Genomic DNA, 60,948 nt, shown 5'->3' on the forward strand with positions numbered 1-60,948 from the left:
CATTTCAAACGTCGATAGCTCAACAAAATACATATATATTGTGTGTGTTGTGGTGTGAATAAATGTACAATAAATAAATATTTTAAAAAATATAATGTATGATATCAACTCACGTCCTTGTCCATGGCCTCCTCTTCATATGGTCGCTTTCGTTCTTTAGCTGGCGGCGTTACGCAAAGGATCGTAAGGCAATTGTTTCTTCTGGCGCGATTTTCACATATTGCATCCTAATTAACCAATAGCCCCCCGGCACCGCGGACGTGGGGGGGCGCGGCGTGCGCGTCATTAATATTAAATACTTTATACAAAACCCACAATATAAATATTATTATCATTATCGAGAAACGGTAATAGTCTCGCACGCATATTATCATATTTTATTAATAACCCTATCACCATTTCCTGGCGAAGAAAAGCCTGAATAGTGAATGAGCGCGTTTTTATTTTTGAGAAGTTCCATTAATGTTTCTTTCTCTTTTCCGTGCAGTAATCTCGCTCTCTTCTATACCTGTCTATTTATCTTCTGAACAAAACTGATTATCGATGCTCCTGTGTCAAGTTGATCAACGTCGTGTAACGAACAAAATTGTTTAAATGTAAACTAATTATTTATATACAGATATAACGTATACATTGTTTCAGCATTATTACATACTTGTATATTATCTTACATTGTATTGGATTTATCTATATAACTGGAAAGCTCATTTACCTTATTACGTACATATACTTCAGTTATATTATCAATAATCCGTACTATTAAATGTGCCATAATAACAATCCTTAATTAAGGTGATAAATAGGCCTCATTCCCTTCTTTCAAAATACAATCTAACAATGACCACTCATCCAAAGTAATCTGGAAGCCTACAAATCATGTGGAGGAAAAGATTAGCATGCATGAGATATCCTTTTTGTTATAATTATAAAAAATAAACTTACACTTTTCATAAAATCTGTACTTTTTCTATGCTTTTAAGAATTCTTTATTAACGATTGACTGAGCTATCAGAAAGTGAATGAGAATTACATTTTAAATAACACAACTTTAATATACGCCTAACTCATAATACATAATATTGATTATTAGACATTATAAAGATATTTCAGGATCCTCTTCTTATTTAAATCTAAACCAACTATTCATAGACATTAAATATCTAAAGAACAAATCGAGGTATTTTTCAGAAGTAAGTGAAGTAAGTGTGTAAATACAATCATTTTCGAAGTATGCGATATATTATTGGAGATATTACTGGACGATATGAAGGACTTCTGACCATGTAGGGATTGGTGGGATAGGCCTGAAACTTGACGACTCGGATGATTGGTGAATCCCGGTTTGTACGGAATCCTGGAAGATTCACGTTTAAAGATCAAGAATGGAATAGTAGAAGACTCAACTTAAATAATAATTGAGCTTACAGCAGACTCGGTCTTCCTCGATTAGCAATTTCTGCAGGTGTCGCAGAGAGGATGCAATCGGTTAGTTAAAGTTCGTTAAGGATAGCGTGTCGAAACGACTTCTGTACTGTGTCCACGCCTTGGAACGGAGTCAGGGGCGCGCATGTTTGTCTAAAGTCTCTTAATTCCTGTACATAATCGCGTGATTTGGTTAAACAATATTATCGATACGTTATATTACGTTAGTCTGCATGTTAAAAGCATGTTTAAATCAACTTACCTTAATACACTGATATATGAAAGAGTCCAACGACGATTTGAAAAAATCTCATCTCAAGATCTTTAATTCGTCGATGGAATACGAATCTTGGTACGCTTTAGTCAGAAGTTTCAAGAAGCCTTTCTGTGAAACCTCAGTTCGCATGGTGACGAAATCCAATAGTAAACAGAATTTCAATCGTGCCAGCTTTCGTCGCTCGAAACGAGTTGATCTGCTCCTCCAATCCCGTTGACACTTGGGACATCTGCAACGGATGCTTTCATCAATTCAAGACCTCGCTTGTGAACTAAATTGTAACAAGAGATACTTGAGTAAAACATAGTTATATTAGTTTGAAATGATTTCATCAATATATTTATTGCGCAGATTTTATTTATCGTTCTAAATGATTTTTCGATTTACAATTACGAAAGCCATGGAATTAATGAAATCAACGATTGAAATTAAGTGATGCTTGTAAAATGAGGTTTTTAATTATAAGGATACTACCATTTGAATCGATTCCTAGGGTTCTTTTCCTTCGACTTTGTCCAATTGCTTCGTTCGTGAATTCTCTATCGCGTGCTGCGAAGGTATTTTTTACATCATCGCGCGCATGCTGCAAATCATTGCGTACTGTGAAGGAGGCGCACTTACTTGGTGTCCAACTCTTTGCCTTCTGCATCTCTAAAAATTAATAATTTCGAAGGTGAAAAAAATTAATAATGTTGAAGCATAATGTTGCACTTTATCAGCATGTTGAAAAGGTAAATTTTTATATTTAATATAGAAAGACAAGTGAATAGTTTAATTTGTCCGAGTAAATAAATTTAAAATTGAGCTAAATTTGTTAAGTTATTTGCAGACATTATTTGCGTGATAAGATATGTAATTAAAGAATCCGTTTTTAACCTACTAATAATCAACCGACGACGATAACGTTGCTGAAAAGTTCGCCAATCCAGTACTCATGGAATCGATTTTATAGTGTTTCGAATCCCATGACCTGTAAATTACCTTTTGCCAAACTCGTCCACTTTTATCGCGCAGTCTGAAAATAAATTGCGGTGATAATAAACGGAAATGACAGTTTACGTCGAGCGATAGCGAGTGAAGGGTCCTGTGTATCCTTGAGGAAAAAATAATCGATAGAGTTAGCTGGTTATCACCTGCCGCTTCCTGGTAAGCCCTGCAAATATCGTGCAATAGTTTAAAGCGAAAGTGCCTTCTCCACGCCTGTTATTACTATCCTGTACAAAATTTTCGCCCCTGCTCACTGAAAACAAAATAGATTATTCAAACGACTCACCATTATCACGATCCTGTCATAATATCGCGAGACTAAAAGTCGGATTGCTCGACTGAATTTTATTCTTCAACTTACTACAAAACGCTATTCTGGAGCGCACTCGAGAGCATTTTCCCCTCCGTGAAAGGATTTCGTAAAGTATTCAGTGAATGAACTTAACAGCGACAGATTATTTCTCTACAATAATCTCTCGCGATTATGTGCGAGACACATTTCGACCAATTTGTCCTGGCTGCAATTTCCAAAGATATGTATTTAAAGTAGAGAATTACTTTGCATCGCGGATCATCAATTAAGTCCATCGATGATCTTTTCAAATAAAACCTTGGTTAATGTCGATCCAACGACGTCATCGTCTTCGCTAGTTCCTTGAGAAGCAGGTTTTTAATTTCGGCGATTGCCTGAGGATAATCGTGGAAGTTCTCTAAATCCCAGGAGAGCTAACCTGATCGCCTAGGAGACACAGAAAATGTGCAAAAAAATAAAATGTTGTCATTAATGGAAAGTGCGATTGATCAAAAGAGACTCGAGTAAATTTTATTAAATTTATTTAATTATATTACTTCTCCTAAACAATTATTAAATAATACTAATAATACTAATACTAATAATAATCAGAAATAAATGTTATAGTTACTTAACACTAGGTTAACTTACATTGTATCAATCTCACTCAATGGATATGGTTATTTAATACACGAAATAATAACACTTTCACTTCACTTCCCGGCTGCGGTCGGATTTTCCCGCTCCGGGTCTTTCCCTTTATAACCATTCACTAGTCTCTTTCCTCTCCTCATTCACTCCCTCTCGCTTCTCAACTTCATCTTCTCTCTCTCTCTCTTGCTCGCTCGCCCTCTCTCACTCTCCCTCATCGCTCAACCTCATTCACTCACTCACTCACCTCGTTTCCTCTCCGTCAAAATTCTTGCACTAAACATTGCGTCGTACGTTTGTCGTACACCGGACCGTGCGGAGATGTCCGTATAATCCGTGTGATTTACACATGACGGGTCGTAAAGTTAGAGTTTTCTAATGTAGAGCCTCACATATGATCGTTAATGTGTGAAGTCCACCGGATATCACCAACACAATCTCCGCCGGTCGGCATAAACGGCTGCGTGCCATCTCGACGAAAAAGAACGACTGTAACACTTGATGATGATGACGACGACGTTTCTTAAATGAAATTTTTCCCAATTTCAGATCTTTGGCCATCGCATATCTCCGCTCGTAGAGCACGTACAAGAAAAATAAAACAACTTTTACTTATATAATTCGACCCTAAGCTAATCCTTGGAGCCTACTTAAGAAGTTCATCCTTCAGCGGTTATTGAGATCTAATAATCGGAGTGTCTGCGAAAGCGTCGCTCGCGTAAAAGTCACGTGCGGTCTCGCGGCGTATACTTGGCGCGAGTACACTACCGTGTCTACTTAATAATAGTTATTATATATACCAGGGTGTTCCAATTTTAAAAGTTGCACTGAAAATATGTTTCAGGGAAGCATTTTGAGAAAAAACTTCGGTGCAGTTTGGCGCAGATAAACTTTTTTCTTTTTCTTTTGATATATAATTAAATTTAAATTCTTTGATTTATCTGCGCCGACTCCACGATGGGGAATTTGAAATCGCAATATTCTCATTAGTGTTACATCACAAACCAGCATTATCTTATTTTATTTCTATTAACTGTAATGAAAATGAATAAATAAACAGCGTTATCAGAAGCACAACGGATACAATTAAAACAAGATAAAGATTTAATACCCGGTACTGATAACATTGTGATATGAAACACAATTGTGAACACCGATTTATGGTAAAATCATATTAGAGACTTACGATAATGACTTTATACAGTTATACTCTCAATAAATGAAATTTGTTTGGTATACTTAAGAGAAATTTAGTACGGACTTAGAACTACAAACATAATGTAATGACGATAAAAAATATTTTTTTTAAATGGATTTTGGCCCACGTTAGTTTCAGTCGTTTTGACCACTGTGCGCGTGCAGTATATCGGTTTTGAAAAAAAAAACACAGATTTTTAGTTTATTCCATTGCTGACCAATCAGCATATGTAGCCGCAGTATATCGAAGAAAAATATTTATCTAATATATGAAATTGATGGCGATTAATATATTTTCAATTAGTCAAATGTTAAGTTTTAAAGTTGTAACATAAGTTATTGTTTGAATGTGAAAGTACAAAGTGAAAGAAATTATGTATTGTACCGGATGTTCGTCCCTAAGCCGAAAGGCAAGGACATATGATAATACAATAAATATAATAAAATTTAAATAAGTTATCATCCAGCAATTTTATCATACAAAATATCCCAATAAGCCAAATTGTTAACAATAGTCAGGCAGAGGAACAAATTTAATCAGAATGATACAGCAGATACGGTGGCCATCTGTGTCCGAATTACAGCTTTTTGTTTTGTTGCCAAATCCTGCTGACCATAATAAAAACAGCAGATCTGGCGGCAGAAATAGTGCAAACGTGCGCTGCAGATTGGTTATGCCTACCAGATTTTGTTATGTTTCTGTTGCTATGTTGCAAATTATAGAAAAGACAAAACCTGCGCAAATCTGAGCGTTTCTACTAACAAAATCTGTAGTAGACTCTTGATGATATTTGTTTTCGAACAGAGTTTAGTTTATTGGGGATGTTACTTAAATAAGTAGATTATTAAGTTCCATACTCATTACATATCTTACTATTTAATTTAAAGTTAGCTATTAAGACCGACACAAATCGCACTGGTATGTATTAGATTAAGTAAATTAACAATGAACTATCAACCGAATGTATTGTTAAACCAAGTAGTCGCTAATAACAAAGTAGTTGAGCGACCTAAAATAACCCTTTAATAAAAAAAAAAGTTAAAAAAAAGGTGAGGATATATTATACCATAAGCAGGAGAGTTCAATAAAGATTCCATTGTCAATGTCACCAATTCACAGTATCAAATAACGTATGTGTAGTTTTAAATAAAAAAAGAAAGAGAAAATGAATTTTAGAATTGTGACAATACAAAAGTTAATTCCTTTTTTGAACTCTCTCTGCTATTCTGGGAAGACACAATATATAATAATAACATTGTTAATACTAAACAAGAAGTGAACTAACAAAAAATGAACTTAAAAATGTAAATTTAACGTACGTAAAAACTTAAACACCCTTGAATATTTCGTAAAAAAAATTTATCAACATTAATTTTATTAATTATATATAAAACATTGACAACTTAGTAAATTACAGCAAATATGCGTAGAAATATTAATAATCAGCAGTTCGCAAAACGAATAACTTATCTCTCACTGACACATTTAAGCAATTAGTCTAACAACTATTAATTTCTTAAGCCTATCTTTTTGAATCCTTAATTTGACGCATCGTCTTTCGATAATGCCTTCAAGATTTCACCTATTTTTGTTCACTGAAATTATACACGCTGCCGCCCATCTGAACAAATTTTAACATCATGTTAATTAAAATTAAAAATCTGTCATAAATGCTACTTTAGTACAACTGTAATACGTTTATTTGCATACTGTGTGTATATGTCTAACGTACTTAATAAAAAACTAATTAAATAATTAAATTAAGCATTTTATAAAATAATATCAGCAAATAAGACATAAGAATGGCCTCATACCTGCAGAAGTAACTGTAGAATTTTTTAATCCAGAAAATAAATGATTATAATAATCATAATAGTTTATTTTTAACGAATCTGACAGCAACTGCAAAAAAACAAAGTAAATAAAATTAGTTTTATAAACCTGCTCTTCCAAAAGTATTTGAAGTTCTTTACTAGTATAGTTTATTACGAATAAATTACTTTGTTTTTATTGCAGTGCTTTCAGAATTCCTTAAAAAAATAAACTATTATGTATTATTATAAATCCATTTATTTTCTGGATTATAAAAATTCTACAGGTACTTCTGCAGGTATGATGGCATTTCTTATTCTTAATTTGCTGATATTATTTATAAAATCTTTTAATTTAATTTTAATTAGTTTTATTTAATTAGTACCGTTTGACCCGGGGTTTCGGGTTGGGGGTGGGCGTGTGTTTTTTTGTGGGTTGCGCGGTTTTTGGTAGTTTTCGGGGGCCGTTCGACATATACACACAGTATGCAAATAACGTATTACAGTTGTACTAAAAGTAGCATTTATGACAGATTTTTAATTTTAATTAACATGATGTTAAAATTTGTTCTAGATGGGCGGCAGCGTGTATAATTTCAGTGAAACAAAAATAGGTGAAAATCTTGAAGGCATTATCGAAAGACGATTGCGTCAAATTAAGGATCAAAAAGATAGGCTTAAGAAATTAATAGTGTAGAACTAATTGCTTAAATGTGTCAGTGAGAGATAAAGTTATTCGTTTATGCAACTGTATTATTAATATTTCTACGCATATTTGCTTGTAATTACTAAGTTGTCAATGTATTTTATATATAATTAATAAAATTAATGTTTGATAAATTTTTTTACGAAATATTCAAGGTGTTTAAGTTTTTACGTACGTTAAATTTACATTTTAATTCATTTTTTTGTTAGTTTCACTTGTGTTTAGTATTAACAATGTTATTATTATTATATTGTGTCTTCCCAGATAGCAGAGAGAGTTCAAAAAGAATTAACTTGTATGTCACCAATTCTAAATTCATTTTCTTCTTTCTTTTTTTATTTAAAACTGAACAATACGTTATTTGCATACTGTGAATTGGTGACATGACAAATGAATTCTTTTTGAACTCTCTCTGCTATCTGGGTTATATCTCACCTTACTTTTTTTATTAAGGTTATTTTAGGTCGCTTCAACTACTTGGTTATTAGCGACTACTTGGTTTACAATACATTCGGTTGATAGTTCATTGTTAATTTACTTATCTAATACAATACAGTGCGATTTGTTCGGTGCTTAATAGCTAACTTAACTAAATAGTAAGTATGTACATGAGTAGGAACTTAATAATCTACTTATTTAAGTAACATCCCCAATAACTAACTCTGTCGAAAACAAATATCATCAGAGTCTACTACAGATTTTGTTAGTAGAAACGCTACAGATTTGACGCAGGTTTTGTCTTTTCTATAATGTTAGCAACATAGCAACAGAAACATAACAAAATCTGTAGGCATAACCAATCTGCAGCGCACGTTTGCACTATTTCTGCCGCCAATCTGCTGTTTTATTATGTCAGCAGGATTTGGCAACAAAACAAAAGCTTAATGCGGACACAGATGGCACCGTATCTGCTGTATCATTCTGATTAAATTTGTTTCCGATCTGCTGACATATTGTTAACAATTTGCTTATTGGGATATTTTGTATGATAAAATTGCTGGATTAACTTATTTAAATATTTTATTTATTTATTTATTTATCATAGTCCTTGCCTTTCGGCTTAGGACGAACATCCGGTTACAATACATACATTCTTTCACTTTTACTTCACATATCAAACACATAACTTTAATTTTACAACTTTAAAACTTTAACATTTACTAAATTGAAATATTATTAATCGCCAATCAATTTCATATATTAGATAAAATTTTTCTTCGATCATACTGGCTAACATATGCTAGATGGTCAGCAATGGATAAACTAAAATCTGTTTTTTTTTTCAAACGCGATATACTGCACGCCGCACAGTGGTCAAAACGACTGAAAACGTGGCCAAAATCCATTTAAAAAAAAATATTTTTTATCGTCATTACATTATTGTTTGTTAGTTCTAAGTCCGTACTAAATTTCTCTAACGTTATAGTCCAAACAAATTTCATTTATGAGAGCTATAAATGTATAAAGTTCATTATCGTAAGTCTCTAATATGATTTTGACCATAATCGGTGTCACAATTGTGATTTCATTCACAAAGTTATCACGTACCGGGTTATTAAATCTTTTCATCCTTGTTTTATTGTATCCTTTGTGCTTCTGATAACGCTGTTATTTATTCAATTTTCATTACAGTTAATAGAATAAAATAAGATAATGCTGTTGTGATGTAACACTAATGAAATATTGCGATTCAAATTCCCCCATCGTGAGTCGGCGCGATAAATCAAATAGAATTTAAAATTTAATTATATATCAAAAGAAATAAGAAAAAGTTTATCTGCGCCAAACTGCACCGAAGTTTTTCTCAAATGCTTCCCTGAAGACATATTTCAGTGCAACTTTTAAATTGGACACCCTGTATATATAATTAATATTATTAAGAGACACGGTAGTGTCTCGCGCCAAGTATACGCGCAGCGAGACCGCACCGTGACTTTTACGCGAAGCGACGCTTTCGCAGACACTCCGATTATTAGATCTCAATAACCGCTGAACGGATGAACTTCTAAGTAGGCTCAATGGATAGCTTAGGGTCGAATTATATAATAAAAGTGTTTTTATTTTTCTTGTACGTGCTCTACGAGCGGAGATATGGCGATGCAAAGTCTGAAATTGGAAAATTTCATTTAAGAAACGTCGTCGTCATCATCATCAAGTGTACAGTCCGTTCTTTTTCGTCGAGATGGCAGCAGCTCCGTTTATACCGACCGGCGGAGATGCTGTTGGTATATCCGTGTGACTCACACATAACGATCATATGTAGAGGCTCTACATTAGAAAACTCTAACTTATCGACCCGTCATGTGTAAATCACACGGATATACGGACATCTCCGCCGGTCGGTGTACGACAAGTGTACGACGCAATGTAGTGCAAGAAGTTTTTGCGAGAGAACGAGTGAGTGAGTGAGTGAATGAGTGAGCGAGAGGGCGAGTGAGTGAGAGGGCGAGCGAGCAAGAGAGAGAGAGAGAGAGAGAGTGAGAGAGCGAGAGAGAGTGAATGAGAGAGCGAAAGAGCTAGTGAATGAGTATAAAGGAAGACCCGGGCGGGAAATCCGACCGCAGCCGAGGAAGTGAAGTGAAAGTGTTATTGTTTCGTCGTTAAATAACCTATCCATTGAGTGAGATTGAATACAATGTAAGTAACCTATGTAAGTAACCTATACATTTTATTCTGATTATTATTAGTATTAGTATTATTAGTATTATTTAATAATGTTAGAGAAGTAATATAATTAAATAAAATTAATAAATTTACTCGAGTTCTCTTTGATCAATCGCACTTTCCATTAATGACAACAATTTTTTCATGCACATTTCTGTGTCTCCTAGGCGATCAGAGTAGCTCTCCTGGGATTAGAGAACTTCCACGATTATCCTCAGGCAATCGCCGAAATTAAAAACCTGCTTCTCAGTGAACTAGCGAAGACGATGACGTCGTTGGATCGACATTAACCAAGTTTTATTTGAAAAGATCATCGATGGACTTAATGATGCATCCGCGATGCAAGTAATTCTCTACTTTAAATACATATCTTTGGAAAATTGCAGCCAGGACAATTGGTCGAAATGTGTCTCGCACATATCGCGAGAGATTATTGTAGAGAAATAATCTGTCGCTGTAAGTTCATTCACTGAATACTTTACGAAATCCTTTCACGGAGGGGAAAATGCTTCGAGTGCGCTCCCAGAATAGCGTGTAGTAAGTTGAAGAATAAAATCAGTCGAGCATCCGACTTTAGTCTCGCGATATTATGACAGATCGTGAATGGTGAGTCGTTTGAATAAATCTATTTTGTTTTCAGTGAGCAGGAGGCGAAATTTGTACAGGATCGTATAACAGGCGTGGAGAAGCACTTCGCTAAACTATGCACGATATTTGCAGCGTTTACCAGGAAAGCGGCCAGGTGATAACCAGCTAACTCTATCGATTATTTTTCCTCAGCGATACACACGGACCCTTCACTCGCTATCGCTTCGACGTAAAACCTCATTTCCGTTTATTATTCACCAGCAATATTATTTTCAGACTGCGCGATAAAAGTGACGAGTTTGCAAAAGTAATACAGGTCTATGGTGATTCGAAAACTATAAATCGATCCATGAGTACTGGATTGGCGAACTTTTCAGCAACGTTATCAGTCGTCGGTGATTATAGTAGGTAAAAACGATTCTTTAAATTACATATCTTTCACGCAAATAATGTCTGCAAATAATTAACAAATTTAGCTCAATTTAAATTTATTTACTCGGACAAATAAACTATTCATTGTCTTTCTATATTAAATATAAAATTTACCTTTCAACATGCTGATAAAGTGCAACATTATGCTTCAACATCATTTTAATTTTTTCACCTTCGAAATTATTAATTTTAGAGATGCAGAAGTGCAAAGATTGGACACCAAAGTAAGTGCGCCTCCTTCACAGTACGCAATGATTTGCAAGCATGCGCGCGATGATGTAAAAAATACCTTCGCAGCACGCGATAGAGAATTCACAGAACGAAGGCAATTGGACAAAGTTCGAGAAAGAAACCCTAGGAATCGTCAAATGGTAGTATCCTTATAATTAAAACCTCATTTTACAAGCATCACTTAATTTCAATCGTGATTTCATTAATTCCATGGCTTTCGTAATTGTAAATCGAAAAATCATTTAGACGATAAATAAAATCGCGCAATAAATATATTGATGAAATCATTTCAAACTAATATAACTATGTTACTCAAGTATCTCTTGTTACAATTAGTCACAAGCCGAGTCTGAACTGATGAAAGCATCCGTTGAGATGTCCCAAGTGGTCAAGGGATTGGAGGAGCAGATCAACTCGTTCGAGCGACGAAAGCTGCACGATTTGAAATCTGTACTATTGGATTTCGTCACCATCGAACTGAGGTTTCACAGAAAGGCTCTTGAACTTCTGACTAAAGCGTACCAAGATTCGTATCCATCGACGAAATTAAAGATCTTGAGATGAGATTTTTTCAAATCGTGTGATCATTTTCATATATCATGTATAAGTGTAGTTGATTTAACATGCTTTTAACATGCAGGACTAACGTAATAACGTATCGATAATATTGTTTAACCAAATCACGCGATTATGTACAGGAATTAAGAGACTTTAGACAAACAATGCGCGCCCCTGACTCCGTCACAAGGCTGGACACAGTAAACAGAACGTCGTTTCGACACGCTTATTCCTTAACGAACTTAACTAACCGATTTGCATCCTCTCCTGCGACACTGCAGAAATTGGCTAATCGAGAAGCCGAGTCTGCTGTAAGCTCAATAATTCATTTAACGTGTGAGTCGTTCTACTATTCCATTCTTGAATCTTTAACGATGAATGCTTCCAGGATTCCGTACAAACCGGATTCACCAATTCATCCGAGTCGGTCCAAGTTCTCAGGCCTATCCCACCAATCCCTACATGTCAGAAGTCCTTCATATCGTCCATAATATCTCCATAATATATCGCATACCTTCGAAAATGATTGTATTTACACACTTACTTCACTTACTTTTGAAAAATACTCGATTTGTACTTTAGATATAAATGTCTATGAATAGTTGTTTAAGATTTAATAAAAGAAGAGGATCCTGAATCATCTTTATAATGTCTAATAATCAATATATGTATTATGAGTTAGGGTATATTAAAGTTGTGTTATTTAAAATGTAATTCTCATTCACTTTCTGATAGCTCAGTCAATCGTAATAAAGATCATTTAAAGCAATAGAAAAAGTACAGTTTTATAGAAAAGTGTAAGTTTATTTTTTATAATATAACAAAAGGATATCTCATGCATGCTAATCTTTCCTCCACATGATTGTATGGCTATTCCAGATACTTTGGATGAGTGGTCACTTGTTAGATTAGTATATTGAAGAAAGGGATGAGCCTATTTATCACCTTATTAAGGATTTATATGGCACATTAATAGTACGATTATTGAGTAATATACTGAGTAATATTACTAATAAGTAAATGCAGCTTTCACAGTTATATAGATAAATCAATACAATGTAAGATACATATACAATATGTATAATGCTGAAACAAATGTATTACGTTTATCTGTATATAAATAATAGTTACATTAACAATTTGTTCGTTATCACGACGTGATCAACTTGAACACAGGAGCATCGATAATCGTTTTGTTAGAAGATAATAGACAGGATGAAGAGAGCGAGATTACTGCAACGTAAAGAGAAAGAAAATTAATAGAACTTCTCAAAATAGAAAAACGCGCTCATTCACTATTAGGCTTCTTCTTCGCCAGGAATGGTGATAGGGTATTAATAAAAAATATATAATATTGGTGCGAGACATTACCGTGTCTCGATAGAATATAATATATTTATTTGTGGGTTTTGTATAAAGTATTTAATATTAATGACGCGCACGCCGCGCCCCCCACGTCCGCGGTGCCCGGGGGCTATTGGTTAATTAGGATGCAATATGTGAAAATGCGCCAGAAAGAAACAATTGCCTTACGATCCGTTGCCGTAACGCCGCAGCTAGAAGACGAAGCGACCATATTGAAAGAGAGAGCCATGGACAAAGGACGTGAGTTGATATCATACATTATATTTTATAAAATATTTATTTATTGTACATTTATTCACACACACACACACACAATATATATGTATTTTGTTGCAGCTATCGACGTTGAAATGGTGGATTCGCCTATTTCGCCGATGTTCCCATTAACACAGGCGGACCCATTAATACAGGCGCCTGTACCACCACCGCTGCCACCGCCGCTACCACCGCAGTTACCACCGCCTGTGTTAATGGGAACAGCGGCCCCGGTTCGAATGACACCGGACGGGAAGATTTTACCGAGTAAATATATAAAAAATATATATATATCAATCTATATCATTGCCGGGATTTAGTTGCACATTTCTAACCTATTTCGTTGTCAACTCCCACTGTCCCCCTCTTGCCGCGTATTGTAATTGTATATTTCTAATCTAGCGGCATGTATCTTGTTTATGTTTATTAGCGTCCGGTACCTCGTTTCTATGATACGCGCGGTAAGAGGGGGATAGTGGGAGTTGACAACGAAATAGGTTAGAAATGTGCAACTAAATCCCGGCACTCATCTATATCAATCTATATATCTACATATATTAATATCAATTGTTTGTTTCAGAACGATGGAGACGTGCTGGCCGCCATCCGTGGCGTGGCGGACGTGGAGGGCGCGGCGGACGTGGCGGCCGTGGCGGGCGCGTCGTGAACATACAATATTTTCATTTTTAATATATTTTTAATATTTTAATAAACAATAAATCCAAATATATTATATATATGTTTTCTTTATTTATTAATACCCTATCGCCATTCCTGATCTTTCTCTTTACGTTGCAGTAATCTCGCTCTCTTCATCCTGTCTATTATCTTCTAACAAAACGATTATCGATGCTCCTGTGTTCAAGTTGATCACGTCGTGATAACGAACAAATTGTTAATGTAACTATTATTTATATACAGATAAACGTAATACATTTGTTTCAGCATTATACATATTGTATATGTATCTTACATTGTATTGATTTATCTATATAACTGTGAAAGCTGCATTTACTTATTAGTAATATTACTCAGTATATTACTCAATAATCGTACTATTAATGTGCCATATAAATCCTTAATAAGGTGATAAATAGGCTCATCCCTTTCTTCAATATACTAATCTAACAAGTGACCACTCATCCAAAGTATCTGGAATAGCCATACAATCATGTGGAGGAAAGATTAGCATGCATGAGATATCCTTTTGTTATATTATAAAAAATAAACTTACACTTTTCTATAAAACTGTACTTTTTCTATTGCTTTAAATGATCTTTATTACGATTGACTGAGCTATCAGAAAGTGAATGAGAATTACATTTTAAATAACACAACTTTAATATACCCTAACTCATAATACATATATTGATTATTAGACATTATAAAGATGATTCAGGATCCTCTTCTTTTATTAAATCTTAAACAACTATTCATAGACATTTATATCTAAAGTACAAATCGAGTATTTTTCAAAAGTAAGTGAAGTAAGTGTGTAAATACAATCATTTTCGAAGGTATGCGATATATTATGGAGATATTATGGACGATATGAAGGACTTCTGACATGTAGGGATTGGTGGGATAGGCCTGAGAACTTGGACCGACTCGGATGAATTGGTGAATCCGGTTTGTACGGAATCCTGGAAGCATTCATCGTTAAAGATTCAAGAATGGAATAGTAGAACGACTCACACGTTAAATGAATTATTGAGCTTACAGCAGACTCGGCTTCTCGATTAGCCAATTTCTGCAGTGTCGCAGGAGAGGATGCAAATCGGTTAGTTAAGTTCGTTAAGGAATAAGCGTGTCGAAACGACGTTCTGTTTACTGTGTCCAGCCTTGTGACGGAGTCAGGGGCGCGCATTGTTTGTCTAAAGTCTCTTAATTCCTGTACATAATCGCGTGATTTGGTTAAACAATATTATCGATACGTTATTACGTTAGTCCTGCATGTTAAAAGCATGTTAAATCAACTACACTTATACATGATATATGAAAATGATCACACGATTTGAAAAAATCTCATCTCAAGATCTTTAATTTCGTCGATGGATACGAATCTTGGTACGCTTTAGTCAGAAGTTCAAGAGCCTTTCTGTGAAACCTCAGTTCGATGGTGACGAAATCCAATAGTACAGATTTCAAATCGTGCAGCTTTCGTCGCTCGAACGAGTTGATCTGCTCCTCCAATCCCTTGACCACTTGGGACATCTCAACGGATGCTTTCATCAGTTCAGACTCGGCTTGTGACTAATTGTAACAAGAGATACTTGAGTAACATAGTTATATTAGTTTGAAATGATTTCATCAATATATTTATTGCGCGATTTTATTTATCGTCTAAATGATTTTTCGATTTACAATTACGAAAGCCATGGAATTAATGAAATCACGATTGAAATTAAGTGATGCTTGTAAAATGAGGTTTTAATTATAAGGATACTACCATTTGACGATTCCTAGGGTTTCTTTCTCGAACTTTGTCCAATTGCCTTCGTTCTGTGAATTCTCTATCGCGTGCTGCGAAGGTATTTTTTACATCATCGCGCGCATGCTTGCAAATCATTGCGTACTGTGAAGGAGGCGCACTTACTTTGGTGTCCAATCTTTGCACTTCTGCATCTCTAAAATTAATAATTTCGAAGGTGAAAAAATTAAAATGATGTTGAAGCATAATGTTGCACTTTATCAGCATGTTGAAAGGTAAATTTTATATTTAATATAGAAAGACAATGAATAGTTTATTTGTCCGAGTAAATAAATTTAAATTGAGCTAAATTTGTTAATTATTTGCAGACATTATTTGCGTGAAAGATATGTAATTTAAAGAATCGTTTTTACCTACTATAATCACCGACGACTGATAACGTTGCTGAAAAGTTCGCCAATCCAGTACTCATGGATCGATTTATAGTTTTCGAATCACCATAGACCTGTATTACTTTTGCAAACTCGTCACTTTTATCGCGCAGTCTGAAAATAATATTGCTGGTGAATAATAAACGGAAATGAGGTTTTACGTCGAAGCGATAGCGAGTGAAGGGTCCGTGTGTATCGCTGAGGAAAAATAATCGATAGAGTTAGCTGGTTATCACCTGGCCGCTTTCCTGGTAAACGCTGCAAATATCGTGCATAGTTTAGCGAAGTGCTTCTCCACGCCTGTTATACGATCCTGTACAAATTTCGCCTCCTGCTCACTGAAAACAAAATAGATTTATTCAAACGACTCACCATTCACGATCTGTCATAATATCGCGAGACTAAAGTCGGATGCTCGACTGATTTTATTCTTCAACTTACTACACGCTATTCTGGGAGCGCACTCGAAGCATTTTCCCCTCCGTGAAAGGATTTCGTAAAGTATTCAGTGAATGAACTTACAGCGACAGATTATTTCTCTACAATAATCTCTCGCGAAACTAGAAACGGTTCTGGTAATTTTTTTTCTCGTCTATGTGCAAGACATATTTCGACCAATTGTCCTGGCTGCAAAAGTACAAAACCGTATATAGAAAATTAGAATGTCTAAATTATGTCAAGAATGTCAAAATGAAATTGTTGTCATTAACGGAAAGTGCGATTGAATCAAAGAAAACTCGAGTAAACACGCGTGATTTACTTGGGCCGGTCAAACACTTTTATTTTACTTCTCTAATATTATTAAATAATACTAATAATCAGAATAAAATGTATAGGTTACTTACATTGTATTCAATTTCACTTAATGGAATAGGTTATTTAACGACGAACTAAAACAATAACACTTCCTCGGCTGCGGTCGGATCTCCCGCCTGAGTCTTCCTTCACATTCTCACTCAACTTCTTTTACTACACATCGCAACGACCGCAACGTCATTCTGTCTTTATTCCTCACTGAACATTGAATAAAGATAGAATGACGTTGCGGTCGTTGCGAGCGTCAAGTGGAACACAGCCACAATGCAGTACAATATACTATTTGATTGGTGCGAGACACTGCTGTGTCTCTTGATACGCGTATCAAACGATCGGTGTAACTAGGTCATTATCATGGTCTATGACTTACGTCAAATGGGTTTGATACATCGACCGTCAGTGACTGGTGTCTACGCCTGTCTCGAATTTGCATCGTAGCAACATTTTACGCAGTTAGCCATAGAAGGAAGGAAGATATTATCAAAATACGGACCGTCAAAATAAGAACCGAGAAAAGGTTAATTTAGGTATGTCGAGATATAATAAAAGTGTTTTAATTTTTCTTGTACGTGCATTAGTCGCTCGAGTAATCAGAATTTGTGGATATTTTAATGGTGCAAAGTAAGTGGTATGTTTGCTCGAATTTGCTCATAACAATTGCTCGTGTCGCATTTCCTCGGTAATTATTTTCTGTAAAATTTCTTAGTGTACGAATACTTTTGATTTCAAGATTCTCTTTTTGAAACAATGCATCTTATTAGGCCGGTATTCATAGTCGCATCTTATATTATATTTAACACCGTCTTAAGTTTATCTGCAGATGCTGTATAGATCATTTCATTGGCTACGGAGTATCTGAAGATACACTTAAGATGGTCTTAAATATAAGATTCGACTATGAATACCGGCCTTAGTATGCGAATCATGAGATGTTCTTATTATTAGTTATATAGTTTAAAAATGTTTTGTTTCAGGTTACGTTGGTTATATTTAAGTGTTTTTTTTTCTTTTTTCTCTTTTCTATTTTTCTTTCTCTTTTTCTATTTCTATTTCTTTCTATTTTTACATTTTATTTCATTTACTCTCTCTCTCTCTCTCTCGCTCGCTCTGTATACATTCCCTTTCCTTTTCTTTATCTCTATTCTTTCTCATTTTTTTTCATTTTATTTATTTTTAAGTTAAGGTCGCTTTGCACCCGTATATATACAAGGATCGCTTTGCGCCCGTATCTATACAAGGATACAAGGTCGCTTTGCGCCCATACAAGGTTGGTGAGAATAAAAGAAGTGTTGCATAGTTGCAAAAAAATTTGTAAAAGGATTTACAACGTCTCTAAAAGCAAGGGACATTATTTTCATGCCTGCAGAAAAAGATATAATTACCAGAGGCGAATGGCTTAGCGATACACATAAATAATTTCCAACGACTTTTAGAAAGTTGTTCAGATTATAGACCTGTTGATACAGTGCTAATACAGCATCCTGATTCAATAGAACCCATACCGAGAAAGAGAAAGCATATCCAGGTACTACATAGTTCGTTGGGAGGAGAACATTGGGTATGTAGTTATTATGATACAAAAAACATGTATTTACGATTCTTTAAATAATAAAATGTTACATGAGCATCATAAACAATTCTTGACGAAATTATTCCCAACACATGACTTTATCAAGTATCCTGTCAAATTTCCTACTGTGCAAAGTCAACCCAACGGTAGTGATTGCGGTGTTTTCGCAATAGCTTTTGCAGTTTCATTGTTATTTAACATCAAACCAGAAAAAAGTAAGGTATGATCACAGCTTAATGCGTTTGCATTTAATAAAAATTTTTGAGACAAATATTATTGAGCATTTTCCTCAATATTTAAACTATGGCGTTCCTCAGAAGTGCTTCCATTAGCAGTGGTAAGAGAAGACAAGTTGAAGCGGTCCGTATACGTATAAAACGTCAATATGAAAAGAATATGACATATTGAATCAAGTAAAAGAACTCAAAATTCTCAGCAATGTATGCATAATTTGGAAAAGAATCATGCTAAGAGGAATAAACAGCGGCGTCGATATGAACAGGATTTAGAAAATAATCGTGCTGAAAAGCGGCGTCGGTATGAAAGAATTTAGTAAAGACGTGCGCAAAAACGAAAACGTTATTTCATAAATTCTGAACGTGAACGAGAAAGACAAAAAGAATTATCTTCTGATCGTAAGTGGTTTATAATAAACGATATTATCAGAAAAGAAGTCTAATTCGATACTTGAGAATAGAAATAAAAATTATGTTACCGAAAATATTTGTAAAAAATATGTCAAAATTCGAGCGAGGAATTTTATAAAAATTCGCGATTCTCCGGAAGTATTCGTAAAAATATTTTAGACAAGCTCAATATTACAGATTGCAGCAAAGGTTATATTGAAAAACGATTAGAAGTTGAAAAAGTCATACGCTGGTGTATGCATCTAAGAGACTGTAATATTCGTAATATATATAAAATGTTAACTCTGCTTAAAAACAATCAGAAACATGTTTGACTGTTGCAGAATGTTCTACAGTTGATGACAAATTATGTGCACTATGTGGCATATCTAGACATACAGCTTCGTCCGAAAATTATTTTGTTGATTCGATTTATCACGATATAATTTCATCTGAAGTCAATATAAGGGAGCATCTATAATAAATATGAAAGGACAGACTGAAAATATATTACCCTTGATGGGGGAAGGGCAAAAAATCGTGGTTGTGCAATTCTTTATGTAAAATTAACGATCCGCTTCTAATTGATCGATATCAAAATTTTTAGAAGCTATAAATATATGTACTTTAAAGAACGTATCAAAACTCATGCACAATATTTATGAATGTACCGTGAAACTTCAAATGATAAATTAGGCCATACGCATAGCTATTATATTGATTTAAATCTTTATAAAGCGATGTCAGTTCCAATGCAGTTATTATCGCTCATTTCCCAAGTAAAAATATTAAACGTTTAATGTATCAACTTAAGAATTTTTATCAAAAATTGTTGTATTTGGACGAAGCATTATATTCTGCTGATTTGAATATATTAAATGAAATTGTAACTTCAGCACAAGAAAAAGTAGATATGTACAAGCATCAGCAAACTGAAATAATTTTGAGTGATGATGATATTATTTCTAAATATCATAATGCATTTACGGTTTTGAAAAAACGTTCACTGGACACACCGCGGTATATTTGTATATCGTGTGAGAGACTTTGTTATAAAAGAAGTGTTTCTAAACTTAGTGAATGTAAAAAGCACGAACTAATTCAATTTGGAAAAATTTGATGGCATATGTAGAACAACAAAAAATCAATCCGCAATATATATGTCATTATTGTGATCGGAAATTTCGTAGCGGTTTGATGCCTGCTTACTGCATTCTAAATAATTTCTCTGTAAATGATGTACCTGAGGTAATATCGTCTCTTCATGATTTTGAGAAGTTGCTTTTACAAAGAGCTAAAGCTTTTCAAACTGTTGTTAAAATGGAACAGTTATTAATAAAAAATACCTGAAAGACAAAAGATACAAAAAGTTAAAGGTAGAACATTTCATTTACCACTTCCTTTACAACAGACTTTAAATAAATTATGTTCTAACACTGATCCAATAAACCTAAATCACGAATTCATTTTACTTCGAAATGGTCCAACTAAATCAAAAATTATCTGGGAAGATTTAGTGGATATTAAAAAAGTATTTGAAGCTCTAATATGGTTGAAAAATAATAATCCATTATATTCTAAAATTGTACTGCCCGAAACTCACGATAAACTATTTTTAGGGAATTTGGATAATGTAGAATTTGAAATGCAAGAAACAGAAAATGCTATAGAAACAGAAAATGATGTAGAAACAGAAAATGATGTCGAAGTTACATTACATGACCAACGTAAGGCAATGCTGACTCAAAAAGATAAAGATGATAGTTATTACGAACAGTTTACTATAGTTCCTCTACATGCAAATAAAGAAAATCAAACTGCGAGTACCTTATATCAAGTGTTACCAATTCAGGATTCACCCTTGGATAATCGGGAAAAAAATTTGGATTTGATGTGTTTTCCAGATTTATTCCCACTTGGTTGTAATGGCGAATGTGATGAAACTAGACCGGTGAAACTTCAGGAACATGAATATGTTAAATGTCGTTTTACGTCTAGGCATCCACAATTTAGAGTAAATCAACAATACTTGTTTTATGAGTTAAATAAGGCGATTATTCGTCAGTTAAGTCGTGGAATTTACCATCAACTGAATATAACTAATCCACGGATTCGTTACACGGCTGCGGAATATTTAGAGGCTATGTCGAAAGAAATTTTGGAATCCGACTTAAATACAATGTTTTCTTCACTTCGAAATACGGAACAATATTGGCGTAGACCGAGAAGTGATTTGTCTTGTATGACATAACATTACGGACCTGCGACATGGTTTCTAACGTTAAGTTCTAGTGAATGGCTATGGGACGATTTAGGTGAATATATTCGTGAAGTCAATGGATGGCAAAACTCTTCATTGAGTACCAGTGACTTGTTGCTAAAGATCCTGTATCAACGTCGCGATTTCTTGATAATAAATTTCGGGCAATGCTTGATTTTATTTGTTCCAAAGATTGTCCGATCGGTGAAGTAACACACTATTTTTTGTGACGAGAATATCAAGGTAGAGGTATACACATTTCCATTTACTATTTGGATTAAAGATGCACCGATTTTCGGTGAATCTTCTATTCAAGAAGTGTCTGAATTTATTTCAAAATACATAAGCTGCAAACTGCCAGATAAAATATTTTGCCATTATTGTACAGATGCGTTGATACGCATCAACGACACAAACATAATGATTATTGTCTACGTTCTAAAAAAGTAGGACGTAAAGTTGTTCGTAGGTGTCGGTTTGGATTTCCTCGTCCCGTTACTGAACAGTAAAATGAGAGATGTGCCAACTGCAATAGCAGGTAGAAAACAATTAAAACATAAAAGCAAATTGTACGATCTTCCTCGAAAAAATAATGAAGTCGATATTAATGATTATAATCCTGCTACTCTTACTGCATGGGAAGGAAATATGGATATACAATTTATTGGTAAAAATCGACATTGCTCACTTGGTACGTTACCAATATTTGAATAAAACAGCGAAAAGTGAGTTATCTGATTTTGATCTTGCCAATTGTAAGAATATAAAAATAAATCATTGGCAAGTGTTCTATGGAATTTTGGTTTACGATCCATAAGCAATAGAGAATGTGGAGCTCTTGAAGCTGCTGATACGTTGCTAGGTATTCCTTTATATGGGACTGATCGAAATACGACGATTAAATGGTTAGATGTTAATGTAATACGGCAGAGGAAATTAAAAAATCGTAAAGAAATTGAAGCTCTTGATGGTGAATCTACAGATATATTTCATCCATCTTTAGTAGATAATTATTATCGAATAGACCGGAAGAATTAGAATCTGTGTCTCTTTATGAATTCGCACAATGGTATGATATCACGACAATCGAACCGCGAAATAATATTATTGAATACTATAAAATAGATAATAGTCATTACTTAAACGGCGTCAACGTGGATGTCTTATTAATCATTATAAATATAATGTTAATATCGACCGGAAGAATATTTCTTTTCATTACTGCTTATGTTTAAACCATGGCGGAAATTAGAGGATCTTAGAGATAGTTGTGATACTTATGCGGAATCATTTCATAAAGTAAAACTGCATCTTACGGAGGCATTGCAATACCATGAAAAGCTAGAAGAATTAAAAAAAGCATTTGAAACTGCGCAAGAGTTAGTTCGGCATTACTAGATGAAGAATTACAAAAAAACGTGTCTCAGGATGACCCTGACAATCCGATAGGCGTTCAAAATATAGAAGCTGGTGAAGCAATGCAAGATTTTAGAGATCTTGGTAATAAAAATAGACGAGAAAATTATGTGTCTCAAATGATAGCACAATTAAATACGGATAAAAAAGGACATTCGATAGAGTCATTGATACTATAAGGTCAGATAATTCGATATTACGATTGTATATTAGCGGAGAAGGTGGAACTGGAAAGAGTTTCTTAATTAAAACAATTAAGTGTTGGATAAAACAATATCTCAATAAAGATACCGCTATAGCGGCACCTACTGGCATAGCAGCATTTAATGTAGACGGTTTGACAGTTCATAGATTGCTTCAATTACTGTTGAACATGGTCTTACTCCAAACTATAAACAATTGTCTGATCATGTGTTAAAAGTTTTACGAGCAGATCTCAAGGATGTTGTTCTTTTTGTGATTGATGAAGTGTCAATGATATCTAATTTGACTTTAATGTATATACATCTTCGATTGTCTGAAATATTTACTAATGATGTGAAGACGGTTGGTTCGGTCGAAAGCACATTCTTTTATTTGGCGATCTGCTTCAATTACCTCCTGTACGTGAAGATCCTATTTTTGTACGATTACCAAATGACAAAATTAATAAATGTGTGGTTCTTTAACTGCTGTTAATTTATGGACTACATTATTTGATATGATGTTGACGATCAATATGCGTTAGCAAGGGCATTATATTCAGGTGCTGATTGAAATATTTGAAATGAATTGTACGATTAGCAGTAAAAAGTAGATATGTAACATACGAATGGAAATTTTGGAGTGATGATGATGATTATTTTAAATATCAATAATAGCATATAGAGGTTGATTGAAAAACGTTCACTGGAACACACCGCGGAAGTTTGTAGTATCGGTGGGAGAGGACTTTGTATAAGAAGATAGCTGATTCTAAACTTAGTGAATGGTAAAATCCGCACGAATAATTATTTGAAAATTTGAATGGATATGGTAGAACAAAAAATCAATCCGCAATTTAATGTTATATGTGATCGGAATTTCGTAGGTTTGATGCATGTACTATCGCATCTAGTAATAATTTCTCTGTAACATGATTACATGAGGTAATCAGTCCTTCATGATTTTGAGAAAGTTGTTTTCCAAAGAGCTAAAGTTTTCAAATCTGTGTTAAAATATGGATATTATTAGAAAAAAAGTCTATATAAAAAGAAAATATGAAGGTAAAAAAGGAGAAATTTCATTTACGATTTCTTTAAACAGACTTTAAATAAATTATGTTTCTAAATGATACATAGAACTTCACGATTTATTTATTCGAAATGGTCCATAAATCAAATAATATCTGGGAAGATTTAGTGGATAACTTAAAGAAAGTATTTGAAGTTAATATGTGAAAATATAATCCATTAATTCTAAAATTGTACTGACGAACTCACCGATAAACTATTTTTAGGATTTGGATAATGTGATTTGAAATGCAAGAACGAAAATGCTGAGAACGAAAATGATGTAGAAACAGAAAATGATGTCGAAGTTACATTATGACAGAAGTAAGACATGCTGATCAAAAGATTAAGATTGATAGTTATTACGCACATCTTACTATAGTTCTCTACATGCAATATAAAACAATAACTGCGAGTACTTATATAAGTGTTACAATCAAGGATTCCCTTGCGATAATCGTGGAAAAAATTTGGATTTGTGTGTTTTCGCAAATTTCTTCCATCTTGGTTTAATGGGGGAATGTGTGGAAATATGAGCGGAACTTAGAAGCATGAGGAAGATATTATCAAAATACGGACCGTCAAAATAAGAACCGAGAAAAGGTTAATTTAGGTATGTCGAGATAAAAGTGTTTTAATTTTTCTTGTACGTGCATTAGTCGTCGAGTAATCAATTTGTGGATATTTTAATGGTGCAAAGTAAGTGGTATGTTTGCTCGAATTTGCTCATAACAATTGCTCGTGTCGCATTTCCTCGGTAATTATTTTCTGTAAATTTCTTAGTGTATACTTTTGATTTCAAGATTCTCTTTTTGAAACAATGCCATCTTATTAGCCGGTATTCATAGTATCTATATTATATTTAACACCGTCTTAAGTTTATCTGCAGATGCTGTATAGATCATTTCATTGGCTACGGAGTATCTGAAGATACACTTAAGATGGTCTTAAATATAAGATTCGACTATGAATACCGGCCTTAGTATGCGAATCATGAGATGTTATTATTAGTTATATAGTTTAAAATGTTTTGTTTCAGGTTCACTGGTTATATTTAAGTGTTTTTTTTCTTTTTTCTTTTCTATTTTTCTTTCTCTTTCTATTTCTATTTTCTATTTTTACATTTTATTTATTTACTCTCTCTCTCTCTCTCTCGGTATACACTTTCCTTTTCTTTATCTCTATTCTTTCTCATTTTTTCATTTTATTTATTTTAAGGTCGCTTTGCACCCGTATATATACAAGGATCGCTTTGCGCCCGTATCTATACAAGGATACAAGGTCGCTTTGCGCCCATACAAGGTTGGTGAGAATAAAAGAAGTGTTGCATAGTTGCAAAAAAATTTGTAAAAGGATTTACAACGTCTCTAAAAGCAAGGGACATTATTTTCATGCCTGCAGAAAAAGATATAATTACCAGAGGCGAATGGCTTAGCGATACACATAAATAATTTCCAACGACTTTTAGAAAGTTGTTCAGATTATAGACCTGTTGATACAGTGCTAATACAGCATCCTGATTCATAGAACCCATACCGAGAAAGAGAAAGCATATCCAGGTACTACATAGTTCGTTGGGAGGAGAACATTGGGTTATGTAGTTATTATGATACAAAAAACATGTATTTACGATTCTTAAATAATAAAATGTTACATGAGCATCATAAACAATTCTTGACGAAATTATTCCCAACACATGACTTTATCAAGTATCCTGTCAAATTTCCTACTGTGCAAAGTCAACCCAACGGTAGTGATTGCGGTGTTTTCGCAATAGCTTTTGCAGTTTCATTGTTATTTAACATCAAACCAGAAAAAGTAAGGTATGATCACAGCTTAATGCGTTTGCATTTAATAAAAATTTTTGAGACAAATATTATTGAGCATTTTCCTCAATATTTAAACTATGGCGTTCCTCAGAAAGTGCTTCCATTAGCAGTGGTAAGAGCAAGACAAGTTGAAGCGGTCCGTATACGTATAAAACGTCAATATGAAAAGGAATATGACATATTGAATCAAGTAAAAGAAACTCAAAATTCTCAGCAATGTATGCATAATTTGGAAAAGAATCATGCTAAGAGGAATAAACAGCGGCGTCGATATGAACAGGATTTAGAAAATAATCGTGCTGAAAAGCGGCGTCGGTATGACAAGAATTTAGTAAAAGAACGTGCGCAAAAACGAAAACGTTATTTCATAAATTCTGAACGTGAACGAGAAAGACAAAAAGAATTATCTTCTGATCGTAAGTGGCTTTATAATAACGATATTATCAGAAAAGAAAGTCTAATTCGATACTTGAGAATAGAAATAAAAATTATGTTGCCGAAAATATTTGTAAAAAATATGTCAAAATTCGAGCGAAGAATTTTATAAAAATTTGCGATTCTCCGGAAGTATTCGTAAAAAATATTTTAGACAAGTTCAATATTACAGATTGCAGCAAAGGTTATATTGAAAAACGATTAGAAGTTGAAAAAGTCATACGCTGGTGTATGCATCTAAGAGACTAATATTCGTAATATATATAAAGTGTTAACTCTGCTTAAAAACAAATCAGAAACATGTTTGACTGTTGCAGAATGTTCTACAGTTGATGACAAATTACGTGCACTATATGGCATATCTAGACATACAGCTTCGTCCGAAAATTATTTTGTTGATTCGATTTATCACGATATAATTTCATCTGAAGTCAATATAAGGGAGCATCTAATAATAAATATGAAAGGACAGACTGAAAATATATTACCCTTGATGGAGGGAAGGGCAAAAAAATCGTGGTTGTGCAATTCTTTATGTAAAATTAACGATCCGCTTCTAATTGATAGATATCAAAAATTTTTAGAAGCTATAAATATATGTACTTTAAAGAACGTATCAAAACTCATGCACAATATTTATGAATGTACCGTGAAAACTTCAAATGATAAATTAGGCCATACGCATAGCTGTTATATTGATTTAAAGCTTTGTAAAGCGATGTCAGTTCCAATGCAGTTATTATCCCTCATTTCCCCAAAGTAAGAAATATTAAACGTTTAATGTATTAACTTAAGAATTTTTATCAAAAATTGTTGTATTTGGACGAAGCATTATATTCTGCTGATTTGAATATATTAAATGAAATTGTAACTTCAGCACAAGAAAAAGTAGATATGTACAAGCATCAGCAAACTGAAATAATTTTGAGTGATGATGATATTATTTCTAAATATCATAATGCATTTACGATTTTGAAAAAACGTTCACTGGACACACCGCGGTATATTTGTATATCGTGTGAGAGACTTTGTTATAAAAGAAGTGTTTCTAAACTTAGTGAACGTAAAAAAGCACGAACTAATCCAATTTGGAAAGATTTGATGGCATATGTAGAGCAACAAAAAATTAATCCGCAATATATATGTCATTATTGTGATCGGAAATTTCGTAGCGGTTTGATGCCTGCTTACTGCATTCTAAATAATTTCTCTGTAAATGATGTACCTGAGGTAATATCGTCTCTTCATGATTTTGAGAAGTTGCTTTTACAAAGAGCTAAAGCTTTTCAAACTGTTGTTAAAATGGGAACAGTTATTAATAAAAAAATACCTGAAAGACAAAAGATACAAAAAGTTAAAGGTAGAACATTTCATTTACCACTTCCTTTACAACAGACTTTAAATAAATTATGTTCTAACACTGATCCAATAAACCTAAATCACGAATTCATTTTACTTCGAAATGTCCAACTAAATCAAAAATTATCTGGGAAGATTTAGTGGATATTAAAAAAGTATTTGAAGCTCTAATATGGTTGAAAAATAATAATCCATTATATTCTAAAATTGTACTGCCCGAAACTCACGATAAACTATTTTTAGGGAATTTGGATAATGTAGAATTTGAAATGCAAGAAACAGAAAATGCTGTAGAAACAGAAAATGATGTAGAAACAGAAAATGATGTCGAAGTTACATTACATGACCAACGTAAGGCAATGCTGACTCAAAAAGATAAAGATGATAGTTATTACGAACAGTTTACTATAGTTCCTCTACATGCAAATAAAGAAAATCAAACTGCGAGTACCTTATATCAAGTGTTACCAATTCAGGATTCACCCTTGGATAATCGGGAAAAAAATTTGGATTTGATGTGTTTTCCAGATTTATTCCCACTTGGTTGTAATGGCGAATGTGATGAAACTAGACCGGTGAAACTTCAGGAACATGAATATGTTAAATGTCGTTTTACGTCTAGGCATCCACAATTTAGAGTAAATCAACAATACTTGTTTTATGAGTTAAATAAGGCGATTATTCGTCAGTTAAGTCGTGGAATTTACCATCAACTGAATATAACTAATCCACGGATTCGTTACACGGCTGCGGAATATTTAGAGGCTATGTCGAAAGAAATTTTGGAATCCGACTTAAATACAATGTTTTCTTCACTTCGAAATACGGAACAATATTGGCGTAGACCGAGAAGTGATTTGTCTTGTATGACATAACATTACGGACCTGCGACATGGTTTCTAACGTTAAGTTCTAGTGAATGGCTATGGGACGATTTAGGTGAATATATTCGTGAAGTCAATGGATGGCAAAACTCTTCATTGAGTACCAGTGCACTTGTTGCTAAAGATCCTGTATCAACGTCGCGATTTCTTGATAATAAATTTCGGGCAATGCTTGATTTTATTTGTTCCAAAGATTGTCCGATCGGTGAAGTAACACACTATTTTTGTGACGAGAATATCAAGGTAGAGGTATACAACATTTCCATTTACTAATTTGGATTAAAGATGCACCGATTTTCGGTGAATCTTCTATTCAAGAAGTGTCTGAATTTATTTCAAAATACATAAGCTGCAAACTGCCAGATAAAAATATTTTGCCATTATTGTACAGATGCGTTGATACGCATCAACGACACAAACATAATGATTATTGTCTACGTTCTAAAAAAGTAGGACGTAAAGTTGTTCGTAGGTGTCGGTTTGGATTTCCTCGTCCCGTTACTGAAACAGTAAATATGAGAGATGTGCCAACTGCAATAGCAGGTAGAAAACAATTAAAACATAAAAGCAAATTGTACGATCTTCCTCGAAAAAATAATGAAGTCGATATTAATGATTATAATCCTGCTACTCTTACTGCATGGGAAGGAAATATGGATATACAATTTATTGGTAAAAAATCGACATTGCTCACTTGGTACGTTACCAAATATTTGAATAAAACAGCGAAAAGTGAGTTATCTGATTTTGATCTTGCCAATTGTAAGAATAATAAAAATAAATCATTGGCAAGTGTTCTATGGAATTTTGGTTTACGATCCATAAGCAATAGAGAATGTGGAGCTCTTGAAGCTGCTGATACGTTGCTAGGTATTCCTTTATATGGGACTGATCGAAATACGACGATTAAATGGTTAGATGTTAATGTAATACGGCAGAGGAAATTAAAAAATCGTAAAGAAATTGAAGCTCTTGATGGTGAATCTACAGATATATTTCATCCATCTTTAGTAGATAATTATTATCTGAATAGACCGGAAGAATTAGAATCTGTGTCTCTTTATGAATTCGCACAATGGTATGATATCACGACAATCGAACCGCGAAATAATATTATTGAATACTATAAAATAGATAATAGTCATTACCTTAAACGGCGTCAACGTGGATGTCTTATTAATCATTATAAATATAATGTTAATAATCGACCGGAAGAATATTTCTTTTCATTACTGCTTATGTTTAAACCATGGCGGAAATTAGAGGATCTTAGAGATAGTTGTGATACTTATGCGGAATCATTTCATAAAGTAAAACTGCATCTTACGGAGGCATTGCAATACCATGAAAAGCTAGAAGAATTAAAAAAAGCATTTGAAACTGCGCAAGAGTTAGTTCGGCAATTACTAGATGAAGAATTACAAAAAAACGTGTCTCAGGATGACCCTGACAATCCGATAGGCGTTCAAAATATAGAAGCTGGTGAAGCAATGCAAGATTTTAGAGATCTTGGTAATAAAATAGACGAGAAAATTAATGTGTCTCAAATGATAGCACAATTAAATACGGATCAAAAAAGGACATTCGATAGAGTCATTGATACTATAAGGTCAGATAATTCGATATTACGATTGTATATTAGCGGAGAAGGTGGAACTGGAAAGAGTTTCTTAATTAAAACAATTAAGTGTTGGATAAAACAATATCTCAATAAAGATACCGCTATAGCGGCACCTACTGGCATAGCAGCATTTAATGTAGACGGTTTGACAGTTCATAGATTGCTTCAATTACCTGTTGAACATGGTCTTACTCCAAACTATAAACAATTGTCTGATCATGTGTTAAAAGTTTTACGAGCAGATCTCAAGGATGTTGTTCTTTTTGTGATTGATGAAGTGTCAATGATATCTAATTTGACTTTAATGTATATACATCTTCGATTGTCTGAAATATTTACTAATGATTGTGAAGACGGTTGGTTCGGTCGAAAGCACATTCTTTTATTTGGCGATCTGCTTCAATTACCTCCTGTACGTGAAGATCCTATTTTTGTACGATTACCAAATGACAAAATTAATAAATGTGTGGGTTCTTTAACTGCTGTTAATTTATGGACTACATTATTTGATTATGATAAGTTGACGATCAATATGCGTTAGCAAGGGGATGATTCTTATCGACAGTTGTTGTCAAGAATTCGTATTGGTTTAGTGACAAAGTCTGATTGCGAGATTCTTGAAAATCGAAAAATATCGTTTAAAGGTGATTCTTTTGAATCTAGATTAAACGAATTATGTAATTTTATTAATGATTTTCCGTTGGACATTGTTTGTTTATTGCCTACTCGTCATATGTGTGATGTTCTTAACGCTGCAATGTTAAACCGCATTGCTTCGAAAGAGATATTATTAATTGCCCAAGACACGATTGACTGTATACCATATGTGAGAAAGAAAGTATCAAAAGTATTATCGAATAATGATGATGATAATTCTAAAACTGCTGGACTTTCAAAAGAAATTGTAATTAAGATTGGAGCAAAAGTTATGATAAGGCGTAATATTGATGCTACCTTAGGTCTTGTGAATGGTACAATAGCTAAGGTGATTTCAGTTGTACAAGATACGTCTACCGATGATGTAGAAAAAGTAAAGCTTCTTTTACCATCAGGATTAGAATATTTAATTGAAAGAGTGAGCGTTAAATTTCAAGTGGTGGATAGAGCGTTTGTTACTAGAAAACAATTTCCATTGTGTCTGAGTTATGGAATCACTATTCATAAAAGTCAAGGATTGAGCTTACAAAGTGTTATCATGGACATAGGCAACTCTATATTTAATTGTGGTCAAGTTTATGTTGCATTATCACGAGTAACGTCTCTAGAAGGGTTGCATTTAATTAACTATGATCCTTCGTCAGTAACAGTTGATGAAAACGCTATTAGGGAATATAATCGACTAAGAAATAAGTATAAACCAGAAGAAGAAATAATTACTGTTGCAAAAGAACGCTATCGCAAAGTGAAAGATGTTCAATGGGTATTGTCAAAAGTAATTGCTTCAATTCAAGAGAATTGTCAAAATCAAAATAAAAAATTACGGCAAAATGTTGCTTGGGTTTTACATAATTTACAAAATACAGACAATGTTTCGTCTTATGCAAATGCAGCATTACAATGTCTAATGCATTTAAGTCCTATTAGAAAACAATTGGCGAAGTTTAATAAATCAGATGTTTTAAGAATGTTGATGCATCGATATGAAAATGGAATGTGCAATTTGAATACATATGCAGTACGGCAATATTTAGGAGAACCGTTTTCAATAAATGTAAAACGTGATGTGTTGGAGTTTCTTACAATCCTGTGCACTAAATATGATTGTATAAGACAACTGGTAGAGCATCAAGTAACTTCTACTAGTCGATGTAAATCTTGTGATTATACAAAGGAATTTACTTGTAAGGATGTAGTTATTTCAATACCTATTAACAATTTGGGGAAAAAAAGCTATACTCTTAATGATTTATTAAATGTTACATTTTCACATTGGTGTGAATCAGATGGGTCATGCGAACAGTGTACAGGAAATGATATTTTGTTGAAGAACGAATTAACAGTAACGAAAGATATAGTTATTATTCGTTTAGTATTATTTTCATCCCAAGATGATAAAATGGTGAAAGCAATATGTAAATTTAATATATGTACTATTCCTACAACTAAAGTTTTAATAGCTGGACAAACGTATAAGCTTATAAATGCTATATTTCATAGTGGTTTATGTATTGAGGATGATCATTACATGAGTATATGTAGAGAAGGAATGTCTAGTAATTGGACTGAAGCTAATGATGCACAAATTAAAAAAAGACAATGGCCTAGAGGTGCTAAAGATATTTATATATTATTCTTACAAAAACTTGATAGTAAATAAAGTATATATCAGCGCCCGTATATATACAAGGATCGCTTTGCGCCCGTATCTATACAAGGATACAAGGTCGCTTTGCGCCCATACAAGGTTGGTGAGAGTAAAAGAAGTGTTGCATAGTTGCAAAATTATACTGTATAATAAATGTTATTAATGCCGTTAATAAAAAAAAATAAGATACTTCACACTACAAAATGTGTGAAATCACAACAAAATTACCTTTTTAAAAAAAGGTACAAAAAAGCGCCAGGTATACGCGCCCGAAGTTCTTTTAAAAAAGAACTCTACACGCCCGATATATTATAAACAAATGATACTTCACATTACAAAATGTGTGAAATCACAACAAAATTACCTTTTTAAAAAAAGGTACAAAAAAAGCGCCAAGTATACGCGCCCGAAGTTCTTTCAAAAAAGAACTCTACGCGCCCGAAGTTCTTTCAAAAAAGAACTCTACAAAACTAATAATTGTATCTATATATAAATTTTTATTGTTTTCTTTCTTAACAATCAAAAAGGACCATCGTATTTTACAGATTGAAAATACGATGTGGGTGGTGGCGGGCCCTCTTAAAAAAATCTAATAATGATTTTACCAGTCCTAAAAAAGAAATTATATCTCACAAAAATTACCTTTTTTAAAAAAAGGGAAAAAAGGCGCCAAGTACACGCGCCAGTCGCACCCAACCAAATAAAAATTAACCTATTTAAAAAATGTAAAAGTAACCAGGTAAAAATTAACTTATCTCGTATATAATAAATACCTATTTAAAGAATGTAAAATTAACCAAGTAAAAATTAACTTATCTCGTATATAAATATGCTCGAAGAAACCAATGTGGTAGTTTCTTTAATTTTCAAAAAAGAACTCTACAAAACTAATATCTTTCAAACCCGAAGTTCTTTCAAAAAAGAACTCTACAAAACTAATGATATTAACAAATTGCGCCAACTACAATGGGTATTTATGCAAACCAGAAAATCTATTACTTTTTATTATTACTCTTTGGCCGATATTAATTGTTGATTCTTATTTAAAACCATGTTAAGTACAAAAAAATTCTTTCAAAAAAGAACTCTACAAAACTAATGCTAATGCGGCTCTGTGATTGGTTTCAAACATCTTATGATTTTTTTTAAGACGGTCTTAAAGATTTTATTTGAAAAAAATAAACGATATAATAATATTAAGCAGATATTTTTATACGAATAAATATTTTAATACATATAATACTTGGCGCTGCTAAACCGAATAAAAAATTCTCTTTGTATTTAAATAATCTAAAAATTACAATAATTTCTTTCGACTGTAATTTACATATGTACAAATGTAGTTAATTAACTTATTCTATACTTAATTCTAATGTTACACGCATACACACAATACACACACGTGTGCAGAACACCCCCCCCCACACACACGCGCACACACACACACATGTATACATTCATACATGAATATAATATATTCAATAAATATGATTAATACTTTGATTCTATACTTACGTGACATGTTGCGTCGTCGAAGAATAGACGAAGAAGAGATTGTTTCTAAGGAAGCTTTGCGGCGCCCATGTATTGCTATGCATTTGTTTCGCGGGGGAGAAGTTGTTGCGCGACGAATTTGTTTAACGAAACTTGTCTTCCACGAAGACGCAAAATATTTCTTTTCTACGTATAATAATCTTGTCGCCTTGATCAGTGCGAGTTAGCGTATGTTGCTATACTGAATCTTGGTGTCTCTTGATACGTAAGTGTTTCAATTTCCTATTTATACTATTACTCTAGAATTCTTAATCTATCTTCTCTCTCTCTCTCTCTATATATATATATATATATATATATATATAATATGTTAAGATAAGATATCTCTCAAGTGACTGACATTTAGTGTTTATGTACACAATGTGTTTAAAACTTACTGAAGTTCTGAAGCTAATTCATCAATTCTTCCATGTATTGCTCTGTGAACATTTATTTACAGCATATATGAGTATATAAAAATTATATATAAAAAGCGTATATTTCGATTAGAAAAATTGCTCTGTCCAATGTACACTCACTGAATTTCTGGTCTCATATTATAAAATTCTCGCGATCTCTCTGGAACTCTTTGTGATGATAATGAACAGCTTGGCATGCGATCTTCATTTGGCCTGCAGATGTTTGAAGCCTGTAACTGAAGTTAACTGAGTGTCATATGATGTACTTAATCCGTTACCAATGTGTTGTGTTTCACTAATGTGTTGTGTTTCACTAATGTGGGTAGATGTATGTGGTTCGTGTGTAAATGTTTGTATTGGATGATCAAAATTTTGAGATGCATAGGATGACTGTGAATTGTCAGGAAATGCTTGTGTAGTGTGACTGACAGGTAATAGTTGTGTGTAAGTCAATGAGTGTGCTGTGTTACTGGCGTGTGGTGCGTTACTGGTGTATGATGTGTTACTGGTGTATGGTGCGTTACTGGTGTGTGGTGTATTACTGGTGTATGGTGCGTTACTGGCGTGTGGTGCGTTACTGGCGTGTGGTGTGTTACTGATGTATGGTGCGTTACTGGTGTGTGGTGTGTTACTGGCGTGTGGTGCGTTATTGACGTGTGGTGTATTACTGGTGTGTGGTGTGTTACTGGCGTGTGATGTGTTACTGACGTGTGGTGTATTATTGGCATGTCTTTTTGAATTATCAATGAAAGGTTGTGTTTCATAAGTGAATGAATGATTAGGATTAGCATGCGTTTCTATATCGGGAAAATGGCTTTCTAATACTCCCTGTAATTCAGCGATGTCATCTCCTAAATGGCTGTTCTCTGACTCCTGCGTCTTTCTTCTCGAATGCTCCGTTTCGTTCGAAGATGTTTGGTACCGTCGCGGTTTGGCGATTATTCGTTTGGGACGCTTCTCCATATTATCCTTCTTGTAATAGTATTAATTATTATAATTATATTATATTATTATAATATATTATAATAATTAAATGTACAGTAAGATAAAAGAAATATATATGTAAATATCAATATATTATGTGAAAAAAGGAAATATACGTTGAAGAGTATTGAGCATTCAAGAAATTCTCTATATGCAAAGCAGTTCCTAAAAAAATAAGAAATGTGGATTGTGTGCTGATTAATATCTTATAGAAAAAAATTATAGAAGACAGCAATGCAAACAACAGGAGAAGCATAGCTTGAAATATTATATACTTACATATATGTACATATATGTTTCAAAAAAGATTCCTGCTTGTTGGCTTTATTATTAGTAATGTGGAAAACACAATATAAAGAAAACGTCGTATAGCTCAACTTTGCTTTACTTATACAAAAGTCTCTCTTACAAAGAAAAGTAACGTACTCGAATAAAACGACAAACGAACAACCAAAACAGGCTTCACTGTTAGAAGTTGATCTATCACACATGTGTGAATATTAACACGTTACACATTTAAAATGTGTGAATATTAATGCGTTACACATATTTGATGCATGATTTTTAAACATCATGCACTTGTGTCTGAAGGTGCGCGTGTAAAATACGCTAGAGAATGTGTAAAAATCACACACCTCAACGTATGAATTTAGTCAAACACCCAATGATGTATAAAATAGTCAAACACCGTAGTATTCACATATGTGTAATGTTTCTATATGTGTGAATATAACACATATTGAAAAAAGTCACACGCACTGACCAGTCACACACTACACAGTTAGAAGCACTGTGTGAATATTATACACTTTATCGAAAATATATTACGAATCACCTAGCAACGCAAACAGTCGCGCGAACTCATGGCGGCAAACAGGCTCTTGTGCCGAGCGATAATTATTTTGCCTGCTTATAATTTGTTGCTAATGTGTTCCAGTAGTGATTAAAGACAAATTATAAAGTCAATAAGTAGTAAGGCTTAGTCTGTGATAATTGTTGTATTAAATTGAAAACGATGGAACAAATGTATTATAACATTTACTGCACTTTTTCATAGGTTACTAAGAAGGATGGTTTTTCAGGTCTGTGACTTATTGGTGTGTGTGACTTTTCATAGGGCTGGAAGTGTGACTTACAAGGAAAGTCTCTCATATTAGGTATTCCTCTCCGATTTTAATGAAACTTGGTAGATTTGTAAAAGGATTCAAAATATTCGTATTTCTTCTTATTGACAATCAAACATGTTTAAGGAATAAAATCTGCAACCTTCGAAAATCTAAATTTTCGAGGGCTGATTTTACCCCTTAAACATGTTCGGTTGCTGATAAAAAAATACGAATATTTTGTCCTGCTCTACAAACCTTCCAAGTTTTATTAAAATCGAAGAGGACACCTAATATGAGAGACTTTCCTTGTAAGTCACACACTTCCAGCCTTATGAAAAGTCACACACACCAATAAGTCACACACCTCCATCAGTATGAAAAATCACACACGCTAATAAAGTAAAACACTCATGCATGCGTGAAAACTTCACACACTTATAGACGTCTTGAAACGGCGGACACACATCACGCGCGATAAAGTGTGTGATATTCACACAGTGACTTCTAACAGTGTTGGTAACATAAAATTACACATAACACCACCACTCGTCTAACTATATAACCAAACGTAAAATTCCCTAACTGGACGAGTGTACATACATACCAATTAATATTATTCACCAGTAGCATTTGAAAAGACTTATCTTAACACTTCCCCTCAAATGTTACTGGCTTTTAACACATAACCCAATTATATCACGCAACCTTTCAAAACGAATACGCAATAACACTTTTGTCATTATATCCGCAATTTGATTTTCACCTTCAATATGTTTCACATTTAACATACCTTCTAAATACTTTTCACGCACAAAGTAATAACGAACCTCAATATGTTTTGATCGTTTGTGAAACTCGGGATTCTTAATTAATTTAACTGCACTTGCATTGTCTACAAACAATATCGGAATCTTTGAAAAACCTGCAATTTCGTTCAACAATCGCGACAACCAAATTGCTTCCTTAGTACCTTCACTGGCAGCCACGAATTCTGCCTCTGTGGTTGACAGGGCTATTGATCTCTTCGACTCGACCATGTTATCGCTCCACCGCTGTACTTGCTCACCATACCAGACGTAGACCGCTTCGTTTGATGATCGCCAGCAAAGTCTGCATCCGTGTATATCTCGAGTTCTCTTGATTCACCCGCCGCCTTGTACAAAAGACCGAGTTCAGTAGTGCCACGTAAATACTTGAAGATTCACTTTACTAATGCCCAGTCTGCCTTCGTTGGTTGTTCCAATTTTTGAGCCACTTTGCCCACAGCATATGCAATATTCGGTCTCGTTGTTGTCATCAAGTACATGAGACTGCCGACGGCTTCCCTGTATGGAACCTCAACTGCCGTATCTTCCGTATTCACTGATGCTTCTTCTGCCATAGCAGGAACCGACACTTTATTGGCTTCAGACATATTAAACCGCTCTAAAATCCTTGTAGTGTAAGCAGTTTGATGAATAAAGATAGAGCCATCCTTATCATGTTGAATTTCCATGCCCAGGAAACAGTCCAAAGAACCAACTGTGATCTTGAATTCATTTCGAAGTTCCTCCAGGAATTGTTCAACTATTTGACTGTCCGAGCCAGCAACAATTCCGTCATCTACGTAAATGGCCACTAATAACTTTCGACCATTCTTCTTCCATATAAATAAGCAGGGATCTGCTTTAGACGGTTGCAATCCAAATTTCTTAAAGAAATTCACTACTCGAACATTCCAACACCTGGGTGCCTGCTTTAAACCGTACAGGCTACGCTTCAGTCTGCAAACTCGTCCGGATTTATCATCGAAACCTTCGGGTTGCTTCATAAAGATCTCTTCTTCAATGTTTCCATATAAGAATGCAGTCCGAACATCAAATTGTTGCAGTTTTAAGTTCTCATTTGCAGCAACACTTAATATCGTTCTAACTGTGTCGAATCTGGCAACGGGACTGAAGGTCTCATCGTAGTCAATCCTATGTTTTTGTACGCAACCTTTTGCTACCAACCGAGCCTTATATCGGTCAATAGTACCATCAGGTTTAATCTTCACTCGTAAAACCCATCGACTATCTATCACCTTTTTACCTGCTGGTAATTTCGTAAGCTCCCAGACATCATTTTCTTCTAATGACCTCATCTCTTCTTCCATCGCTTTCTTCCAATGTCTTCCGTCGTCTGATTTCATGGCATCTTGAAGGGATGTAGGAGTCTCACTTCCTGTCGCTGCTAACCTTGCATAATTGTGTAGATATGACGGTGGTTTCAGCGTACTTCTGTCACGTAAATGACGAGCTAAATAGTCATCATTTTTCTTCTCTGTGTCAGCTTCCATATTCTCATCTTCTTCATGTGTAACATCCTCCACAGGTAGAGATTCCGCGCTGAAGAATTCATCCTCTTCACGATCTTCTTCATCTGACTCTGACTGATGAGTATTCTCAGGTACAGATAGACCAAATTCTACCTTCTTCGGTGTACATGTTGTCTCTGGGGGAAACTGAACATCTCGACTGAGCACAATTTTTTCCGTTGAAGAATCATATATACGATAACCATCCTTACTGCAGTATCCAACCAGTATTCCTTTGGTACTCTTGCGATCCCACTTGTGTCGTTTCTGTTTTGGGACGTGAACGTAACATTCAGTTCCAAAGATTCGCAGGTGACTAATATCAGGCACATCTTTGTCGTACCACAACTGATAAAGGCTTTTTCCTTCAACCGTCGTTGGACCAGTTAAATTCAAGATATATGCAGCAGTATTCACCGCTTCAGCCCACAACATAATCGGCAATTTCTTCGCGTGTATCATAGACATTGCAGATTCAACCAACGTACGATTTTCCCTTTCAAAGGCACCGTTTTGTTGAGGTGTGTATGCCATTATCAATCTCAATTCAATACCACGTTTTTTAAGAATTTGTCGCACGTGTTTATTATCAAATTCTTTTCCACCATCTGATAAAAACTGTCGTACTTTGTATCCTGTTGTTTCGACTTCTGCTAAAAACTGCTCAAGTTTTTCGGTCACTTCATTCTTCTTCTGTAAAAAGAATACACAACGAAACTTTGTAAAATCATCCTTGGAGCAAAGAAAATAAGCAGCTCCACCCAATGAATTCTGTCATAGGGCCGCAGACATCTGCACTGATCATTTCACCTGGCGCCTTCGATCGATCTTTTCTTGTTCTAAAGCTTCTTCTGTGATGTTTTCCAAAGATACAACCTTCGCACCATACAGCATCATTTTTCTTCACATCCATGCCTCGGTGCTTCAGGATCTTCATAACGTGTACCTTATTTTGATGACCAAGCCTTTCGTGATACAACTGTAGGACATCCGTCGAATTTACCATGTAACCTCTTGCTGAAACATTCGGCAATTTTGCTTGCATATTCAAAACAGTCAAGCCATCTTTTAAATAACCAGTTAGCAACACTTGACCATTTTTAGTACATCTTGTGCCCTCAATAGTAGTATGCCACTCATATCCTTTATACAAAGATACAGATTGAGAAAATAAATTAGCTCCAATATCAGGTACATACCACACGTCTTCCAAATGATTTGTTATCAATTTATTGTTCACTTCCATTGTGACGTTGACAACACCGTGACCAAGAGCATCTATCGATGTTCCATCAGCTATTTCCACTTTTTTCGGTTCTGAAAAATCTTCATAAGTAAGAAAATATTCGCGATTTGCAGTCATATGCGATGTAGCTCCGCTATCGTTAATCCACTGATTGTTATCCATTTTCTTCAAATCACACAAGAGTGCAGAACACACAAAAGCAGCACCTTCTTTTTCAGGATTTGGAAAATCATCGTCCTTGCCTTTTGCTACCTTTGCCGATTTTGTACGACAATGTTTCACAATATGTCCTGTCTTATTGCACTTAAAACAAGTAATATTCTGCTTACGTTTCTTAACATCGTCACTCTTCTCAGGTTTCTTTTCAGTTGATTTTGACATAAATGCAGAAGATGTCGCTTTACCTGAAGAATCATGTATCTCCACCATTCGCAGCCGTTCAATCAGGTTGTCCAATGTTCGATCTTCAAGTGCTGTAGCTTCCCAAACTTGACGAAAACCATTGTATTCCGCTGGGAGTGTAGACGTCATTCGCAGCAGCAACAACTGCTCTGGCAGCTCTACCCTACACTGGCGTCTCATCTCGTCGTTTAATTCGTGAAAATTACGTTGCATGGCCGACACATGTTCAAAAATTCCAACATTCGGATCCTTCTTCGCGCCAAAAAACTGCTCTGCCAATCTATCTAGACGATGACCGGAACTTTGCTCATATATAGACAACAGACGCTGCCAAGCTTCGTTTGACGATTGTATAACACCGAGTATATTGTATACTTCGTCCGACAGCGCATTCGTGATCAACAATTGAGCCTGTGCATCCTTCTTCTCGAACTCTTCAAGTTCTTTTCTTTGTTCCGCCGTAATCTCTACAGCCGTCACATTCGGCCGAGACACTTTACCGGTCACGATTTCTACAAGCCCGTGGTACTTGAATAACAAGGAAATCTGATGCTTCCACTTCGTACAATTATTGGAACCCGTCAGCTTGTCTATTTGTATTTTGAGGTCGTTCATCGTTGCACACGAGATAAACAATACAGTAACAAAGTCACTATCTGAGTACGATATATCTCACACGGTTTTCTTTCTTTCCACTACACGCCTACTGGGCCCATAACCTGTTGGCTTTATTATTAGTAATGTGGAAAACACAATATAAAGAAAACGTCGTATAGCTCAACTTTGCTTTACTTATACAAAAGTCTCTCTTACAAAGAAAAGTAACGTACTCGAATAAAACGACAAACGAACAACCAAAACAGGCTTGGTAACATAAAATTACACACAACACCACCACTCGTCTAACTATATAACCAAACGTAAAATTCCCTAACTGGACGAGTGTACATACATACCAATTAATATTATTCACCAGTAGCACTTGAAAAGACTTATCTTGACACTGCTTTATCAAGCGCATAGAAGACATAATCTAAATCTACAATGTTTAAAGAGAATTCTATTATTCTTGCCATTTTACTAAAGCTGAAAGAAAGAGATATGATTTAATTATACCAACCTGTATTTTGTTAGTCATTCTGCATCCTGTTCTTGTTCCCGCAAATTGTATGTAAGGGAACAGCTGAATGCAGCTGTTCCCTTATTTTACAAATTATCTGTATGTATAATTGCAGCAACTACATATTCACTAACTTCTGGTTCATCTTCATCATTGCTATAATCATCTATCGATGAACTACTCCAATAAGGCATTTTATAGCACTTTACACGTAGGGAAGACCGGGGCTCGTTGGCACAAGAGGCAAGTTGGCATTGCGTTCAATTAATGTATTTGTGGCAAAAAGAACTATAAGAAAGTTACTTCAAAATAACTCTTTCATAACGTAGATACTTTTCTCAAAGTTTCATTTAAATAAAAAAAGTATTATAATAAAAACAAGGAACATTCTGATTCAAGAGCAGCCAAGTAAAGTTTTGAGCATTTCAAATTTTCGTATTAATATTTTTTAGCTTGAGAGAATAAATCTAAGTATCACATTATTAGTTAAAAGAAATGTTTCTGTTACTGTTAGCACATGTTATTTTGAATAATGACAATAATTATTTATAATAAAATGATTTAAATCAAATGTATGTAGAACTGGGGTACGTTGGCTCAAATTTTATGGGGTATGTTGGCTCATAGCATTAGGTTAGGTACGTTTATGTATTGTTGCTGTGTGAGAAGTGAGAACATACCTACGATCCTACGATTGCTATAGTATTTAGAAGTGATACATAAAAGTGATACATAGAAGATTAATTGTAAGTAACTTTATATATGTATAATATGAGACTGCTAAAACAATTCTATGCGTGTATATAATAATGTAACCTCAAATCTAATTGTAATTGTTGTAATTATCGACGCATAGCCAACTTATACCGTGATATATGTCAATTTACCCCACTATCGGGGCAAGCTGGCTACAATGCAATACGTTCGTATCTCACTCATTACAAAAAAACTATGCAGTATACAGGATCGGTTCTGGTATGGAAATGTAGAGAAAGGTTTGCTCTATCATATTAGTACAGTTTAATTATTATAATTAGTTCTTTAAAGAGTCGAATGACGAAATTATAAAAATGGTGCCAACGAGCCCCGGTCTCCCCTACTTCATTCACTTGGATACATAACAACTCACTACTTAATGCGGAACATTTAAATATTTGAAGTGCTGAAGACGAAATACCAGCATCATAGAATGAATCTACTTTTTGAAATTTCTTCACAACGAGATAATACGTGCTTTTATCCATAAAGATATTAACAATAAAACAAATCGATCCGTCGTGTAAAATACAGCAATTATCTCGTATATTCAAACTCAGTAAAATTCCGTTGAATATTAATTTATGATACTGACAGCTGTTGGAATTAACGTTAAGTGGAAGAGGACCTTTATTGTGCGCTGTAAATACTTGCGTAGAAGAATCAATACTTTTGGAAATATGAGTTTGGTTATGGTGTATAGTTGTCTCATGAGCTTCCATTTCTGTCATTCTATTCGAAAACTTTTGGAGAGGAAAATTAGGCTTTCTACAGTATTTCCTAAAAACTGACATATTATTTTCATATGGAAAAGCAGAAAATGAATCAAGAGGGCCTAGCTGCCGCACGTCATCTGTGAGATGAAGAAGACCGTGCACATTATAAGAAAGAAATGTTGAACCATAAAGATTCTCACATCGAGCAACAAATGTTTGCAGAGCAAGTTCAGCAAAGTTTAAATATGCTGTTGATGGTGAAGTAGAAACCAAGATTCTTATGGTAGTATGCAAAAACAAAAAATGAGTATATGCTTGTGGATTCAAGATACCATGTGTTACGACCGGACCTGTATACAATAGAAATTGGCGCAATTCTGTTGCCTTGTATTTACTAAATGCATCAATTGCTCTTGGACGTCTTGCAAATTCTGATGGACAATACATTTTAAGATTATTTAATCTTTGAGATATTATAGCTATAGATCTTCCTGATAACTTTGTGAGACGTGTATATTTACCACATACCCATGCAGATAAAAGTTTCTTCATAACTCCCAAACATACCAAATGCATGTGCTCAAAAGGAACTTGTGTAATCATACTTGTAGATAACAATGATAATGGACTTTTACCATCTCTATGATGATCCTCATCTATACAATTGATATATTCTTCATTTATTCGAAGAGGATGATTAATACCAGGAAATACATATCTGCCTTCACATCGTACACCAGAAACTTTGCATTTTGAACATGGATTTGCAGATGTATGGCCTCTATAATTAAGAATAAAAGCTCGAGCTGGTGCATCAGCTATAAAACATCTTAAACGTATTGCTATCTTATGGCCATTATAAACTATGCCACCATTGGTTATGATAGTATTGACATCGGCAACAAATTTTTCAAAAAATAAATTTGGGTCTTGTGGCTCTTTAACACCACTATATATTCCAATTATTATCGGCCTTGTATATTTTACATTTGTAATTCTACATTGAATTGGCCAGATGTGAATATTTCCATGCCTATCTAAACTACATCCATCTGTATTAAAATCAATTTCTAAATCATGTGGTACAGATACTAATGGAAGACGTAATAGTGTTTTAACAATTGCTGCCTCAAGAGAGAAATGAATATACTCTCCTGAATCTATTTTGGATACGACAACAGGTGTTCGTGGAGTTTTTAAAAGAGTTCTGACATCTTTTGGTAACGAAGAAAAGCATGTGTGTGTTCGAAGAACAGATAGAATATTATTAATTTGCACATGTGTTAAATTATTATTAACAAAACACGTGGCTAAACGATCTTGAAATGATCTATCCTCAATGAAAGAAAGAGATGAGGAAGTAGAATCTGTACTGTCATCATAATTAGTACTACACAATATATCATTATCGACATTATCGGTATTTGTAATATCAGAGATATTGTTTGCAATATCGTCTAAAAAACGAACTTTATCTGCCCGAAAAGAATTAGCAACATCAATATAAAAAGCAGTATTATCCAGTTGCTCGCGAGAATCTTGTGAAAGACGCAAAGTGTTTCTAATTTCAGAAGTAATCCGCCTTCGTTGCCTCGCAGACAATCGACGAAAACATTTACGCGAAACAGAATATTTTAACGGTTTCATACTCGCCTCGAAAGTCTTACAGAAATCTCTTCTGGAATATAACCTCTATATCCTTTGATAATCGTGGTAATCATTGCAGTGGTTCAATTCAGAAACAGCTAACAGGAATCTTCTAGAAATATATCCTCCGCAATAACCTCGTGGCAACCACTACGGCACGCGGCGGTTGAATTCAGAAGAACTCGGAAACAGTGGAAGAACCATAGCCATTGCCCGTTATATATACAGGGTGTTTAAAAAAAAGGTCGGATATTTTATCCACGTGTAGTACTCATGAAAAGAAGTAAAAAAGTCTTAGGCAACATAGGTCCGCAAATCAACTGTTTCAGAGCTAGAGTTCATTTTGTATCTTTTTGGATTTTTATTTTTGTTTTATTTTATTTTTGTATTTTTGTTTTAATTTTTATTTTTTTGTATTTTTTGTTTTTTGTTTGTCAAATGGCATTATTATTAAAAAACAAACAGTAAACGCGCTAATAGCTAAATAATACAAGATGTTTCAACGAAAACTACTTAAAGATGTTCTACATGGCCACCTTCCATTTGTACACAAGCTTCACATCGTCACAGAAAGGAAGCTCTTATTCTTTCGAATATCCCTGGAATTTGGCGAATAGCCTGGCAGACATCTTCTATTCGGTGCCGCAAGTCGCCAACGTTATTAATGGGTCTTGAATACACTAGTGATTTTAAATATCCTCAAATGCAAAAGTCCAATGGGTTAAAATCAAGGGATCTGAGTGGCCATGGCACTGGACCCCCTCGTCCTATCCAGTTATTATTGTAAGTTTCATTTAGAAAATTTCTAACGATAACTGCGAAATGTGGAGGAGCCCCATCGTGCATATACCAAAGGTTAACTCTATCATTTAGGGGGACATCTTCCAATAGTGGAGGTAGAGTGTTATTTAAGAAGTCAAAATAAACTGCACCAGTTAAACGATTTGGAAAAAAAACTGGTCCAATTAAACGGTCCTTCAAAATACCCACCCAAACGTTCAAAGAAAATCGATGCTGGTATCTGGACTCGACAACGGCATGAGGGTTTTCATCAGCCCAAACATGATTGTTGTGGAAATTAATGATCCCGTTGTTTGTAAAAATAGCTTTATCTGTAAATAAAATATTAGCAGCAAAGTCTGGATTTTCTTCACCTTTTCTTAGTACGAATCTGCAGAACGCTAGTCTGGAATCATAATCGGGGGCTATAAGAGCTTGCACCCGCTGAATATGGAAAGGATACAGCTGTTCACGCAAAATCCTCCAGACTAAGGAAGCATTCATTCATTTAGTTCCATAGCTATTATTCTGGTGCTGATATTCGGATTTTCTTCTACTCTTCTTAAAACTTCAAGTTCTGCTTCAGGAGTAGACACTGACCTGGGCCGTTCGGCATCATGTTTATTTACACTAAATGAACCATTTTCGACTAAACGTAAATGCAATTTGGAAAATAACTTATCAGATGGAAGTGCACGATTCGGAAATGCTTCAACATACAGACGCCGTACTTCATAAGCGTTACCATTGGCACGACCGTACATGAAATGTATATCTGCCATTTCTGCATTGGTATAGAACGGCATTTTCTTTTATTTGTAAATACGTTTAAGCGAAAACACTAGGAAACTGATACAGCACTGTAACGAGATTAATGATACTTACAGGAAATAAAGGGAAACAAAAAGCAACGACTTAAATTATATTTTATTTTTTCATGAAAAACACGATGGCGCGGCCGTTCATTAACGACGTAAAGTGCGTGGAATCGAAATCAATGATACGATTAGATACAACTGATAAATGACTCTTGCACACACTGGACTGCACAAGACGTTCCTATACTCCGTCCAGCGAGAGAACGTTATCCGTCTGCGCATAGGCGAACGAAGTGGGGATAGCGTGGCGTAGTGGTGGCGTGTATAATAGCATTAACGCGCTTGTATCGCGGTGTAGTGGGGGGTCTCTAGAAAGGAGATCTGCACGGAACGGTCGCGTTTTCGTCTGCTCCGATAATGTACTCTAATCATCAATAAATATTAAAACAAAAATACAAAAATAAAACAAAAATAAAAATCCAAAAAGATACAAAATCAACTCTAGCTCTGAAACAGTTGATTTGCGAACCTTGTTGCCTAAGACTTTTTTACTTCTTTTCATGAGTACTACACGTGGATAAAATATCCGACCTTTTTTTTAAACACCCTGTATAGGATGAAACTCCCGCATGCGCGTCTTAGTAGCATAATGAAATTTGCGACGCCATGATAAGGTATGCTCTGTTATTTGCATATATTTTGTGTCTCGTAGTACCCAAGCAAACCTTGCCCTATTCTTTCCGTAAATTTGCTGTCATACTATGCACGGCAAGATTTGCCCTATTCTTATCATATATTTGCTATTATGTCGTGCAGAGCAAGGTTTGCTGCTATATTGACGTAAAATTTGGGTTACACCATGAATAGCATAAATTTAGGTAAAAGTTCAGAAAAGGGGACCCCCCTCCAATGACCTTGACCTTGACATATGTTGTCAAGGTCACCCTCCTGAGTAACCTTCAAGAGGTTTTAGCCGTCGCTCGTTGTTTGTTAAAAAGTTATTAACAAAATAAGTTTAGTGGTTTTGTATGGATTTCCGACTTTTCACACGAAGTAAGGACTTGAATTTGACATATATTACAAAGGTCACTTCCCCGAGTAGCGCGCAGAAGGTTTCACTCGTCGCTCGTTGTTTGTTAAGAAGTTATTAACAAAAGAAGAACAAAGTAAGAAAGAAAAATAATAAATATTTCAGATTCATATACTTTATTCAGCAATATTATTATTAATAGGATAAATTTGCAGAAACTCAACCTAACCTAACCTAACCTAATCCGGTTCTATTTTCCGCACCTGAAGCCCAGAACACATACGCTTCGCTCCTCCCCGCCAAGGTTAGGTTAGGTTAGGTTAAAGCAGAGAATACTTTGTATTTAACTGTTTGTGCTTTTGGTTAAAGTGAAGAATACTTTGTACTTATATTAAAAGAAACTATTCTATATATTAACAATTCACTGCTTTAAATGACTTTCCTTTCTTCGTTCATATACATAGTCGTCGTTTATATCTTTCAATATTCAAAATAACTACTATATTTTCGAACTTTCTTTTATTAATAACTTTTTCATAAACAACGATCGACGACTAAAACCTAGTGCGAGTTATTCGGGAAGGTGACCTTTGTAATATATGTCAATATCATGTTCTTGCTTCACGTGGACAGCTAAAAATTCGTACGAAATCATTAAACTTTTTTTGTTAATAACTTTTTAATAAACAATGAGCGACGGCTAAAACCTCTTGAAGGTCACTCAGGAGGGTGACCTTGACAACATATGTCAAGGTCAAGGTCATTGGAGGGGGTCCCCTTTTCTGAACTTTTACCTAAATTTATTCTTTTCTATGCGCAAAATTTACGGACAAACCTTTCCTTGTTATTTGCAGCATCATGTGACGAAATATTCTACCGTAAATTTGCTCAAATCTTTCTGCCAAGACAGAGCAACACAAATACTTGTCAGACAATTGTTATCAAAATTGAAGCAAACCTTGCCGCAAAGCTTTGGTGAAACGTGATTTTAGCATCCTTGACTAGCTGGGCATGTGTATGTAGAATAGACACAGGCTCGGATGTGTCGATTTTAAATGAAAGATTTGTCGGTTTTGTCGAGAGGAGAAAAGAGTGTATCGTCATTTAAGATACCCTACAGGGGAGCGAGTCCCCGTTTTATTTCAGGTTAATGCGAATATCGCCCTCGGGCGATTCTATATAAGAATTCCGGTATTTGTTGTCGAAATGCGGGAGGACTGCATTCTCGGTGGAGATTTTCTTGCCGAAACCGGGCTTGTCGATGGTTTTCTCGAGAAGTCATTTGGTCGGCTGATGGAGCGGCGAGCTGTTGACGCGATCTGTGCCTGCCTGGGGAGTTTTTCTCCCGCGGAGGACGGGGGCGCGTCTCAGCTTTCTCCCTCGCTCCGGGAAGTTTTTGAGCGGGAATCAGTAGATTTGAGTCCGTCACAAAGAAATGTCTTTTCTTGTTTCCTTTATGAATATCGCCATGTGTTTTCTAACGAGGTTATTGCAGGGAATTGCGACGTAGTTCATCATGAGATAATGCTAACTGATCCTCGTCCGATTAAACAAGCTTCTCGACGAATTCCTTTGCATTTACGCGGTGAAGTGAATGACATGATCGAGGAAATGAAGGCACAAGGAGTAATAGAGGAGTCGAGTAGTCCATGGACGTCTCCAGTTGTACTCGTAAAAAAGAAGGACGGCAGTATAAGATTTTGTGTGGACTTTCGGAAAGTAAATAATGTCACCAAAAAGGATTCCTACCCATTGCCGAGAATCGATGATATACTGGATCAGTTAGCTGGTAATACTTGGTTCACCACTTTAGACCTGAAAAGTGGCTATTGGCAGGTAAGAATGTCTTCTAAAGATAAGGAGAAAACTGCTTTTTCTTGTGGAAACGGACTGTGGCAATTTACTGTAATGCCTTTTGGGCTGTGTAACGCCCCTGCTACGTTTGAAAGATTGATGGAGAAAGTGTTGAAGGGATTAATTTCTAAAGTCTGTCTTGTTTATTTAGACGATGTAATTATTTATGGAAAGGATTTTGACTAGATGATCTTGAATTTAAAAAAGTTTTTCGAAGACTTAAAGATGCCAACTTGAAAATTAATCCTAAGAAATGTGTGTTTTTGAATAGGGAGGTGAAATATTTCGGTTATATTGTATCAGCAGAGGGTGTTACCACGGACCCACAAAAGATTTCCGCGGTAGTCGATTGGCCTCTTCCCAGAACAAGGAGGCAGGTGCGAAGCTTCTTAGGTTTTTGCTCCTATTATAGAAAGTTTGTTAAGGATTTTTCGTTGATAGCTAAGTCCTTGTATTTGTTAACGGAGGAGGGGCGGAAATTTGAATGGTCTTCGGAATGTCAAGCGGCGTTTGAGCTGCTAAAGAAGGCGCTCGCTTCGTCAGCGGTTTTGTCTTTCCCGTCCGGAGAGGGAAGTTTTATCCTGGATACTGACGCTTCTAATCACGGTACTGGTGCGGTGCTTTCTCAAGTACAGAATGGTGTTGAGAGGGTTATCGCTTATTTCAATCGAGTATTTAGTAAGCCGGAAAGAAATTATTGTGTCACTCGGCGGGAACTGTTAGCGGTGGTGGACGCTGTAAAATCTTTCCACCATTATTTATACGGGCGGAAATTTATTATTCGAACGAATCATATTTCATTGCGCTGGTTATTGTCTTTTAGGAATTTAGAGGGTCAGTTGGCGCGTTGGCTAGAGCGTCTGCAACAATATGAATTTGCGATCATTTACAGAGACGAGAAGTTCCATGGAAATGCGGATGGACTTTCCCGACGTCCTTGTTTGGAATCAGCTTGCCGGTATTGCGCAAAGGCGGAGACAGCCGGTCAGCAAGAAGCCGGTGTGGGCCGCATTGTTTTTGAGGGCGGTTTAGCAGGATGGCGTCAAGCGCAACTGCAGGATCCATCGATCTCCACTTTACTTCGAGCCAAGGAATCCGGTGTACGGCCCGCTTGGCAAGACGTAGCTTCGAAGGAAGTCTCAGCGAAAGTGTATTGGTTTCAGTGGGACGCCCTGATAGTGAAAGACGGGGTTCTCTTCAAGAGGTGGGAATCGCCGAATCAGGGAAAGAGCGTTTTTCAGATCGTCGTTCTCCAGACTAGGGTGAGAGATATTCTAGAGGAAGCTCACGATTCGTCGTTGGGGGGACACTTTGGAGTGAATAAGACGCTGGCGAAGATCAGGAGGGGTCACTACTGGGCCACGTGCAAAAGAGACGTAGAAGATTGGTGTGCCACTTGTGACATTTGCGTTGCCAAAAAGGGCCCGTCAAATAAGGGGAGATCGCCTTTACAGGTTTGCAACGTGGGATCCCCTTTTGAACGGTTACAAGCTGATCTCTTAGGCCCGCTTCCCATCTCGTCGGCAGGAAATAGATATTTGCTAGTGGTGGTTGATTGTTTCACTAAATGGTCGGAGGCTATTCCTTTGAAAAATAAGAGGGCGTCTACCGTCGCCGAGGCTTTGGTCGGACAGGTGTTTTCAAGACATGGGATTCCCCTGGAATTGTATACCGATCAAGGAAGAAATTTTGAGTCTAGATTGATGATGGAAATCACGAAATTACTAGGGATGAGAAAGACAAGGACGACGCCGTTGCATCCACAATCGGATAGGCAGGTGGAGCGGCAACACCGGACGATCTTGAACTATTTAGCGAAGTTTGTGGCGGACAATCAAAAGGATTGGGATCGCTGGGTTCCTATGTTCTTACTGGCTTATCGCTCTGCAAGGCAGGAGACTACTGGCGTCACTCCTGCGGAGATGTACCTCGGGCAGGATCTTCGTTTACCCTTGGATTTGCTTCGGGGAAGCCCTCCGTCGGAGGTTTCGGGAGACGTCAGGAGAGGAAATTCCGCTGTAAAGCTGCAGGGGAAATTGGAGGAAATTCATCGTATCGCTAGGCAACGTTTCGAGGTAAAATCACGAAATATAAAAGCCTGGTATGATCGGCGGGCGAGGAAAGATCTTGAGCCAGGATAGAAAGTTTGGCTATATAATCCTCGGCGAATATTGGGCAGAGCGCCGAAGTTGCAAAGTTCCTGGGAAGGACCGTATGTGATCGTGAAAAAATTGAGTGATGTAGTTTTTAATATCAGGAAGTCCCCGAGGAATAGAGGGAAGGTGGTGCATAGTGATAGGTTAGCTTTGTATCGGGAAAGGCGTGTTTGAGGAGGGGGAATGGTGTAGCGTTCCGAGTTTGAAATTGTGTAGCGTTCCGAGCCCGTAATAGTTATGGTGGGGAGATGATATGATAAGTTAGTATAAGAATTGATGCTCGTATTATTTTGATTGTTTAGAGTTCAAGGCCCAACCGGAGGAAGTTGTTGGAGAAACACCGTTGGAAATAACATCTGGCAAGAGGACTGCCTCACTCGCGGTTTTTTTGACCGGGATTTTCCCGCGAGACTAAGGGCGAATGCCGAGGCACGGGCTGGGGAGTCCTCGAGAAGGGCGAAGGGTCCCCGGGAAATTCCCTCCCCCAGTCCGAAGATGAAGCGCCAGTGATCGGCAGGAGGACCGGCAGCAGCGAATTCACGCATGGTAACCTCGGGCAGGAGCTCGAGGGTAGTGCGAGAAGGCGGAAGACAGGACGGGTCCGCGCATAATAGCCTCGGGCAAGAGCCCGGGGGTAGTGCGAGGAAGCGGATCCCGATGTCATCTCTCCCAGGGATTGTCGGGGTGACAATCTCCGAAGAAGGGGGGAAGTGTTGTGTCCGGGTGGGGCCATCCGGTACAGCAAGGAGCCGGTCAGCTGCGCATCAGCTGGGCGCCGTCGGATCGGCGAGTCGTGGAGAAGACGCGCGTTGCTAGGCGCGTCGCTGGGGAAAATAATAAACAAGAAGAGAAGAACGAGTCGAATCCAGATCTCGGTCGTGGCTAGACATCTGGCAAGCTCACTGCGATTATAACACATAATTGTGCTCCGAATTATTTAATAAAATAACGGCTGTCTCGTTGTATTAAAAGTGTTCCTTCTTTCGTGGCGCAACCGCGAGTCGTGCGCGCGAGAGCGATACTTAAGTGTGAGCGGCCGATCACGCCCGGACGTAACAATATAATATGGATGCAAGCTTTCGATTGCGACCAATTCGAATAAGATTGGTGCAGTCTGTCCTGAGATATTGTAACTAAATGTTAGAATTGTGACGTTTCGTTTTCCTCCTTTTCCGAAATCAGGTTCAGACTTACGTACGTATGCTCGCACATACACATGCAAAGCGATTTTGTCACTCAAGGTGCGTTCACAGATGCACGATTTAATTTATTATGAATTAAAACTGATTTTAATATATGGAAAATATTTTATTTTACTATTAAGATATAAATCGCAAAAACTATTATATAAAAAATTAAAAATTACTTGTTTTAAATGAAATCATTGTGATAGCGTTGCAATGATAAGGAAATAATTCTTCTAATTTTGAAATATAAATTATGACAATTTAAGATATAAGTTGGAACATTTTATACTTATAGAATGAAACCGAGAAAAAAAGAGAGAGGGAGAGAGAGAAAATTTTAAATTGTCACAATTTATAGTTGACAATTAGAAGTATTAAGAAGATTTGCACAATTAGATAAATCTTTATTATGCAACATTTTTATGTTTGATGAGATCTCACAGCGGAAATAACATGACATATTATTGTGGCAATACAAAAATACATAAAAAACATTTAAAATTAATGAAATGTAAAAACTTTTTACAAAAAGTAATGAGATCCCTCTAAATAACCTTACAAAGGTAAAAAAATACGCCAAGTACATAAAAAAGCAAAACTAAATATGATGAAATCCATAGTTAACTAGCCAAGTACCTAGAAGCAATTCAGTTTGAGGATTTGTAATTTGAAATAATACTTGGCGTGCCCGAGTCGCATTAAAACGTACGTCCTACCTATAATTTGTGTAAACTCTATGTGTAAATTATTTGTATTGAGTGAGTAATGAAAAGGGATATTTATAATCACTCCGCTAATGTGCAAAACTGTAAACGTATTTGTTTTAATATTACCAAATACAAAGATTTACGAGCCATTAGTGAAAATACTCAAGGCAGTACAAATTTAGAAGAATGCATGTCCAATGCGACCCGGGCACGCCAAGTATTATTTCAAATTACAAATCCTCAAACTGAATTGCTTCTAGGTACTTGGCTAGTTAACTATGGATTTCATCATATTTGGTTTTGCTTTTTTATGTACTTGGCGTATTTGTTTTACCTTTGTAAGGTTTTTTAAAGGGATTTTAATATTTTATTATTTTTTTATTATATTTTAATATTTTATTTTTATTAACAAGACTTGTTAATTATTGATAAATGGTTGATATCGAAATAGTATAGTACAAAGCAAAAGCAAATATATTTTATTAATGGTTTTAATTTATTTGCTTCTTATGTTAACTATGTTGTTAACTATATTAACTATGTTGGGTATTGAGTTAGTGACACAATAGTTCTGATAGATGTCTCTGTAATAGGTGACTAGGCGCGCGTAGTAATACATGGATCACGCGCCTTCCTTCTTCTTGTTCGGTTCGTTATAAGAGTACGACGTGTATTTTATATATCTCTTAATAAATCGTTCTAGTACTTGTGATACACTAAGATTCAAGTTATCTGTACACCCCAACAAACTATATTAACTGTTTACTGTTTTTGTTAACTAGGAACTTATATAGACATCTCTGAAGTCTAAATAAATAACTGTATGTATAAATAAATAACTATAATTTCTTTCTTCATTTTAACCTCCTTTTCTATTAAATGTAATTTTTGTATTCTTGCGTTCAAATTAATCCTTATTCCACAATTAATTTCACTGGACCTTTATTCTATAATAGGCAATTCTCATTTTAACTTATCAATACATTATTTTAAATATGATAATTCTTTATTTACGACCAAGAACTGGTGAAACAAAATATTGGTAGCACTACGTTTCGACCTCAAATTAGGGTCCTTATCAAGTGCGAAATAGTCACTTTCTACAAAAAAATACATAACACAAACTATCAAAGAAAAAATTATAAAAAATAAAAAATATAAAAATATATATAAAGAATTTCTGCGGGGTTCTGACAATAAAAAATATATAAAGGATTTCTGCGGCGATCAGACAATAAAAATTACAAAAATAACGTACTTCCAAAAAGCAACCATCAATTATCTCCAACGGGAGCAGCGACATAAACAAAAAGACACATTGCGGAGACACTGAAACAGCGTCTTGCTCAGTTCAACACCGAATGACGAATTCACGCGTTCCGAGATAGATGTGTTTTTCGCAAAATATTGTTGTATACAATCGGTAGGTTCTCCGTGTCCTTTTGTAAGTTCAAGGTATTATTATGCTGCTTTATGAAGACCATTTCAGCAATTTCTTGTTTCTTGAGGTGGTCTTCATGATGCAAAATGTGAACATTTGTCCAGTCAAATTCATGGTCATCTTCAAGCCTATGTTTACTAACCACAGACATGTTTACCGACTGTTTCCTAATATCGGAAATATGCTCCTTAATCCGCGTCTCAAGATGTCGCTTTGTCTGGCCCACGTAACACACATTACAATCAGCACAGTCAATTTTATAAACAACGCCGGTTCTTTTTTCATTCTTAGGTCTATCCTTACCGAGTCTAATCAAACAATTCAATTTCTTGGAAATAGTGAAAATTATGTTGTAACCATGTCGTTTAAGCAAATTTCGTAGGCTTGTAGTTACATTGTTGACAAATGGAACTTTAATGTATTTGTTACTAATGTCCTTTCTCTCACTAACCAAAGAATTGTCACGGAATTAAATCTCTCTTATTCTCTTTTTTATCTGTTTGTCAATGACTTCAACAGGGTAGCAATTATTCATCAAAATTTCCTTGACAATATTAATGTTCGATGTATGGAAACGAGGGTCTGAAAGTAACAAAGCTCGATCCACTAAACTTTTAATGACGCCAACCTTTTGTTTATCAGGGTGATTCGAAAGGAAACTTATATAGCGGCCAGAAAACGTAGGCTTCCTGTACCAATTAATAACTAATCTTCCACCGTCCCTGATAACCGTGGTATCCAAAAAACTCAAGCCATCATCAATCTCCGTTTCACAGGTGAACTTAAGCCTCGGATGATAGCTATTAAACACATCAATAACATGCTGAACCTCGTCATTAGGTAAAATGGTGAAAATATCGTTAACATATCTATAAAAAATTGGTAATCCAAAACCGAGTTGACCAATGCAATAAAGTTCTAAATCTTCCATCACCATGTCTGCCAAAATCGGAGACAATGGAGAACCCATTGGACTTCCAAAGATCTGCTGATAAGTTTGTTCATTAAAAGAAAAACAAGTTGAATTTAAAATCAGCTCAATGGTATATTTGAACTGGTCAAAGTTAAATTTACAATTAGGAGCCATCAAATGCCATCTCTTTTCTAATGCTGTAAATACTAATTCATTAGGAACATTAGTAAAAAGAGAAACAACGTCCAACGAAACTAGTGAACTCTGTGGCTCGATCTCCCTATTCCCAATTTCCCTGACAAAGGTCCAACTGTCACGAACGTGAGAAGCCGGTTTAGTAACCGAATCGCTCAAAATTGTATGAAAAAAACATGCTATGTCATAAGTAGGAGAACCTATGGAAGAGACAATAACTCGTAACGGATTGCCCTCTTTATGTATTTTGGGCAAACCATAACATTTGGCTAGATTAAAGCCAGTATTAAAAAGTTGTCTGTACCTATGCTCATCAATTAGTTCATTATTTAACCAAGATTTGAATAAGTCATTAAATTGTTTGGATAAAAGGTTTGATAGGATCCTTCTTAAGTTTTTTGTATGTGGTTGGATCATTAAGTAATTCTTCCATCTGTTCTATATATTTAGATCTATTCATAATGACGGTAACCTGTCCCTTATCAGCCCTCGTAACCAATAGGTCGCTATTATTCCGCAATAACTTCTTACAAAACTTAAACAACCTAATAAAATATCCATCCATCACCGTCAACCGCTGTCCAAAGTTAAAGAAGCTTCTAATACAGTTGCAAACCGCGTCACGAGCCTCATCAATAAATTCCTGTGAAGCACTAACAAACCTATGTTCAAAATTTTAAATTAAATCTAACATTATTTTAATATCAATACATTTGAATAACGCGGGATTAATATGGCGAATGTCACATGACGGCCGACCAATCACAGGGAGGAAACACTAGGAGCTGCATGGGGCATATTGTCTAGCAAGGAACCGCCTGCGGGATAAAAGTCGAAGGACTAAGGCCGAGTCGTGGTCCGAACTGCTCAGGGATGCCAATCGAGACTCTTGGGACCTACCCTATAAGCTGGTGCTCGGGAAGTTCCGGCGTTTGTCGTCGGCTCTCTCAGAGACACTTAGTTTGGATGTTCTGGAGAATTTGATCTCTTCACTCTTCCCTGAGGAAGAGGAACATGACCCGGCTGCCCTGTGGAGGGATTAGGACGCATTTAGGGAGGCGGACGTCGTCTCCGTACAGGAGGTTCATGGAGCTTGCGTTAGCAAGAAAGGGGGTAGCTCTGCGCCTGGCCCTGACGGGTTTCCACTATCGGTTTGGACAAAAGCACCCAGTACATTTATTGAGGTGCTTGCTAAAGTTTTTACTGCATGTTTGCGGGATGGTATCTTCCCTGTTCCGTAGAAGCTGGCCAGATTAGTTCTGTTGCCAAAGGGTGAAGTGATTCCGGGAAACGCAGTAAAAGCACGTCCTATTTGTTTGATAAATGACATAGGGAAAATTTTTGAGAGAATTCTAGTCACCCGTATGAAGGATTTTATGAAGGACAATCCCCGGACTGGACTGTCAAAGGCTCAATATGGTTTCCGTGAAGGTCTTTCCACCCTGGATGCTCTAGATGCAGCGGTATCGTTTATTAAACGAACTATATCAAAGGGGGGTTTGTAATGGGGGTTGGTTTAAACATTCATAATGCCTTTAATTCACTGCCGTGGGAATCTATTAGATGGGCATTAGAAAGGAAAGGATTCCCTGATTATATCCGTCGAATTATAGATAGTTACTTACACCAACGGTTCTTTGAATTTGTGGGATGTGATGGTCGCATCCGGCATAGAAAAATGGAAAAGGGGGTCCCACGGGGTTCTGTGCTGGGCCCTCTATTATGGAATATTGCATTCGATTTTGTGATCGAGATGAAGGCTAAGCCCGGGTGTATTATATTGTTATGTCCGGGTTGGCTACCCGGCATAACGAAGAGCCGGTCAGCTGCCGATCAGCTGGGCGTCGTCGGATCGGCCGTCGGAGAGGAAGACGCGAGCCTCCTGGCGACGGGTCGCCAGGGGGAATAATAAACAACAGCGAAGTGACAAGAGACAGATTCGGACGTGAGATTGACATCGACGGACGTGTATCGCATTCCGCTCTCATTATAATAAATCTCTATCGTTCTTTTATAAAAGTGGTGTTGTCTTATTCGGTGCGCGAGTGTCTTCGTGAGTGAGTGCGAGCGAGCGCGAGTGTGTGCGTCGAGCCGGAGTCCGCCCGGACGTAACAATATTATGTTATGCGGATGATATTTTCGTACTGGCTGCGGTTAAAACTATTGACGAAGGTCTGACCCGAATGAATGCGCAGCTAGTTGTAATTTTAAGGCGTCTAGATGAACCGGGCTTAGTCTGGCCGTGGATAAGACGGAGGCTGTCCTTTTCAGGGCTCGTGCTCGCCCTGATTTTAATCCAGTTTTACGCATCAGACATCAATGCTTTAGAATGCAACCGGCAGTTAGGTACTTGGATGTCTGGCTGGATTCTCATTTAAATTTTGAGGAACATTTTCGCCGTATAGGGGCTAAAGCGATCGGGGTGTCTCGGGCATTATGCCGTTTAATGCCCAATCTTTGGGGTCCTAACGAGAGTAAGCGCAGATTATATGCTAACGTAGTAACATCGGTGATCTTATACGGGGCTTCTATATGGAATCCTGCTCTGGATGCCTCGGCCAAGTCGGGGAGGTTGCTGCGGGGCCTCCAGCGAGATATTTGCATCAGGGTGTGCTCTGCATATAGAACGGCTTCTTTTGCAGCCGTGACTTTGTTAGTTTGTTCCCCTCCGTGGGCTCTAGTAGCCGCGGAGAGAAGAAGAGTTTTCTTAAGAGTTAGGGATATGAGACGTGGTGGCAATGCCACATTGGAGGACGTTGATGATATACGAATGGAGGAGGGAGTGGAGACGCGTCGGCAATGAGAGATATGGTTAGGAGGGGATGAAATTGCGGGTGAGCGCACTCGGCTAGCTATATTACCATGTATGAATGACTGGATGATGGAGAAACTGGAGATCTTTACATTTTCATATGACGCAAATAATTACTGGACATGGTTGCTTTGGGACATATTTAGCTAGAATTGGGAAAGCCCCGAATGCGAGATGTTTTCATTGTCCGGCGGTCACCGATTCATCGGAGCACACCCTGATGGAGTGTTCCGCTTGGATTGCGGAGAGGGACGTGTTGGTAGAAGTGCTTGACCGCCCTCTCTCGCTGGCTGCCGTCCTGGAAGGGGCGATCAGCCGGTGGGAGGTGTGGTCAGCACTCTCAACATTTTGTAATGCCGTGATGCGTACGAAGGAAGAGGCGGAACGTCTACGGCAGGCTCCGAATCCACCGAGAAGGAATGATGACCCAGGATAGCCCTATTGGCCTCTGGGTCTTATGTTAGTGTATATACAGGGTAATAGCATTTTTTTCTCCTCACGTCCAAAAAAAAGGAAGGAAACACTATGACGATCTGCAGCAAGGCTTGGGACATTTTACGCATTTTCGTCATCGTCACCTTCCTCTCTTCTTGCAGACATCTTGCTGGCATGTTGCACTTTTCCTTGTCACCTGGGTTGGTAAGAAAATTGGTAGCATTTTTCTTTCAAAACTATAAAACGGCATGCATAAAGCAAATAGAAACATTACTTGATTTGTAGTTACAATCAGATAAGCTGACAAAATCAAGTCTGAACACAACGTTGCGACCATTACTTTTGATCCTCTTCAGGTGCAACATATGATAAAATCAAATTAGTCATCCTCTATAAATAAAACACCACAATTTAAAATGAAATACTAAAAACTATACATTACATATTATATTAATACCTACTGGCAAAAGATAACCAATAATACATCACAATTTCACAAAATCACATCCGAATAGTCTGACGGCAGCAACTTAATTGCAAGCAATGTAAACTCAGATGTTTTTTAGGATCGAATCGTAAATAACAGATAAACAATCTGTGTCTCTTTGTAGGTTGATTGCTTTGGATTGACTTTTAATATAAATCATTTCCGCTATCTCTCTTTTCCTTGTATGTTTTTCATTGTGCAAAATTTTTACATTAGGCCAATCAAACTCGTGATTTTCCAACAATCTGTGCTTATTAACAACAACCTACTTACATCTTTTTTAACATTAGACTTGTGCTCTTTTATTCATGTCTCCAAATATCAAGCGACGCGGTAGCGTCGCGACGCCAAGTACATAAAGAACAAGGTTCCGAGCAGTGAGAGCCACTGCATAGACGTCGCGCTCTACCAAGTAGCTTATCGGGAATTTCAGGTCACCCTAACTTTCGATTAAAATATCTCAGAAACTAAGGCCTTATGTAAAAATCTAATGGCACTTTAATAACATAATATGGATGCAAGCTTTCGATCGCAACCACTCCGAACGCGATTGGTGCAGTCTATCCTGAGATATCGTAATCGTATGCTAGAATTGTGACGTTCCAGTTTCCTTAAGTTCCATAAGAGTAAGAAGTTTCAGCCTCACGTACGTATGCTCGCACGCACACAAGCAAAGCGAGTTTGTCCGTCAAGGTGCGTTCACATAAGCGCGTTATGGAGAATTCACACTGCGTCTGATACGTTGAGTATTCAGATATCGCGAATCTGCTTGCGCTGACTTTTTGACAATCGTTTGTAGTTTCGTTTTGTTTGTAGTTGAACTGTTCAAAAGGTATTAATTAACATTTGTTTAAATGAAAAATAGCTAACTTTGCCATTTCTTAAGATATCGCGAATCCGCTTGCGCTTGTCTTTCAGAATCGTTTCTAGTTGTTTAATTTGTAGTTGAACTTTTAACAGTTATTACCATTTGTTTAAATAAAAAATTGCTAACTTTGCCATTTGTTAAGATATCGCGAATCCGCTTGCGCTCTCTTTTTCAGAATCGTTTCTAGTTGTTTCGTTTGTAGTTGAACTTTTAACAGTTATTACCATTTGTTTAAATAAAAAATTGCTAACTTTGCCATTTGTTAAGATATCGCGAATCCGCTTGCGCTGTCTTTTTCAGAATCGTTTCTAGTTGTTTCGTTTGTAGTTGA

The 60,948-nt window shown here is 35.9% G+C and overlaps 8 protein-coding genes and 2 long non-coding RNA genes across 10 annotated transcripts; 5 read left to right on the forward strand and 5 right to left on the reverse strand.

The window, feature by feature from the left end:
- The first annotated feature begins 9,776 nt into the window (after nt 1-9,776).
- On the forward strand, nt 9,777-12,583 carry LOC113562540 (protein FAM92A-like). Its single transcript, XM_026972248.1, has 6 exons — nt 9,777-9,981; nt 10,176-10,545; nt 10,649-10,750; nt 10,873-11,004; nt 11,222-11,399; nt 11,596-12,583. The coding sequence occupies exons 2-6, from the start codon at nt 10,514-10,516 to the stop codon at nt 11,821-11,823; spliced, it is 672 nt and encodes a 223-aa protein (XP_026828049.1). The 5' UTR covers nt 9,777-9,981; nt 10,176-10,513; the 3' UTR covers nt 11,824-12,583.
- A 137-nt stretch (nt 12,584-12,720) lies between these two features.
- Nucleotides 12,721-14,172, forward strand: LOC113562542 (translation initiation factor IF-2, chloroplastic-like). The gene is made up of 3 exons (XM_026972250.1): nt 12,721-13,422; nt 13,519-13,704; nt 14,018-14,172. The coding sequence occupies exons 1-3, from the start codon at nt 13,308-13,310 to the stop codon at nt 14,125-14,127; spliced, it is 411 nt and encodes a 136-aa protein (XP_026828051.1). The 5' UTR covers nt 12,721-13,307; the 3' UTR covers nt 14,128-14,172.
- Nucleotides 14,173-14,696: 524 nt separating this feature from the next.
- On the reverse strand, nt 14,697-15,331 carry LOC113562543. The gene is made up of 2 exons (XM_026972251.1): nt 15,158-15,331; nt 14,697-15,080 (listed from the first exon to the last, which is right to left on the reverse strand). Exons 1-2 carry the CDS (start codon nt 15,302-15,304, stop codon nt 14,967-14,969), a joined length of 261 nt encoding a protein of 86 aa, XP_026828052.1. The 5' UTR covers nt 15,305-15,331; the 3' UTR covers nt 14,697-14,966.
- On the reverse strand, nt 14,703-17,243 carry LOC113562541 (protein FAM92A-like). The gene is made up of 6 exons (XM_026972249.1): nt 17,145-17,243; nt 16,741-16,926; nt 16,536-16,637; nt 16,282-16,413; nt 15,887-16,064; nt 14,703-15,690 (listed from the first exon to the last, which is right to left on the reverse strand). The coding sequence occupies exons 2-6, from the start codon at nt 16,770-16,772 to the stop codon at nt 15,463-15,465; spliced, it is 672 nt and encodes a 223-aa protein (XP_026828050.1). The 5' UTR covers nt 16,773-16,926; nt 17,145-17,243; the 3' UTR covers nt 14,703-15,462.
- A 1,006-nt stretch (nt 17,244-18,249) lies between these two features.
- Nucleotides 18,250-18,752, forward strand: LOC109611474. Its single transcript, XR_002193878.2, has 2 exons — nt 18,250-18,382; nt 18,482-18,752. It is a non-coding gene; the product is annotated as an uncharacterized LOC109611474 (long non-coding RNA).
- Nucleotides 18,753-28,991: 10,239 nt separating this feature from the next.
- Nucleotides 28,992-31,930, forward strand: LOC113562635 (ATP-dependent DNA helicase PIF1-like). Its single transcript, XM_026972612.1, is given in 2 exon segments — nt 28,992-31,797; nt 31,916-31,930. Coding segments are annotated over 2 exon segments (2,553 nt in total). The 5' UTR covers nt 28,992-29,259.
- Nucleotides 31,931-34,597: 2,667 nt separating this feature from the next.
- Nucleotides 34,598-35,585, reverse strand: LOC105283416 (histidine-rich protein PFHRP-III-like). Its single transcript, XM_026972613.1, has 3 exons — nt 35,052-35,585; nt 34,743-34,858; nt 34,598-34,643 (listed from the first exon to the last, which is right to left on the reverse strand). Exons 1-3 carry the CDS (start codon nt 35,583-35,585, stop codon nt 34,598-34,600), a joined length of 696 nt encoding a protein of 231 aa, XP_026828414.1.
- A 7,240-nt stretch (nt 35,586-42,825) lies between these two features.
- LOC113562636 lies at nt 42,826-46,218 on the reverse strand. Its single transcript, XM_026972614.1, has 2 exons — nt 45,785-46,218; nt 42,826-44,677 (listed from the first exon to the last, which is right to left on the reverse strand). The coding sequence occupies exons 1-2, from the start codon at nt 46,216-46,218 to the stop codon at nt 42,826-42,828; spliced, it is 2,286 nt and encodes a 761-aa protein (XP_026828415.1).
- Nucleotides 46,219-54,462: 8,244 nt separating this feature from the next.
- Nucleotides 54,463-54,768, reverse strand: LOC105283413. Its single transcript, XR_894683.2, has 2 exons — nt 54,725-54,768; nt 54,463-54,566 (listed from the first exon to the last, which is right to left on the reverse strand). It is a non-coding gene; the product is annotated as an uncharacterized LOC105283413 (long non-coding RNA).
- Nucleotides 54,769-57,379: 2,611 nt separating this feature from the next.
- LOC105283415 lies at nt 57,380-58,818 on the forward strand. The gene is made up of 2 exons (XM_011346141.1): nt 57,380-57,512; nt 58,421-58,818. Exons 1-2 carry the CDS (start codon nt 57,380-57,382, stop codon nt 58,816-58,818), a joined length of 531 nt encoding a protein of 176 aa, XP_011344443.1.
- The last annotated feature ends 2,130 nt before the right edge of the window (nt 58,819-60,948 follow it).

The sequence above is a fragment of the Ooceraea biroi genome, chromosome 9 (genome assembly GCF_003672135.1).
Source record: "Ooceraea biroi isolate clonal line C1 chromosome 9, Obir_v5.4, whole genome shotgun sequence".
In the NCBI taxonomy this organism is placed as follows: Eukaryota; Metazoa; Arthropoda; class Insecta; order Hymenoptera; family Formicidae; genus Ooceraea; species Ooceraea biroi.

What these genes read in the sequence shown, in the direction of transcription:
- LOC113562540 (XM_026972248.1), top strand. Translation starts at nt 10,514, where the DNA reads ATGCTTCGAGTGCGCTCCCAGAATAGCGTGTA. An exon ending in CGCTCCCAGAATAGCGTGTA is followed by an intron (nt 10,546 to 10,648) that starts GTAAGTTGAAGA and finishes TTTTGTTTTCAG; the next exon opens with TGAGCAGGAGGCGAAATTTG. An exon ending in GTCGTCGGTGATTATAGTAG is followed by an intron (nt 11,005 to 11,221) that starts GTAAAAACGATT and finishes TATTAATTTTAG; the next exon opens with AGATGCAGAAGTGCAAAGAT.
- LOC113562542 (XM_026972250.1), top strand. Translation starts at nt 13,308, where the DNA reads ATGCAATATGTGAAAATGCGCCAGAAAGAAACAATTGCCTTACGATCC. An exon ending in GAGAGCCATGGACAAAGGAC is followed by an intron (nt 13,423 to 13,518) that starts GTGAGTTGATAT and finishes ATTTTGTTGCAG; the next exon opens with CTATCGACGTTGAAATGGTG. An exon ending in GGACGGGAAGATTTTACCGA is followed by an intron (nt 13,705 to 14,017) that starts GTAAATATATAA and finishes TGTTTGTTTCAG; the next exon opens with AACGATGGAGACGTGCTGGC.
- LOC105283416 (XM_026972613.1), bottom strand. Translation starts at nt 35,585, where the DNA reads ATGGAGAAGCGTCCCAAACGAATAATCGCCAAACCGCGACGGTACCAA. An exon ending in CTTACACACAACTATTACCT is followed by an intron (nt 34,859 to 35,051) that starts GTCAGTCACACT and finishes AGTTAACTTCAG; the next exon opens with TTACAGGCTTCAAACATCTG. An exon ending in AATATGAGACCAGAAATTCA is followed by an intron (nt 34,644 to 34,742) that starts GTGAGTGTACAT and finishes AAATGTTCACAG; the next exon opens with AGCAATACATGGAAGAATTG.
- LOC113562541 (XM_026972249.1), bottom strand. Translation starts at nt 16,772, where the DNA reads ATGCTTCGAGTGCGCTCCCAGAATAGCGTGTA. An exon ending in CGCTCCCAGAATAGCGTGTA is followed by an intron (nt 16,638 to 16,740) that starts GTAAGTTGAAGA and finishes TTTTGTTTTCAG; the next exon opens with TGAGCAGGAGGCGAAATTTG. An exon ending in TTTACCAGGAAAGCGGCCAG is followed by an intron (nt 16,414 to 16,535) that starts GTGATAACCAGC and finishes TATTATTTTCAG; the next exon opens with ACTGCGCGATAAAAGTGACG.
- LOC105283415 (XM_011346141.1), top strand. Translation starts at nt 57,380, where the DNA reads ATGAAGGATTTTATGAAGGACAATCCCCGGACTGGACTGTCAAAGGCT. An exon ending in ACGAACTATATCAAAGGGGG is followed by an intron (nt 57,513 to 58,420) that starts GTTTGTAATGGG and finishes TTCGCCGTATAG; the next exon opens with GGGCTAAAGCGATCGGGGTG.
- LOC113562636 (XM_026972614.1), bottom strand. Translation starts at nt 46,218, where the DNA reads ATGAATGCTTCCTTAGTCTGGAGGATTTTGCGTGAACAGCTGTATCCT. An exon ending in AATGATAGAGTTAACCTTTG is followed by an intron (nt 44,678 to 45,784) that starts GTATATGCACGA and finishes TATATTGTGTAG; the next exon opens with TACTAATTATGATGACAGTA.
- LOC113562543 (XM_026972251.1), bottom strand. Translation starts at nt 15,304, where the DNA reads ATGCGCGCCCCTGACTCCGTCACAAGGCTGGACACAGTAAACAGAACG. An exon ending in ATCGAGAAGCCGAGTCTGCT is followed by an intron (nt 15,081 to 15,157) that starts GTAAGCTCAATA and finishes GAATGCTTCCAG; the next exon opens with GATTCCGTACAAACCGGATT.